Source organism: Canis lupus, chromosome 38 (assembly GCF_011100685.1).
Source record: "Canis lupus familiaris isolate Mischka breed German Shepherd chromosome 38, alternate assembly UU_Cfam_GSD_1.0, whole genome shotgun sequence".
In the NCBI taxonomy this organism is placed as follows: domain Eukaryota; kingdom Metazoa; phylum Chordata; class Mammalia; order Carnivora; family Canidae; genus Canis; species Canis lupus.
This window is the reverse complement of record NC_049259.1, coordinates 649,472-712,702: the sequence shown is the minus strand read 5'-3', so window position 1 is coordinate 712,702 and position 63,231 is coordinate 649,472. Positions and strand designations below refer to the sequence as shown.

General features: G+C 49.6%; 2 protein-coding genes and 1 long non-coding RNA gene across 4 annotated transcripts; 2 read left to right on the top strand and 1 right to left on the bottom strand.

Annotated features, from left to right (window-relative positions):
- The first annotated feature begins 3,155 nt into the window (after window positions 1-3,155).
- On the top strand, window positions 3,156-13,338 carry FMOD (fibromodulin). Its single transcript, XM_038585943.1, has 3 exons — window positions 3,156-3,336; window positions 6,013-7,000; window positions 11,494-13,338. Exons 2-3 carry the CDS (start codon window positions 6,022-6,024, stop codon window positions 11,643-11,645), a joined length of 1,131 nt encoding a protein of 376 aa, XP_038441871.1. The 5' UTR covers window positions 3,156-3,336; window positions 6,013-6,021; the 3' UTR covers window positions 11,646-13,338.
- A 15,751-nt stretch (window positions 13,339-29,089) lies between these two features.
- LOC111094587 lies at window positions 29,090-34,173 on the top strand. 2 transcript variants are annotated; one of them, XR_005385554.1, is made up of 4 exons: window positions 29,090-29,274; window positions 29,621-29,701; window positions 30,999-31,165; window positions 33,283-34,173. It is a non-coding gene; the product is annotated as an uncharacterized LOC111094587 (long non-coding RNA). The 2 variants fall into 2 exon arrangements; XR_005385553.1 differs by lacking the exon at window positions 33,283-34,173 and having other exon boundaries at window positions 30,999-31,744.
- A 5,935-nt stretch (window positions 34,174-40,108) lies between these two features.
- Window positions 40,109-44,140, bottom strand: BTG2 (BTG anti-proliferation factor 2). Its single transcript, XM_038585942.1, has 2 exons — window positions 43,934-44,140; window positions 40,109-42,619 (listed from the first exon to the last, which is right to left on the bottom strand). Exons 1-2 carry the CDS (start codon window positions 44,085-44,087, stop codon window positions 42,285-42,287), a joined length of 489 nt encoding a protein of 162 aa, XP_038441870.1. The 5' UTR covers window positions 44,088-44,140; the 3' UTR covers window positions 40,109-42,284.
- Window positions 44,141-63,231: the final 19,091 nt, after the last annotated feature.

Here is a 63,231-nt window from a genome sequence, read left to right as displayed (position 1 = left end):
CACCGGGGCTACCCCTGGATTTCCACTCTTATCGCCACCATCCCTTGGTTGTTTAGGATCAGAGGCTGTGTTATAAAAATCAGGGTATTGGGTCCTAAGGGAGAGAAAGAGGAAGGGATTGGTGACCACCAAAGCGTCACTGTGTCTTTGAATTCCAGTAGGAATTTGAGTCAGAACACATCTCATCCCTTCCAGACAGGGTGGGTCCAACATCAGAGACAATCAGCTTTGCCTAGTGGTTGTGGTTTAACCTGTACTTTTTGGGGTGGGGAGGAAATACCAGTGGCCTGCACCCCTGGAAAGTCAAATAGGCTTGAAGGCCAAATGGTTTTCCTGGCTTTGTTGGTGCTGGTTATGCCATGGGGCTTTGGGTACTGAAGACAGGCTGACTCTGTAGGGAGCCCAAAATACCATTCATTCCAGAATACTTTACTGATTACCTACTAAGCACAAAGCATTGAATGCCCAGCTGGGGATAGGGGTTACATAAATGAATAACAGAGCGTCTCTTTTTAGTTTGCTTGTAGTCTGGTGACTGGGCAGTGCTGGCTTGACACCTCCCGAAAAGCACCCGTGTCCCAAATGAACCCCTTTCACATGTGGACTCCCTCAGCAATCTGGAGAACATCAGTATCCCCTACTTGGTTTTCCATATTTCAGCCAAGCTCTGAGGGCCTGGATCCAGGACCCAGACAAACAGAGCAGTAGTAGTCAAAATGGAGATTAGAGCCCATAGATGGTGGGATCTTTGAACAGTGGGTCATCCCCTGGAAGTTGCCCCCTGGCCTGGCCCCAGTCATCCCTTCTTTATTCCTCCCAAGCCTACCTTGAAGCAGGATAGATAATTAAAGATGTGGTACAATCTCTGCTTTAGAAATGATCAACAAAACACATGGAGATGCTGCCTTTTGGGGTGGAACTGCTTTGGGAAGGATCCCAGTCAATGGTTGGTCCTCAGCCTCCCCTGACTTTCACTGTTAGTAAATTCAGTGTAATTCAGCATGTTGCAATTAAAAAAAAAAAAAAAAAACACTATATATATATATATATACACACACACACACACACACACACACACACACACATCTGCACCCAATGGGCAGATGTACCTGGCTATCTAGGCCCATCTAAGAAGTGTGTCTTGGGCCCTATTGCCAAAACCAGTGTCTTCCTTTGAAAAGTGACTGCTTTCCAGACTCAAAATGATGAGAAGGTTATCTGTGCATTATTGACAACCATCTTCACATTGAGACCACTCTGTCTCACTCATGGAATCAGAGTGTGCTGCAAAGGCTTCTGCTTTATTTTGAGCAGGCATTATACTGGAACCTTCTTTGCATCCCTAATACTTAGGATCATGCCAGGCACAAAGTAGATGCTCACATTTATTAAACTGAAATAAAATATGTCTGGGCTTGGAAAGAGAAGTCCTGTATCTCAGCTCCCTCTCACTGTTACCATGCCCTGTCCCCAGATTCCTGCAGATTGGGCCACTCTAATTAGTTGGGCTCAGTATGAATTGAATCCAAGTGCATTATCAGGATAGTCATCGCCCTCTCCACTCCATCAGTCCTCTGGTCTTTTGTTGTGGGAAAGTCTTTGGAGTTACGCAGCTCAAATTCTTGTTTTAGGGGATACCTGAGTGGCTTAGCAGTTTAGCGCCTGCCCTCTGCCCAGGACGTGATCCTGGAGTCCTGGCATTGAGTCCCACATCAGGGTCCCTGCATGGAGCCTGCTTCTCCCTCTGCCTGAGTCTCTGCCTCTCTCTGTCTCTCTCTCTCTCTCTTTCTCTGTGTCTCTCATGAATAAATAAATAAAATCTTAACAACAACAACAAACCCTAAAAACCAAAACCAAAAAACCAAATCCTTGTTTTACCACTTTCTGGCTAGTCACACCATATCTTAGTGCCTCTATTTTTAATGCAAAGTACCTACTGTGGCCATTAAATGAGATAACATAAGTTGAACCACTTAGTTTATAGCAAGTGGTCAGCAAATACCCATTCATTATGTTTAATCTTTTAAAAGACTCTTCAGAAGTCCTGAGAAGAATGGGTTTCTAACAAGGACCTTTCTGATGGCCTACACAGTTCAGAACTTTTGAAGCAACCAAAAGTTGCATCTGCCTTCACACCTCTAAATTCTTCAGATTCAAATCTGAGCCTTTCTCAGTTGTTTTGTTTTTTTTTTTAAATAAGGAGTGTTTCAAACTTGAACCTTTGTGCCCTGATGGCATTCTCACCTACTATGGAAAATAGTATGGTGGTTTAAAAAATTAAACATAGAATTACTATATGATCCAGCAATTCCACTTTTGAGCATATATGCGAAACAATTAAAAGCAGGGTCTCAAAACGATATTTGTACACTCATGTTCATAGCGGTGTTATTTACGACAGCCAAGAGGTGAAAACAACCCAAATGTCCATCAGCGGATGAACAGATAAACAAAATGTGGTCTACACATACAATAGAATGTTGTAGGAAGGGAATTCTGCTGCACGCTACAACAGATGGATTTGAAGAACATTATGCTAAGTACCAGCCACAAAAAGACAAACGCTGTACAACTCCACTTATGCGAGGTTTCTAGAGGAGTCAAATTCATAGAGACAATAGAATGGTTGCCAGGGGATTATATGAAAGTGTGTGGTGGTAGTGCATAATAGGTGATCACAAATGTGAGCTCCCCTTCCTTTCCATTAATTCCAGTGGAGGAAAGAAACCCTGCCCAGATGAGTCTACACTGATAAGGGATGCAACCAGAGCCAGAGCCAGCTGTCCTGTGTCATGCCCTCTCATGCAGTAACCACTGGCATGGAGGGGGAGCCAAAAAGGCCAGAGTAGTCCTGGGTCTCTGGGGAGGACACAGGGGGTTGCTGAAAGAACTAAGATGGCTCTTCCCAAATCCTGGGCCTCCCCAGCCCTGCATCTGCCTTTGTGGGTTAAATGAGAAATCCAGGCACTTGGTAAGAAGCTGTGCAAATACCTTCTAGGATGCCACTAACCCATTCAGCAGAAAGACACTCAGAGCTGCCAATGCTTTAGGGAAGATCAGTGAGTGGAAAGAAGGTGGTTTTTCTAAGTCAGGACTGAAGGATTTTGCCTGGTGGAGTGTGAGCTCCGCCCCTGCAGCAGAGCCGAAAAAGCCTCCTCGGTCCCTCTCTTCACAATATTTGATCCGGAATTTGGGGGCGGGACCCTGGCCTGGCACAGACCCGCACACTCTCAGTAGACACTCTGTCTCTGTCTCTCTCTCTCTCTCTCACACGTTCTCCAACCCAAGGAGGCCAGACAGAGGGACGTGGTCACTCTCTGAAAGGTTCAACTGGAGGTAAGTTTAGTCATTTTACTTAAGTTTTTGTCCCTTGTAGTTCCATAACGGGAGAAAAAGAAAGAGCTCGAGCATGGGGAGAGGGGCTGGCAGGGGGGAGTCATTCCTCATGCTCCCATCTGGGCCATGACGCCAGGATACTGCAGACAGGCATGGGGGAGGAGGGAATGTGTTAGCCCTGTCCTACAGTTCCTTTCTGGTTGTTGTGGGAAGGGGGAACCTCCACTTCTCAGGCATGAGAAAAGGAAGGACCAGGTATCTAGAGAAGCCAGCTCGGTTCTGCTAATACTCATAATCCCACCACCCCAGCCCTGCAGTGTGTCCAGTAGGCAGACTATGGTATCTGAGTGCTGTTATAGGGGAAGGATGGGGGGGCAGTGAGAGAGAGAGAGATAGAGAGAGAGAGTGTGTGCTGGGATGAAAGGGAGAGAATAAAGAGAAATGTTGAGAATCAACCACATTCAGGGAGCCATGAAGGAGGGTCCAGCCCAGCTGAGAGGAGGACTTCTGGTCTGATGTGGTAAGAGGCAAAGATCATTCTCCAGAGTGGGGGAATGAGAGAACAGCATTAAATCCTGAGTCAGCTCCCTAAGACTCATGGAGTACCAGGAAGGTCTCTACTATTAGGGTGGGCAGGGGGATTTAAAAGTGTACAACCCTGGAGCAACACTGCTAAGAGACAGAGGGGAAGAGAGGCAGAAGCTCCCCACCCAGCTCTCTTAGCAGCCATGGCTCCTAAGGAGAGGCCAAAGTGGGTAGGATGCACAGCCCCTGGAAAGCTAGATCTTGAAGAGGAAGGTGGATCTCGTCTGCCAAGATGCTCAGTCTGGAAGGAAAAATGGAGACAGAGGCTCACTGTGCCAGCCTCCAGACAGCTACCTTGGCCCTGCAGCAGCCTAAGGCTGTGCATGGAAAAATGCGCTGTTGGCAGTGGGCTCCATCTATCTTTACTCCTGGCCAGAGCCAGGGCCCAGCCAGGGTGTCCAGGCAGTGGGCAGTTGGGTTGGCTTCTCAGAAACACTGTGGGCTCTTTGTCCGAGGCCTGAGGCTGCTTGAGGATGAGCCAGGTGGCTCTCCTCTGCAGCCCAGAGGCTAATGGAATGAAGGAGGCCTATGGGCATCACTTTTAGGAAATAGAGAGGTCTGGGGCCTGGGAGGAACGGTTGCAGAAGGTGACTAGATTGAGTGACACAGTCAGGGTCTTTCCCATCAGTTCATTGGATTTGATGCCGACTTTTAGATTTCTTTCTTCTGTCTCCAGTTGCCAACTTGAGGAGGCCTAATAGCAGTGTGAGGGATATATGTGACCCTTCCAGGACCAAGAAAGGTTCTAAGGTTCCTCTGCCCAAGGGTGAATCTCTTACCTCTGGAAGGTTCCCATTGCTTACAAGGGCTATCCAGTGCATTGGCTATAGGAATTCAGAGTAGGGTGACCAGTAGGGTCCCTCATCTTCCATATCTTCAGTTTCCCTCCCAGAACGCATCAAACCCACATTTCTCTCCAAGCCTGCCCTGTTCTCATCTCGCTAGCATACAAGCTCAAAGCAACAGGTTGCCTGGCACTGGTGAGGAGAAGGGGGTAGTCATGGGGGCTGGTAATCCAGATGTCATCATAAATAGCTCAGAATGAGAGATGCCAGAAGCCCATTCCAAAGCCACATTCTCTTAGATATACACAACTTTCTTCAATCCCTATTCCATTTTTCAGCATTCTTCATTCATTTCTCTGGGCTCCACATGGCTCTAGCATAATGTCTATGGTGGAGCATGAGGGGAGGTAACACACTTTAGTAGATATTATACAAGAGATCCCGAGTGCATGGACTCAGATTCCACACACTCAGAACCCATCCTAGAAGACCAGTGTCATACCTGGTGCCAGTGTCCCCAATCTGGAGAGGACTGTAGCTATGGCATGAAGACCCTGTGCCAGCCAGGTTGCATGCATAGTCACAAACTGCCAATCGGAGAGTTTTCTCACCCAGCAGACTGCTATGGACACTGGCACTTTGAAAGGTCACCCAAGCCTTGTGGGGACTGCAGACAGCCCACACCCCTCACCAGAGACCAGAAACCAGAAACCCCCAGCTTGCCCAAGAGACCAAAAGATCTTCTAGGTGTAGTTCAGATCCTCCCCCTTTGAGGTCTCAAAATGCTTCTGGAGGTTTCCCACAAACATGGAGAGAACCAGAGAGCTTTTTCCTTGGACTCTTGGAAAATATTATATCCCTGGGGAGTTCAAACTGAATGTGAATTCAGGCCTGAAGAGCACCCACCACCGCCACGGGCATGATTGTGGTGGGCTCACCAGGTCCCCCCACAGAACCTTCAGGTTGCTAGAGGCTCCTAAGGACCTGCCTCTTGAAAGAAATGCAGTGCCCCCCATTCAAATTCCTTCTAGTCTGGAAGGCTCTGTTTCTGTGACTCTATGAGCAAGGTAGAATGCACCTGCCTCCCCCAGGTAGCCACAGTCCAGCCGGATCAAGTGAGCTGAGCCGGTGCTGGGGGAAGGCGTGCAGGAAGTGAGAGCAGGGTGGCCCCGCCCCCCAGGGGCTTACTGCAGATGTTAGAGCTGATTGCTCACAGCCCAAGGCTGGCCTCCCCGTTTCCCTGCCTCCCTGCCTCCCTACTGTCTAACTCATGCCTGCTTGCTCTGTTCTCTCTCCCTTCTTGCAGAGAGACAAAATGCAGTGGGCCTCCCTCCTGCTGCTGGCCGGGCTCTGCACCCTGTCCTGGGCCCAGTATGATGAAGACCCCCTTTGGTGGTTCCACTACCTCCGCAGCCAGCAGTCCTCCTATTATGATCCCTATGACCCTTACCCCTATGAGCCCTATGAGCCTTACCCCTACGGGGTGGAGGAAGGCCCTGCCTATGCCTATGGCTCTCCACCCCCGCCAGAGCCCCGAGATTGCCCCCAGGAATGCGACTGTCCACCCAACTTCCCCACAGCCATGTACTGTGACAACCGCAACCTCAAGTATCTGCCCTTCGTCCCTTCCCGCATGAAGTACGTCTACTTCCAGAACAACCAGATCTCATCTATCCAGGAAGGTGTCTTCGACAATGCCACGGGGCTGCTCTGGATTGCTCTCCATGGCAACCAGATCACCAGTGATAAGGTGGGCAGGAAGATCTTCTCCAAGCTGAGGCACCTGGAGAGGCTGTACCTAGACCACAACAACCTGACCCGGATGCCTGGCCCGCTGCCGCGATCGCTGAAGGAGCTCCATCTCGACCACAACCAGATCTCGAGGGTCCCCAACAATGCTCTAGAGGGTCTGGAGAACCTCACAGCATTGTACCTCCAACACAATGAGATCCAGGAGGTGGGCAGTGCAATGAGGGGCCTCCGGTCCCTGATCTTGCTGGATCTGAGTTACAACCACCTGCGGAAGGTGCCTGATGGACTGCCCTCGGCCCTGGAGCAGCTGTACTTGGAGCACAACAATGTCTACTCGGTCCCTGACAGCTACTTCCGGGGGTCGCCCAAGCTGCTGTATGTGCGGCTGTCCCACAACAGTCTCACCAACAATGGCCTGGCCTCTAACACCTTCAACTCCAGCAGTCTCCTGGAGCTTGACCTCTCCTATAACCAGCTGCAGAAGATCCCCCCAGTCAACACCAACCTGGAGAATCTCTACCTCCAAGGCAATAGGATCAATGGTGAGACACTGACAAAGGGGAGTGGGGAGTAGCTTTGAAAAAAAAAAAAAAAAACCCTATTCTGAGTGCTAGCAGCAATACAAAAGCCATAGACATAGGGAACCAAAGAGCACTGATGAAGCAATCTGCAACCCAAGCTCTCCCCCTGTACAAGAGGTACTAAGTGGCATGTCCCTAGACCAAACAGCAGTACTGGGAAAATTCAGTAGGGGGTGGGGTGGCCTGGAAGAAGTCATTCCAGAAGAGGTAAGCCTTGAGAGATAAGTGAGTGCGGGCCAAAGGAAAGGGAAAGGGACAAAGCCATTCTAGGGAGTGGAAGTGTCACACAGGAACCAGTCACTGAATAGGTCACCTGTAGGGGACAGCCCCTGTCCCTGTGTGTCTGAGTTGCTCATATGTTGAGGAGCAGCAAGAGGGAAGTGTGCAGAGGTTTGGATGAGAGCAGTTCATGGAGAGGGGGATTTAGGACTTCTAGGGTCCATCTTGGGAGGAAGGTGGGCTGTGAAGAAACCATAGCATTTGTACTACTGATCGAGACGAGGATGAGCTCTCTGCTTCCACATGTGCTTTACGCCTGCCTCCACAGCCCATCTTGGTTTTGGCTGTTTATTTTTTGAACATAACAACTGTTGGATAAGAACATGCGACCTCTGTGAGCTGAATGAGGTACTTGTTCTGGTCTGTTCTCCCTGGAGTACAAGGAACCCCTGGTGGGGGAAGCAGAGGTTCCCCTAGGGTCACAGGGGCCCTATCACCACAAGCTCCAGGGTGGGAGTGGGGGTAGAATGCTCAAGGACACAGGCCTCTTGTTTTCCAAGCACTTCCCAGTAAATGCCTACAGGAATCCAAAGGGCTACCTCTCTGCCTCTTATGACCAAAATATTCATTTCAGATAGAATTATCTAGTTGCTCTTCAGGATCCGTGTCAGGATCTCAGGTTCAGAAAGTGCTTACATTATCCCAGGGCCTCTGATGTTGGAATCCCAGCTCGTAGGTCCTGAGGCTTCCTCCAGTCAGCAAAGTACCCCCTTCCTTGGGAAAGGACTCACTACCCACCATGGGCAAAGGGCTTTGAAGCAGAGCCTGCTGTGAGCAAACCAGCCATCAAAGCCCAGATACGGACTGAGCTTTCATCCCCTCTCTCTCTGTCCTTTCGCTCCCCATGCTCAGGGAACAGATTAGTCATTTGGCAACATGCTAATGGGCTGGATAGCCCTGTGAGTGAAAGAGGCACCCAGGCCCAGAGGTCGACAGCAGGGCAGGCGAGGTGAGGAGCTATCTGGTCCTCTGCTTTGAAGCCCAAGACCCCATCATGGGCACACGACTGTTTAATTTGTAAAGTGTCTCTCTTTGGGGGAGGGAGGATTCTTCTTTTCCTGAGTAGGCCAGCTCTCTGAGACGTCTCTGAGATGTCGCATGCTACAAAAGGTTTGACATTTACTCGTGGCTGTCCATCATCCCACCCAGAAGTCACTTGCCACCCCACTCTGAATCCAGAAGGACTGCCACATCAGAAATGTCATATTATGTGTCATGTTTGACCCCGAAAATGTGACAGCAAAGAGCAGCTGCCAAGGGAGAGAACCCATTAGTTATTGCCTGATTATATGTAGTCTGGGAAAGTTGGGGTGGGAAGGACTCCATCACGGCACCCTGTCACCCTCTGCCTTCTGCAGAGCACATCTGCCATTCAGATACAAGCTGGTCCACCCATTCCCAAAGCTCTGTGGAAGATCAAACCACTTCAGCTAAGTGGACCAAGGTCTGATGAGAAAGCTCTCCATTAAGTCAAACAACTTAAAAATGTTCAGCGTCTCCCTCAAATCCCTTCTTGCATCATTTAAGCCAAATCCCCTGATCTAGTTATCATTTAGTCTCTCTGCCAGTCTTCTTCTGAGGGAAAATAATACCAATTCTTGCATTTAATTTTTCTTAAATTAGCAAACTAAGACATGTGAGGTGCTTGGCCTAGGGCTGGGCACATAACTGAAAAGCAGTAGACGATAACAGTTACCAGCTTCTTCCTCTCATTGCCACTTGGAAGTTGACAGGCATACTTTCGTTTTGTTTTACTCTTTGCATTGCGGAGATGGAGACCCTGAAAGGGAGCAGTCATCTCTCCAGGTACCCACCTGCGTAGGTAGAACCCTGAACACAAGCCTTCAACATGTGAGGACCTGGCACCAGGTGTTTCTGGCTGAGAACATGAGGAATACCTCTCTGATTCGGACCATCAGCAGGAAGGACAGTGCCCTGAGTTTGACCCCCCTCTCCCAGGGCATCCTCCCACAGTCAGTTGCAGGGCTGGGGGTGGGGGTGGGTGGGACCCAAGTAAATCTGGGGGAGGAGCTACATGGAGGACAGAAACTAAAGGGTGTGCTGGGGAATAAAGCCCTCCCTCCCCCTTCCCTCTTCCATTAGGATCTCCCTCAGATTTTCCAGCCTGGCAACAGCAAGGGAAGACAGCTCAGAATGTTATTCATTCAAGGGAGCAGGGTGGGTACCCCAGGAGGAATTTGGAAAGACTTATGTCAGTATTTAATCTGGCCTGGAAAATGTCCTCCAGAGTCTCTAAGCAGAAGCCCTGTCCTTTCCTTGAGCTTGGGGGAGACAAACTTGGGGCACCGTGCATCTGCTGTGTGGATAGACTCCACGTACTTGGTGTGTCTGGCAGTCCTTAGGTATTCCCTGTATTTATATAAGTGTGCAGGGATCCAGGATTTTAGCAGATGCTCTCAGAGCCCGAGTCTGGGGTGGAGAATCAATCTGGTACAGTCCCCAGTAGATTTGGAAATGATCTCTAAGCCGAACTACCTGACTTCTCCCCAGCCCATTCCACTCTATCCTTCTCTGTGGCCACCCCAGGTGCACCCCCAGCCTAAGCTCTGCACCCAATCTGACCATTCAGAGTCCACTTAATCTACTTCCTGGGACCAGAAAAGAGATGTCCAAAAGTGTCCACAAGATCCCCACCACCCCCACCACACTGCACCCCTGTCCCCACGTGTCTCCCTTCCTACCCTTCCCACCCTGCAACTGAATGCTGTCCACAGAAGGGCATTTCCCAGCCTCTCCCCTCTCCCCAGCCCTGTGTCTTATTATTCTTCAGGGCTGGACTTTGTGTCTTTGTTGCAGTACAAGTTAATGGGTTGCAGCCTTGCCGCATTTCCTCTTGGTCAGTTCTTGGGAGAGACTGGAAACAAGTGTTAGTGCTATGGCAAAGCACTTTCCTGGCCAGCCTATTTAAGCTCCCCACACTGTCTTCCTCGCAACCTTCCCTTTCACACCTGCAACCACAACCTCATTGAGGCCAGCCACAGTGCTCCCAGGAAAAGAGTCAGAAAACCTTCCTCCTCCCGCTCCTCCCGCTCCTCCTGCTCTTCTTAGTCCTCCCGACCACCCAGGTAGGCTGAGGAATGCCTCCGGTGGAAGCAAATGCAAGCTCTGGGTCTGCCCAATGTAGTGACAGCCCTCAAAGTATATCCCACCAAGACCCAACAGGTGACTTCACCTGGAGCCCCCCCCCGCCCCCGGCAAAGGCCAGTTTTCTGGCGGCCCTCAGGCACCCCTTCGTGGTGACTTGCGTCATCCCTGCTGGAGTTTTAGCTGAATTCTTGGTTTGTTCCCTTCAAGTTCCTGACCCAGTAGACCCGAGACAGAAGTGGTTGATATGTCCAAGAGGAGAACCAGAGGGAAAAGAGAAGGATTTATGTTAAACCCCAAAAGAACTATTTTGTTCATTAAGATCATGTGTTTTGGGGAGAGGGGGAGAACAGCTTCAAAAAATCTTTTGAGATTTAAAAAAAGGGAGGAGTCAGGTAAGCCATCTCACATTAAATGTAGGAGGCAAGGGAACTATCTGTTTGACTGTTGAGGTCCACAGCAGCTCTTTTCCAGCTTCTCGGATCTGCGGGCCTTGCTCATTCCTTCGGCAGTACTGAGAATGGAGACATGCACCCCCTCAAAGCTCCTGCACGTAGAGGTACTTGTCTCCCTGCCCAGGCTTTCTCTCTTTCATTTCCTGCCACCCTCTGTATCTGCCAGAGTGTCAGGAGATATTCCAGATCTAAGTCCCTCCACGTCCCCAGTCTTCCTTCTCAGAGAACAAGCCCTCCTTCTCCAAAGGCCATCAAGTCCTTCGAAGCTGCAACGTTGGTCTCTGACTACCTTCTGCTCCCACTGCTGCCCACAGAAGGGAAACGATAGATCGGATCCTGGCTGGAAGGACACTCAAGGACATCCCAGGGTCTGCAGAGCACCGTGCAGATAAAGGCGTGGTGTTTCGGGGGGCCAGGGCTGCAGACGCAGGCAGCGATCCCGCTCTGGCCCTGGTGTTACCCCCTCGCGGTGCCGGTGGGCTTATGGCCCCACCCAGCCAAGTCCCGCTGCTCCCCCCAGAAGGGTTGAAGCCGCTTCACAGAGGCTGACCTGCCTCCCTGTGGATCCGGGTCTCTGATCCGGGCTTCTGCACCCCTTCCCCCTTGTCCCCACAGAGTTCTCCATCAGCAGCTTCTGCACCGTGGTGGACGTCATGAACTTCTCCAAGCTGCAGGTGCTTCGCCTAGACGGCAACGAGATTAAGCGCAGCGCGATGCCGGTGGACGCGCCCCTCTGCCTGCGCCTTGCCAGCCTCATCGAGATCTGAGCGGCCCTTGCATAGGGCACGGGGCCCAGGGCCCCCACGCCCCACTGCATTTGGCTTGATGGTTTGGTTTGGCTTTTGCTGGAAGGTCTGGGACAGATCATGTGACAGAAGTCCACGGGCTCCCTCTGTAGTCTTCTTCCCTGTAGTCAGGGTCAGGTGGGATCAGGGGACAGGCAGCCTTTTACTGAGAGACATGGCTGTGGCTCTCTTTTCAGGACAGACGTGGTGGCAGAGGATATAATCCCTGGAAATCCCAACCCCAGAAATCTCACTGCCCCTAGGTTCTTCCCAATGATCCGGTGTCATGAACTTGACAAGGCCCTTGGGCAACAGCACAAAACGTGCTTTCCCCACAATCCCTGGCTCTCTCTGTGAGCAGCGCTAGACAGCTCTCCTGCGTGCTGGGCTGGTGGTGCAGTTACTCTGGGCTCCCTCTCAGTGCTCCTCGGAATATATACCTCTTACCCAACTGCCTCCTCCTTACCCTCCTCATCTGCTCAGCCTCGCTCCACAGACTCCTCTTCTGTGCCTTAGGCAGAAGCATGAGAGCCCAAGGCATGTGGGCCTGTGTCCCATGGCCTGTGCAGAGAACTCACACTAGTGTCCGGGGGTAGAAGGAACCCAAGAGTCATCTCTACACCTCCCTAACCTCACTCCTTGAAAGCTACCAGGTTGGAAGTCACCAGCGTGATGGCAATATTCAGGGACAGATGAGAGAAGACACAAGCAACTTTAGGCTTTGATAAGTGGATAGGGCTGTATTTTAACTGGGCAGTTCTTTGAAGGTGGATCAGACTTCTAAACAGGAAAGGCCATATCTTGCTTACATCAGCATCCATAATAGTGACAAACATCCCGAATCAGCTGAACTGAGGAAGTAGCCCCCAGAGTTCCACCCTTGCCCCAAACACCCTCCGTGTGCCCCCAGCAGCTCTTTACTTTATCCTCCAAGGCACGTGGTTCTCAAAGCACGAGAAAGGTAGTTGGTCCTCTTCTCTTGTCCAAGCAGAAAGGTCTACATCCTGATGGGAGAAATGGTCTCCAAGCAGCCCTGGGCATGTCTGGCTAGCCCAAAGGAGGATGCTGTGGTTCGGCTGTTATTAATTGATTTGTGCTGAGGCCATAGTTCATAGTGAAAGCTCTGGCTGGAGATGCTTGTTGGGTCTGTGAAGCCTGGGCCAGGCAGCCAAATCTGGCCTGTGCTGAGGATGAAACCCTCTGCTTTCACATCTCTGAGCTGCACCCTCATTACTGAAGATGCCTTTTGCTTTATAGCTTTGCTGGAGAGCAATTCATTCTTCCCATGTCTGAAAGGTAATGTTGCCTGGGGCCTAAGCGTCCTGCTCCTTTGGGCACCATTGGAATGGAGCCATCTGGGAGGTCAGGGACGGGGACTGCCTGAGGAGAGCTAGCCCTAGCCTGGCCCCTGCCCAGATGCCATTCCATCACTGATATTTAAGTGAAGGGGAGGATCCCTAGACTATGTTCTTGGCTCCAGACTCAAAAATCCACAAAAGCCAAACCAGCTCATTTCAACAAAGGAGCGCTGATGTGAGGGGCAAGGCTGCCTCTGCTCCAGGCTCTTCAGAAAGCATCTGCATGTGAACACCATCATGCCTCTATAAAGGATCCCTATTACAGGAACAGCATGAGTGGTGGCTAACCTGACCAATAAAGTTATTTTATGATTGCATCTGCAAGAATGGAGTCATTTAAGGCACACACAGAAGGGTTACTTTAAGGGCACCTAATGGGTCACATTGGCCTTGGACTGGACGAACCACCTTTCTCGTCTATTCTGCTTGGGGCAGATGTAGCTGGGGCGGGGGAGGTTAAAAAAAAAGTCACCTGTATGAAATTTCTGGTTAGCAAACTTGGTGTTCTGGAAGTTCTTCCATAAGTCTAACTTCAATCCCGCTAGTTACACACTTCCTTCCATTTGATCCCCAGGAGAGAAAAAAACAACTGGGTTTTTTTTCCAGTCATAGTTAGCATTTTTCTTCCTCCACCAATCTTGGCTCCTCAAGCCAGGAATTCTGGGGCTGGCGGGTCCTGAGTATTGTTGCCTTACCTGCTTCTGCCCTCTACTGGCCACTGTGCAGAACTGAGGGTAGTAGAAGGCGGTGCAGCGCCACTGGGCCAGGACCAGGAAAAGCGCAGCCTTCAGCAGAGCGCTCCTTCATTCAATCTCTCCGGAAAGCCCGGAGGTGCCTTTTGCTTAGCAGATGTCACATGAGTTAGGAGGGCGGACCAGACAGGCGCTTTGGGGACAATCCATTGTTTTCTAATAGGGAAATCACTGTGGGACGCCTGGGTGGCTCAGAGGTTGAGTGTCTGCCTCAGTTCAGGGCATGACGCCAGGGTCCTGGGATCGAGTCCCACCCACATTGGGCTGCCTGCCGGGACCCTGCTTTTCCCTCTGCCTGTGGCTCTGCTTCTTTCTGTGTCTCTCATGAATAAATAAATAAAATTAAAAAAAAATAGGGAAATCCATGCAACTGATGTTTATCGAGCTGAATATATTACTTGCTGAATACATTCACTCATACATTCTGTGAAGTTCTTTGCTGAGACTATTTCAAATGTTACAACTCCATCTTAACTAACTTGATTATTCTTCTCTGGAGCAAGAGATAGGCAGGAAGGGGTAGGGAGTGCCGGAGGGTAAAAAGATGCAAAGGAAATCACAACTTCAACCACTCTTGAGGGACAGTGGCACACCTGCCTTGGTGACCCAGCACAGAGATGCCTCATGCAGCAGGCGGAGAAACACACAGAGCCAAAGGCTTCTCGTAGCCAAGCTACCAAAGAGAATCCTCTGCCTCTCTCTTTGGCTTCTGAGCAGCCCCTGGGAACAGCCCAGCCAAGGTAGAGCAGCGGGAGAATCCAAAGCCAGGCTTGGCCCTGTTTGCAAGGATCCTCTGGTTTCTAAATCTGATGCTTCTCAAGAGAATAGCAAGAGTGGGCGATCTGTCAGGCTTGGTTGGCTTTCCTTTGGGTCACCATTTGGCCAGTTCTTATTAGGTGCTCGGTACTTCACTTACCTTACGTCCTTAGCATTCCTAACCATTCTGTGCCATAGGTACTAGTATTTTTACTGTTTTACAGATGGGAAAACTGAGGCTCAGGGAAGCTGAGATCACCCCAAGAGGAAGCATTGAGGCCAGGATCTAACCTCTGACTGAGGAGGCCGAGAAAATGAAGGCCATTCCACTTTACGTTCAGCGTTAGCACAAGTACGGCCGTCCCAGGCCCCTGTGAAGAAGAGCTGGATTTTACATTACTTCAGTTACAGGAAAAAAAACAGCTTACAGCTTAACGCCCTATAAAGCCCCATATTAGAATGAGAACAGAGCTCAATGCCCTTGAAGGCCCCAAATCAAAATGTAAACAGAACTCGAGGAATTGCTCCAGCCCTTCTGGAGGTCCCCGAGACCAGCCCTTAAAACTAAGCTAAAACCCACCTCGGGGTCCAAGTCCCTGCTCCGCTGTGTCGGGTGTACTTGGACGCAAGCTCGAGCTTGTAAATCAACCCTCGTGTGTTTGCATCGGTGTCGGCTCCTCGGTGGTTTCTCGGATCCGCGATCTTGGGCACAACGTGACCTGTCAATTTTGCTCTCCTGTTTCTCCTGGGCTGGGCCTGAAGTCTCCATGTCACTGGGGTAAGCAGGTCTGCCAGGAGTGCAGAGGGGCCATGGTGGTAGATGGAGTGCCATAGGGGAAGGAGGGCCATCTGACTTGATTTGTGATGTGCCTAAATCCATCCTGCTAGTATTCACAATCCCTTTATGAGTTTCCCATCTGAAATGTACTCTTCATCTGTCAATAAGGAAGGATCGTTGTGCAGGCAATGTGTGTATTACAGAGAAGGAAAGCAGGCAGCCCCTGCCTCACAGGCTTTATTGTCTAGTTCAGAGACAAACGTGGCACCAAAAAAATTGCGGGGCGGTGGGAGGGAAGAGGGTTGGTACCACGTAGTTACAAACTGAGAAAGGGCTGTGAAGGACATAAGCACGGGTCTGCATGAGGGTGACCAAGGAGGCTGGCCTAGACTGGCAGTTCAGGGGCAGATAGTAGCTGGATGTAGGGCACCATTATCTAGATGAAGAGGTGGGAGGAGCAGTCCAGGAGCCCTCACAGCCTCTGTCAACTTCCTAAGTGGGAGGAAGCTGACAGCGAAGAGGGCTGGAGCAGCGAACGAGGAAGAGGGTTTCAAGCGATAGATGGATATGTGAGTGGGGATCAAACTGCCCACTGCCTCCGTTTCTCTTATTTCAGACCCAAGTACCAGGAAACTTACCAACACCCCAAATCCCCTAAAGGTCCCTAAAGGCGTGCATTATATTTAATCTCGCGGTACCGAATTTCAACCACTAGAGGGAAGCATCTCACTTTGCACCATCAGAGCTTTCCTGAAATCCTTGCAGGCTGCAGTCCACTCAACTTTCTCCCAACCGCTTTGATCCTCTGATCAAAGTCCTCAGCCACACTGGACACTGACCAAAAGAATTAAGGCACCAAAAGTCACTGTAGTAACCAAGGAGCCTTGACCTTTGTGTGCTGGTGACCCCTTTGGCAGGCTAGTGAAACTATGGACCTCTTCTCAAAATGTTTTTAAAGACATACATAGGGTTCCAAGGGAACCCAACTACATTGAATACAGTTATCAAAATAGAAAATATGTAAGTTTTTATATAGTATAATGTTTGCATATTAATGCAAAAAATGGCAAGATCTAGCAATAAGTCTAACTACAGTCATTTGGAAGTACTGTTGAGCATAATGGCACTTTGAACTATTTTCAATAATTGTGATATGACATAAAAATACCTGCAATTTCAGTTGGTGACAAAGCCTCAGTTACCATTAATACCGCAGTTGTTTGTTATCTTTGTAATTGGAAGAAATGTTAAACTTCAGTTAGCTGTGTGAAAAATGAACATATAGGGACGCCTGAGTGGCTCAATGGTTGAATATCTGCTTTCCGCTCAGGGCGTGATCCTGGGATCCGGGATTGAGTCCCACATCCGGCTCCCTACTGGGAGCCTGCCTCTCCCTCTGCCTATGTCTCTGCCTCTCTCTGTGTGTGTCTCTCATGAATAAATAAATGAAATCTTTTTTAAAAAAATCAAGATATAGTATTTTCGGGGCACCTGGGTGTCTCACTCGGTTGAGAGTCTGTGTTTGGCTCAGGTCATTATCCCTGGGGCTCTGGGATAGAGCCCTGAGCCCTGAGTTGGGCCCCCTGCTCAATTGGAAGTCTGCTTCTCCCTCTCTATCTGCTTCTCCCCAATCCCCACCTCCCACACCCTGCTCATGCTCATGTTCTCTGTTTGTGAAATAAATAAATAAAATCTTTTTTAAAAAAAAAGATATAGTATTTTCTCATCCAAGTTCCCAGACTCCCTCTAAGTTAAGCCATGGAAAGATAGGCAAAAAGGATGGATCACAGAAGAAAGGCAAGAAAAGAAAATACGTGTGGTCTTTTCTCTCCATGAGCATAGCTCAATCGAATGTTTATCAAACAAACTCAAACTCAATCTAATCAAAGTCTACAAATGTTTATTGGGTGCAAAACCCCAAGCCATTGAATGTCAATAGTTAGTGCATTCAGGATTTGAAAGAATGGATATAAAGCTCTCCTGGTACTTGCTGTGGAGTTTGGTGAAGATAATAGTAACTAACATGTATTTTGCCTTAGCCTTCGGAAAGACAGTTAATTTGAGGGGCGCCTGGGTGGCTCAGCGGGTTAAGCCTCTGCCTTCAACTCAGTTCATGACCCCTGGAACTCTGGAATTGAGCCTTACGTTGAGCTCCCTGCTGAGCGGGGAGCCTGCTTCTCCCCCTGTCTCTGTTGCTCCCTACCTCTCATGCCCCACTGCTTGTGTGCTCTCTTGTGGGTTTTTTTTTAAAGATTTTATTTATTTATTTATTCATGAGAGATACAGAGAGAGACAGAGACACAGGCAGAAGGAGAAACAGACTCCTCACAGGAAGCCCAACGTGGGACTGGATCCTAGGACCCTGGGTCACACCCTGAGCCAAAGGCAGACAATCAACCACTGAGCCACCCAGGTGCCCCATAAATAAAATCTTTAAAAAAAAAAAAAAAAGAATAGTTAATTTGAGAACCCTTGACGCAGTCTGACTTAAGTGCTGAATGAAGTATATGGACAAATGTTTCCTTATTTGTTTTAAAAGAGGAAGAAATGATTTCCTGGCTGAATGGCCAGGCAAGCTGTAGGCGCAACCCTTAGCACCTTCTCCCCCCAGGGAGTGGGTGGGCTGGAAGTTCTCCTTTCTTCACTAGCTCAGCCGTCAGATCCACGAGCAGTCCTGGGGAGTGTCCACAACTGAAAGTGTGTCATCGAAGCTTCTTCATGCTGAGTGGACCTCAGACAGTCCAGAAGGTCCTCTGGCTCAGACAGATGGAAGCTGGCAGACCCGGCCCCCACCACTGGCTGAGCCTGGGGGATGCCCTGGGCCACCATGTTGGATCCAAAGCCAGCAAACACGTTGCTCACTCCCAAGGCAGCCTGAGTTTCCAGAGCACCAATCCTTCCTGGAAACTAGACAATGCCCTGGGGACAGAGCCCCTGGATGGTTTGATGACATGAGAGACTGAACCCTGTTGTTGGCTGCCCCATGTGGCCCAGAAAGGCTGAAAGGGGCAAAAGGACCAAGCCTACTCTGCCCAGTCATGCTGGGGCCCAACAGGAGCAGCAGATGTTAAACTTAAACAAGCAGTTTCACCTATGTGTGCGGGTTGCCAGTAGCACGTAGAGTAGAAAGAACAGAATTACACTTGACCTAGTTTTAGAGATAATAACAGGAAATGGGTCACAGTCCCAAGAGCAAGTAAGAAGACCTACCTACATAAACAAAAGCATCAGAAAGCAGGTGGGGGTGTACAGGTGGCTCAGTTGGTTAAGTGGTTAAGTGTCTGCCTTCAGCTCAGGTAATGATCTCGAGGTCCTAGGATCGAGCTCCTCATCGGGCTCCTTGCTCAGCAGGGAGTCTGCTTCTCCCTCTGCCTCTGCCTCTCCCCCTACTTGTGCTCTCTAGCTGTCTCTAAAATAAATAAACCAAATCTTAAAAAGAAAGAAAGCCAGCAAGCCAGTGGAGTTAGTGTTGAATGAACCCTCGTAAAGCCCACCAGCAGTAAATATTCTATTCCAATAGTCCCTATGTCTCCTCTACTGTGTCACACAGAGCCATGACCCCTGGCAAAATAAGACTTTGAAGATAGGCTGGGACAATAACAGATGCATACCAGGCTTAGCGGCCAGTTCTGGAAGGTGGCCTGAGTCAGATACTAGAGCCAACAAGGCCAGTTGGTACAGGAAAGTGGGGGGAAAGCTATTCCAAGGAAGGAGCCACAAAGCCCAAGTCTCAAAACAAAACCAGATTTATGTGGCAGGGGCACAAGCAGCTCCAAGCCCAGGAGTAAAGATGACCCAGAAAGATGGGGGATAGCATTATGGCCAATGGGCAAGGGCTCAGTGCAGCCTTGGTGACTCTAGCCTAATGTCAGATGGTGTCTCCTGGCCCATCCTCACACGTGGAGGCTCTCAGCCCACAGGCACCTTGAAAGTATGAAAAACATTTCTCATTGGCTTCAATGATCACATTTTCATTTATTTATTTATTTATTTATTTATTTATTTATTTATTTATTCATTCATTTGAGAGAGCAGAGTGAGCAAGAGCACGAGACAGGGGAGGGGCAGAGGCAGAGGGTGAAGCAGACTCCCCGCTGAGCACGGAGCCTTACTCAGGACCAGATCCCAGGACCCTGGGATCATGACTTGAGATGAAGGCAGACACTTAAGCAACTGAGCCACTCAGGCGCCCCTAGAAATTGAATTTAGCTGAGTTAAGCAGAAAAGGAATTCAGGTGACATACCAGGTAGCTGCCAGAATCTCTGGGAGGCTTCTAGAACCAGGCTTGAAGGGCATGCAGCCAGAAACAATGTCTGAGGTCATGCCCATGAAGGCCCCACAGCCACCACCCCCGGGGGAACAGACACTGAAGCTGGCTCCTCCAGCACCACCCACAGAGGATAACAGATGCTCCTCGGCACCACTGCTGCTGCTGCCTGTGGGCAATGGGTGCAGCTGCCCCCATGCCCGCCCCCCCGCCCTGCTGCACTCCCACTTTTACACACCACTGACTTTCAATTCCAGGTGAAATTGGCAGAACCAAGCTCTGTGCTAGTGCACTGACGCTACAGGAGCCTGGCAATGTCGTCTCCAACAGTAGGAGTCAGGCCTCTCCTGTGGTGGAGAATGACCCATCATAAATAAGGGCTCCAATGCTGAGTGGCCAAATAAACGGCAGGGTCTCCTTTCTGGAAATCTGTGGAAGGAGGCTTGTGAGGTGCATCAGTCCCCCTAGCCTGCTGCCATGGCAACTCTGTGGACTGGAGTAACAAACACCAGCACGGGCATGGAGTGTCCTTATGTAACTCAGGACTGCCACATACACATGCCTCCTTCCTCTTAACGCAGAAATACTTCCTCTGGCCAGCACTGCTCTGAGTCTGTTTTCAAATCTGCAGATGCCGTCTGCATTAGTCTCCTAGGGCTGCTGTAGCAAATACTACAACCAGGTGGCGTGAAACTATTTTTTTTAAGGTTTTATTTACTTACTTGAGAGAGAGACTATATGGAGGGAGGGGCAGAAGGAGGGTGAGAAGCAGACTCTTCGCTGAGCACAGAGCCCAACACAGGGCTCCATCCCAGGACCCTGAGATCACGACTGGAGCTGAAGGCAGACACTTAACCCACTGAACCACCGAGGCGCCCTGGCGTGAAACAATTTTTTTTTAATTTATTCATTCTTTTGCATTTCAGGAGGCCAGATGACCAAGATCAAAGTATAAAGAGGGCTTTAGGGAAGACTACTTCCTTACTACTTCCAACTTCTGGTGGCTCCTGAGTTCCTTGGCTTGTGGCAGCATCACTCCCATCTCTACTTACCTCCATCCTCATGTATCTTTCTTCATATCTGTCTCTTTTCCTCTTCTTATAAGGGCATTAGTCATTAAGTTTAATTCATAACGATCTCATCCCAATCCTTAACTAATTACATGTTTCCAAATAAGGTCATTTTCTTTTCTTTTATTTTTACATTTCTAAATTTAAATTCAATTTTCCAACATATAACAGCCAGTGCTCATCCCGTCAAGTGCCCTCCTCATTGCCCATCACCCAGTCACCCTACCCCACCCCCACTCACCTCCCCTTCAGCAACCCTTTGTTTCCCAAGGTTAGGAGTCTTTCATGGTTTGTCTCCCTCTCTAATTTTTCCCAAATAAGATTATTTTCTAAGGCTCTGGACAGACATGAATAATTTGGGGGTACACTATCCAACCCATTACTTCATCTGAAGGGGACTTCCCCAGGGCAGACTAAAAGAGCTTCATATAGGCTGTGAGACAGATGTTTCCAAGGATTTGGGGATGGAATACCAGACAAGCACTAAGACCTAGACACCACAGACCAGGTCCTGTGGATGACATCCTGATGACAGCAAAAATAGTCCAAGGGAGGCATCACGTATGCACCAAACCAAACAGGAAAAGAAGGGGAACATACTTCTGGGTTGGTATAAATAGAAAACAGAGCAATCTAAAATGTCTCTAGGGTTACCAAATATTCCCGAAGCCAAAAGCACCACCTGTTAAGTACCACTGGTACTCATGCCCGGGAGGAACTGCTGAGTGTGAAGTATGAGCAGTCTACCTCTACTAGATGTTGTCAGCCTGCTCTCCAACGGGGGGTACAAGGGCACCAATGGCACCTGAGAGTCCCCTTTGCCCCACATCCCACAATGTCAAATACTACATCAGACGAGTCATTTTGATAGTCTGATGGGTTAGACTTGGTATTGATTTTTATTTTAATTAGCATATCCCATCTTTTCTTTTCAAAGATGATAGCGATTACACTAACCCATTCCTCCTCAGAAGTTATACTGAGCCTTTTTTGGGCAATCCCAGAAAAGAAAAAGAGTTAAATCTGCTGGCCTACCACTGGAAATCTGGAGCTGGAATCTGCCTGCTAAGGACGAACAACAGAAATGGTCCTTCACCCCACTGCAGACCAACATCCCCGAACAAGAAGGCTGGGGACAGTCCCAGACAGGGACATAGCTATCCCTCTGTGCTGGGGGAAAGGGTGAGCACCTGGCATCTTTTCTAGTTTTCTGGGGCAAATGCAGAGATTAGAAGGGGGTACACTAGCACCACCCTCCTTGGAAAGGGGAAGGGAAGTGGCCTCTTTTGGCCAACTCAGAAGGGCTGAGGACAAGAGAACTCCAGTGTCTCACCCCAGGTCCACCCTAGAGCAGCTGCTGCAGTCACAGTGGTTGTGATGGCATTTGTAACTAGCATCAACGGTGAGCAGGAGAGGAGGCCCCAGTGAACGCGCTAGCAGCTCCCCAAGCCCAGGTCATAAGGCATCAGGCCATGACTCAGGAGCACTGATGAAGGCAGGAGTGAGGAGGTTTTTAAGATCCCTATGCCCTGCCAAGGACAGAAATACAACAGTAAGAGGCCAGCAGCTGTGCTGGTCCAAATGGGGCCACCTACTGGCTCCATTGTCACATCACCAGATAGTCCTTTCCTTGTAGCACTAAATAGGATAGGGTTAGGAAGCATTGTTGCAAACCCACAGTCAGTGGCACACATCAATGTTTCATATATAGTTGAGCAACCTGGTTAGATTGTAAATTGTTTAAAAGTAGAGATCATGTCATATGATTCCCTCACATACTCCACAAGAGTTAGCACAGAGCTGGTTTCAAATTTTTTTTATTAATACCTATTGGATCATATTCTTTTGGGCCCAGTGAAAACAGTGGCATGAAATGGATTTAACAGCCCATTACCTGTCCCCCACCCTCCACCTCACACAAACCTTTTTTATCTTTTCTAAAAATGTAAAGTGTTTTCAACTGTATGACTTCATTTCTTTTCCTAAAATATCTACTGGTAAGGAGACAAGTATGATTTACTCCATTTTGCAGATAGGGTAATTGAGACCTACCACTTCTGATTGATTTGCCTCTGATAGCATAGACTCAACACCGAAATCCAGGTCTACTAGCTCCCATTGAAAAGCACCTCAATACTGTGTGCTCCTTGCCTTCCTCCCTGTACCCATCATCCTGCACCACACACATCATTGCCTTTGTTTTTAACAATGCAAGATGTCAACAAAGGGTCACTTCAGGCATCAGCTGGGCCCAGCAAATGATAGAACCGGATGGTCACCAAAAATCTGTGAGCACTAAATTGCTAGTCTCTGTATTCACTGACGAAAATCTGTGTACCAGTGTGTAGTATATTGGGGGAAGGCAAAATCTGAAGAAGAGATGGGCCTCTGGGTGGCTCCAGGAGAGGAGTTTGAGAAAAACAATCACAACTTGGTGTTAATGTAGACATATGAGGAGATGAAATAGGGCATTCCACAAGTCCATTAAAAAAAAAAAAAAGGCAATGTCAAATCCTCTTCAAATGACATAGATTGTAAATCCTCAGATGCTGCTTTTGTAAAATTTTTGAGAGAGAGGAATTTGAAGAAAAGTCCTTGAGGAAAAGAGGACTGCCGTCTTGCCAAGACATCTCTCCCTTGGTAAAAATCCATGAGCTAAAAGCAGGACCCTAGAGAGAATGCTCCGCATCACTTGTCATCAGGGAAATACAAATCAAAACCACAATGAGATACCACCTCACACCAGTGAGAATGGGGAAAATTAACAAGACAGGAAACCACAAATGTTGGAGAGGATGCGGAGAAAAGGGAACCCTCCTGCACTGTTGGTGGGAATGTGAACTGGTGCAGCCACTCTGGAAAACTGTGTGGAGGTTCCTCAAAGAGTTAAAAATAGACCTGCCCTACGACCCAGCAATTGCACTTATGGGGATTTACCCCAAAGATACAGATGCAATGAAATGCTGGGACACCTGCACCCCGATGTTTCTAGCAGCAATGGCCACAATAGCCACACTGTGGAAGGAGCCTCGGTGTCCATCGAAAGATGAATGGATAAAGAAGATGTGGTCTATGTATACGATGGAATATTCCTCAGCCATTAGAAATGACAAATACCCACCATTTGCTTCGATGTGGATGGAACTGGAGGGTATTATGCTGAGTGAAATAAGTCAATCGGAGAAGGACAAACATTATATGTTCTCATTCATTTGGGGAATATAAATAACAGTGAAAAGGAATAGAAGGGAAGGGAGAAGAAATGGGTAGGAAATATCAGAAAGGGAGACAGAACATGAAGACTCCTCACTCTGGGAAACGAACTAGAGGTGGTGGAAGGGGAGGAGGGCGGGGAGTGGGGGTGACTGAGTGACGGGCACCAAGGGGGGCACTTGACAGGATGAGCACTGGGTGTTATTCTGTATGTTGGCAAATTGAACAACAATAAAAAATAAATTTATTATTAAAAAATAAAAAATAAATAAATAAATAAAAGCAGGACCCTATACTATGTTTTAGTCTGTTTTAATTGCTTTACAGATAGAAATTTTTTTTAATTTAGTTAACAATAGTGCAATATTGGTTTCAGAAGTAGAATTCAATGGCTCATCACTTACATACAACACCCAGTGTGCAACACAACAAATGCCCTTTTTAATGTTCATCACCTATCTAGCCCAACCCCCATGCACTTCCCCCTCCAGTGACCCTCAGATTGTTCTCTAAGAATCTCTTATGGCTTGTCTTCCTCTCCTTTTTCTCCCCTTTCCCCTACGTTCATCTGTTTTCTTTCTTAAATTCCACATATGAATGAGATCATGTGGTGTCTTTCTCTGATTTATTTCACTTAGCATAATACATTCTAGCTCCATCCTTTTCATTGCAGATTTCATTTTGAGGGCTGAGTAATATTCCATTATATATTGGCATAAAGGAGATATATATATATATATATATATATATATATATATATATATATTCTTTACCCACTCATCAGTCAATGGACTCTTGCCCTCTGTCCATAGTTTTGCTATTGTTGATAATGCTTCCATCATTATCACCCTGATGCTAACTAACATCACAGGGTGCCTGTGTCTCTTCAAATCTATATTTTTGTATTGCTTGGTAAATATCTAGCAGTGCAACTGCTGGATCATAGACTAGTTCTATTTTTAACTTTTTGAGGACCCTCCATACTATTCTCCAGAGTGGCTGTACCAGTTTCCATTCCCACCAACAGTGCAAGCAGGTTCCCCTTTCTCCACATCATTGCGAACACCTGTTGCTTCTTGTGTTATTAATATTAGCCATTCTGACAGGTGTGAGGTGGTATCTCATCATGGTTTCGATTTGTATTTCCCTGATGAGGAGTGACGTTGAACATTGTTTCATGTTCTTTTAGCCATCTGTATGTCTTCTTTGGAAAAGTGTCTATTCATATCTTCTGTCCATTTCTTAAATGGATCATTTGGTTTTTGGGCATTGAGTTGGATAAGTTCTTTAAAGATTTTTGGATAGTAGCTTTATGGATAGGAATGTTAAATGTCCCTAGAATCAAAAGTTCTCCACAGCACCCAAACCAAGAATGGAGGGTGGAGATTAAATATGGGAAAAGAATACTCATGCCTCTATTATCAGTACCTGAAATAATAGCATCATTAGTAGGCATTCATGTACCAGATATTTTGTCACACAGAGAGAGATGCAGAGACACAGGCAGAGGGAGAGGGAGAAGCAGGCTCCCTCTGGGGAGCCTGATGTGGGACTCAAACCTGGAACCCTGGGATTATGACCTGAGGCAAAGGCAGATGGCAGTTGAACCACTGAGTCACCCAGGCGTCCAAATACAGGTACTATTACATTAGCATTTTTCATAGAAGGAAACTGAGGCTCAGAGAGGTTGAGTAACCGCTCAAGATCACACAGCCAATAAGTAGAAGTCAACCCCTGGTCTCCTGTCTCTAGCCTTAATCTTATTGCTACCATGCTGGGCCCTTGAGTCTATATGCGTGTATGTTTGTGTAGGTTGGAATGGAGGAACAAAGTTGTTCAAGATATTTTCTTTTACAACACTTACAATGTGTCCTCGGAAAATATACACTGCACTAGCATATGAGGCTCTAATACAGTGTGTATGTACGAGGCTGCGGGCCAACAGGTACAGTATAACGGAGCGATGGTCCACGGGGTCTTACTGGGTGGGTGAGCGCGCCCAGGTGTACAGGACGGAATCCAAGAGGGCCTGAATAATGAACTTGGGGAAGCAAATGCCCCAGTCTACAAGGACTTTGGAAAGAGGACCAAGAGGAATTAGAGAGGTTCAGAAACCCAGAATCTCTAGACTTGCTCAAGAACGACTGCGAGGGTGTGGGCGACAGGGGACGCGACGCAAGCTTTAGAGGACCCAGGCGGTCGGGCCCCCACCCCTGCCCCCGCGCCGCCCTCCGCCAGCCAATCAGCAGCTGTGGCCAAGGTGGGGCTTCCCAGAGCTGGAGGGGCCCTGGGGGCTGCCGCGGAGCCAGGAGAGCAGAAGCGAGGCTTTTGCTCCAGTTTCAAGGCCCCAGCCAGCTGCTCCGTGGGGACTGAGGGCCGTGGTGGGTGGCCCAAGGCTCCTCCTTCGGCCCATATCCGAGAGGGAGGGGGCCAGACACCTGCCTGTCCCCACACCCGCAGCCTGCCCCCCCCCTTTCCTCCCCGCGGCTCCACCCTCGCTGGGCAGGTCTGATTCCCCGCGGCCCCATCACGGTCATGTCCCCGGGTGGAAGGCATTGCCACTGTCCCCACCAGACAGGTTGAGGACGAGAGAACTGCCTCCGCTGGAAGGTGCAGAAAACACACCCCCCCTGACACGATTAGGGCCAGACTAAGACATGAAGATGGGCTAACAAATACGCTGACCTGCAGGGTGTGCCCCACAGTGACCTAGTGACCACCTCATGCCCGGTGACCTTGGGGTCTGGGAGGAGCAAAGACGCGAAGTGGAGGGGGGGTAGCCCTAGAAGCAGAAGAATGGAATCTGAAGCGCCCTAACCTTTTGGATTGGTTATTCCATCCATAAAATGGGGCTCATAATAACGCCCAAACACTGCCATACAGCAAGGGTCCGGACCAGAGGATCTCGGAGCCTGAGGACCTGTAGCTGCTGGCTCAGCCTGGTGAAGGTGGAAGAGGGGTGCAGGTGGGAAAGGGGGTTGCCCAAACAGCACTCACTGTGACTCTAGGAACAGTAAAGACCACATTTCCAACCACAGCTCATTACACATGTGACAAAAGGTGGAAGCAAATTGTTGCCCTCGCCAAATTCTCCTTTGGCCTCAAAACCAATTCCCAAATTCCCTCTTTCTCTCAGTTTCCATTGTGTAGCCTATAGAAATGCCTCCTGGCTGGTAAGGGTAATAATAATATTTAATAACACTGTGTGCTTACTAAGAGCCAGGCACTCTTCTAAGCTCTTCTCATATATTAACCCCCTCATCAACACGGAATAGGAACTATTTTTTAATCTCACTTTAGGGGATCCCTGGGTGGCTGAGAGGTTTAGCGCCTGCCTTCTGCCCAGGGCTGATCCCGGAGTTCCGGGATCCAGTCCTGCAGGGGGCTCCCTGCATGGAGCTTGCTTCTCCCTCTGCCTGTGTCTCTGCCTCTCTCTGTGTGTGTCTCTCATGAATGAACAAATACAATCTTTAAAAATCATAATAATCTCACTTTAAGGATAAGAAAACTGAGGCATTGAGAAGTACCTTGCCAGTGGTCACAGAGTTAGTCAATGGCAGAGCCAGAGTCAAATATATGTAGTGTGTTTCCACATAGGGGCCCACTCTGACCTTGCTCTTCATGGTATAGCCCTTGCTTCAATATTGTCAGAGAAAAAGGCTGAAACAGGCTGCCTTTTTTTTTTTTAAGATTTTATTTATTTATTCATGAGAGACACAGAGAGAGAGAGGCAGAGACACAGGCAGAGGGAGAAGCAGGCTTCATGCAGGGAGCCTGACGTGGGACTCGATCCCAGGTCTCCAGGATCTCGACCTGGACTGGAGGCGGCGCTAAACTGCTAAGTCACCTGGGCTGCCCCAGGTTGCCTTTTGAAGCAGCATGTATCCCCAAGGGCGGGAACTCCAATTATCTACTTTGTCAGTACTTCCATAGGCTCACTGTATAGTCTCATCATATAAAATAAGACCAGATGGGGGCCCCTGGGTAGCTCAGTCGGTTAAGCATCTGCCTTCAGCTCAGGTCATGATCTCAGGGTCCTGGGATCCAGCCCTGCCTGGGGCTGTCTGCTCAATGGGGAGTCTGCCTCTCCTTGTCCATCAGCTGATGCCTTCTCTCTCTCTCTCAAATAAATAAATTCTTTGAAAAAATACTTTAAAAAGATGAAACCAGATAAAATGGTGAGTTTACGATATATGAGTTTTACCACAAAGGAAAGGAGGGAGAGAGGAAGAAGGAAGGAGGAAGGAAGGAAGCAAGGAAGCAAGGAGGGAAGGAAGGAAGGAGAGAAAATCCTAGCACCCATCTGCCCAGTGCTGATCACCACTGTTGAATCAATCTGAAGCATCCCTTAGTGCCAGAAGAGAGGTGAAGGAGTGATCCCCTTTCACACTTTACAGCTTTGTTGGATGTTTCCAAAATGGACCTCACTTAGGGCAGACATGAACTTTGAGATTGGGGAGTGGCAGGCAGGAGATCTACAAAGAAAGGCTGAGCCCCTACTCCCACCCACTTTAAGAAAAGGTGACTTGCAGGGCACTGCTTGGATCTGGAGAGCAATCTCTGACTCACTTCCAGCCCTCCTTCTCCTACTGCCTGAGCTCTGACCTCTGGTTTGGAACTCTCTACCTCCCCCACCCACATCTGGGCTCACCCCACACCCACTTCGCAGCTCCTTAGGCACACCATCTGCCTAGCCTCCCCTATTCCCCCGGGGACTTTACTCCTTTTATTGATACCTTTAAATAATTAAGTGCCCCAAAGCTTCCCCCACTCTGATGATCCCAGCCCCTGGCCTGGGATGTTATTCAAAGACCAGGAGCTGGTTGGAGGACTGCCAACCCCACTGGCTCTGTTCAGCTCCTTTCTTTTACTGCTCAGCTGCCGGGCAGCTAATGGGCCCCTCTGCCTGCCAGGCTGCAGAAACCAAATAAAAAGCAAGGGACTCTAAGGGATTGATAAGAGTGGGTCAAGAGGAAGATACCAGACCCACACAGAACTGGGTCTGAAGCGATGGGGACAGAGAGTGGAGAGAGAGGCCCAGAGTGGAGAGCTGTATAATGAGGAGAGGGCTGGAGGCTGTCAATCACTGGAGTGGTTTGGGTCTTGGGCAGTGTCCTCATGCAAATTATCTTAGTGAGTCACCGGAAAGTTCCATCCAGACACAAAGAAGCTGCTTCTCTCACTCGTTAACTCTCTCACTGCCCTACAGAAGCCCCCCCACCATGGCCAGGCAACCAAACAAAAGGCCTGAGCCCAGCAGTGCATGAAGGAGTGAATGGGTGAGAACCTCCATGGTGACGTCTCACCAGACAGATGGCAACAGTTGCCAGCCTCCTTTCATGAATTCCCAGTCATAAAGAACAGCCCCTATCCCTCCAGAGCCCATCAGCTCCTCAGAGCCAGCCCAAAGATACAAGTTGGTGGGGAGGCGGGGTGGGAGGCTGCCAGGGAGTGTGTGTGTTTGCGGGGGTGGGGTGGGGGGGGGGTGGGCGGGGAACTGATGCTGGATGTTTGGCTAGAAAACAAAAAGGTTGTTCAAAGCACTGGCACTGGGGCCAGCCTGCCCATCTGTCCTCCTTTGGGGAGGCTCTGCCTCCGTGCGCCCCCTCGGCTTCTGGCAGCTCTGAGCAGAGCCAGGGGACCCTGGGAAGGGAGACCTCAATTTGGACCAGCAGTGTTGTGCCCACAGTTGTTTGGGGCTTCGTGCTTTGAGGCTTTCATTACAGAAAATCCCCCAACTGGGCATTGTTTCATCTCTTCAGAAATAAGGTTAAATGGAAAATCCAAGGCCTTGGGGACAGGTGGAGAACAGTCGGATCTGGTCCTCGCCATTAAATAATCAGGTTTGAGTTGTTCTAGAATATGATCCTGTCAAAATAATCCAGAAATGTCCTCAAACATCAGAAGCCAGTGGAGACGAGGGGACCAGGAATCAGAGGACCCAGCTCCACTCTTAGCTCACCATTTGGTTGTTGTGTAATTTGGGCAAGTCATGCCAGCTGGCCATCGGAATCCCAGTTTCCTCTCTGTTGGTTGGGGGTAAAATCACCTGCCACCTCTGCCTCCCAGCACTGTGGAGAATAAGCGGATGTGCAATCCACAGTTGTAAAAACAGGAGAGGCTGTGCAAATACAAGGCTTTGCTCTCAATTTCCCCGCACCCATATCTCCCAGGAGGTGGAGTGGGCATGGCACGTTCAACATTTTCAAAGTACTTCATATCTATTCTTTTGTGAGATAACTGAAAACAAAAATGTCTAGGATGGTGCAAAGATTTATATATATATACATAAATATATATATTATCTATATAGTAGATATATATATATATATAAATGGAAGCTCCCCTGCTTCCCGCCACTGACCTACCAGTTTCTTGAATCTCCAATGTTTGTCTCCCTTCTCTCTCTGCCTTCCAATATCAGCCCAGCCTCATTAGAGAAAATTAGTGGGAACTCTAGGTTAAAGGGCTAAGAGATCTCAAAAAATTCAGAATGAAAAGGAACCATTCCTTGGGTCTTAAAGGGATAAAAAGGTGCAGCATATGCAAAATTATGATTCTGAGGCCATCAGCTTGCCTCTGAGCTAAACTATACCCCCCTACCACCACCATTGCATTTTCTGCAGAAGGGCTGATCTGGTGGTGCTGGGAGAGCTGGGTTGGGAGATGGGGGTGAGGAATAGAGTGGCTGCCCAGGGACACAGGGGACAGAGCTCTCTGTACTCCTCCTACGTGGCTTCATGTCCTGCTCTTTCATCCACCCACCTGACCTGTTTGTGTTGCCCAAGGTGACCATGCTCAGTTGGTTTGGGTTTCTTCTCTCTGGCAAAAGATAGTAAAGGCATTTCTCAAAACATCTCTCTCCCAACCCTTGCCCAAGCTAACCTCACCCATCTCTGACCATTTCCATTTGCCTAACAACCATCTGGGCGCGAAGTACTGTGTAATGTATTGTTCTGTGTCATTTCCATTAGTTTGCATTTAATCCATGCCTGGCATTCCTGAACTCTCATAAATAATTATCCCATCACCTCCTTCAGACTGGCAACGCCCTGAGGACAAAAACCTGTTTCCTCCTCTCTGCCTTCCCCCACCCCCACCCCCACCCCCACCCTGTGCTTCTTTCAAGGACCCTCTCAGGACTTAAAAGGGCAAAGAGAAAGCTGAAATTCCACCCAAAGAAAAGGTCTTTCAAGTTGTCCTGTGCAGCTGGCCCTCTGCTTGGCTCCAGATACAGCCCCTGGGCACCAAGGCCAGCGTGGATCTGCTCCAATCCTCCCATTCCGTTAACACGGTGATCTTGACAAGTGCGTGTTCCTTGTGTTCTGCCCTTGTGTCTTTGAATCTCATCCTATGACACCACCACTGTTCCATTTTTTGTTTTCCCCACCTGGGAGGTGATGGGGGAAAAGTCTGTTGGTCAAGCAGGGATTATGTTAGGGAGGTTATTCTCCTTTTGTGAAAACAAGAGGAGCCACTAGGACCTAAGCCTCCACCCTGACAGGCACAAGGAAGAAAGGAAATGGGTCAGAACGAAGACAAAGAATTCCTGTGTTTTGCACCAGGGCTGGAAGTCAGTCCATCTGGTTGGTCTGTCTCCACTGGAGTGAAATTTCTCCCACTGGAAAGGCACAAACGGCAGATGAGGGGTTGGCCACTGGGGTGTCTAGACCAGACCACCTGGTCCCCCAGCCCTCTTGCTGTCCGATTCAGCCCCAGGTTCTGTATTAGAGCCAGATGCTCTTTAGAGGTGATCTCTAGGGCCTTATATTCATTTGGAAATATGATACATAAACAAAAGAGAAAACCACGGAAGACAGAGGCACACAAAACACTATCCACATAAGGAATCACAGACAGAGCAGCAACTTCTTCCTTTAAGAGTTCAGAAAGTTTTTATAAAATTACTTTAGGGAAAATGGAAAGGCTGGGGGTTATTCTGTATGTTGGTAAATTGAACACCAATAAAAAAAAAAAAGAAAAAAAAGAAAATGGAAAGGATTTCATGCATGAGAAGCAACCTAAGCTTGAACTTAAAAGATGTGTAAGCTTGAGATTGCACTCTTCTTATCTCTTGACTATCTGCAATGTGAACGGTGGCTTGGTGTTAAAGTTCCTGGAATCCAGAAGACCAGAGAGCTAAGGGTGGGGTGGTGGCAGAAAAATTAGGAGAAGCCATGGATCTAGTTTTGTCTTAATTTTTCTTGTTGTTTCTCTCTCTTTATTGGGCCAGGCCCAGATTTGAGCTTGACTCTGCCACTCACTAGCGGTGTACCTAGAGATCACCTGCTATATCTTGCCAGAGCCTCGGTCTCCTCTCCTCTAGTCTAATGATAATAATATCAATGCATAGAGTTCTGAGGATTTCATGAGATTATGTACCCGCTGAATCTCACCAGTGCTATTATTGCATTATTCTATTAGCCCACCACAAACATAAGGACAGAAAAGGATTAAAAAGGTAGCACTCATTCATTCATTTACAATATTGTTGCGAGCCCACTTTGGGCCAGGCCCTGTGCAAGCACTGGAGATAAAATGTAGAATCAAAACAGCCTGGATCCCCAGGAGTCAACAGCCTACCAAGGAGACATAAATTAAATAATCAACTAGATGAGTGGACCGTTTCAACTGCAATGAAGAAACCTGAACCACAAATACTGCTTTCCTTCTTGGGAAGAGTGGCCAGGGAGAAACCCAAGACAGCATGTGGCTTTGCACCCACTGGCTGGGGCTGTGGGGAGGGGGCTTGGTGAAGATGGGGTGTGCAGTTATTTCAGGTCTCACATAAGGACATGGAGGCTCTACCTGGCCACTCTTGGCTTTCAACTCAAGACACAGTGCCATCCCTTTCATGGCAGGTGGACAGTGGAGGGTGACCCAGCACCACTCACCACTCAGACTTGTCCTGTAGGGATTAGAGTCCAGGACAATGGGGACTCTGCCCTGAGGTTCCTGGGGTGACTCACGCTTTAGGCCTGACTCCTCCTCTGGGGAAAGGGGACCTGGGTAGGGGAAGCTTCTGGACATTTCACTTGTGAAATTATCCTTTTGGCATGACCCAAAAGAAGCCCCTGCCCTGCTCTACTGAGGAAGCCTTCTTGGGCTGGTACTGTTTACAGGCTCTCAGAAAGGCAGGTGTTGGGAGGCAGCTGCTGCTTGTGGTCTGCTCTCCCCAGATACAGGAGCGCCTGCCCTCTCCCACACTGGCTGCCATTGGCTCACAGGAGGACCAAACAGACTTGTCCTCCACCCTCACCACCCTGCCAGCAAACGAAAAGCGCACAGGAAACACCTGGAGGAGAGGGCAGCTGGCAGGGGGACCTCTGCCCAAAAGAAGAAAAGAGTTTGCAGGAGTTGGGCCAGTGAGGAGCTGGGAGTGGGTGCTCGGATGTTTAGTTGCACTTCTCTTGGCCCCCACCAGCTGCTGAGAATGAGCTGCTGAGTTGTTCAAATGCACCATCACGGCCACCCCATCTCCCTACTCATCGATAAAGGGATCATTCCCCTCCAGTGCCAGCTTTCCTAGAATGAGGACAAGAACACCCATAAAGCAAAGACTGCTCAGTGGGTTTTGCCTCTGCCCCTCTCTTCCCTCCAGTGGTCTCCTCCCTCTCAGAGTCAGACCCTCTTTGGATCATGTAAGTTGAAAACCATGGCATGAAGATAGAATCCTTAACCAAGGCAGCAGCCTGTGTCACGTGAAAATCTATTCCAAAGAAAAGTCTTCGTTTATTTCTAAACTTATCTAAGATCTGCATCCATCTCTGCCTGCTTATTGCTCATTACTTCAAGTGGTTGTGGTTCCAGGGGGAGCAGACTTGACTGAGGAGAATCTAAGCGAAGCCCTACCATCAGCGTCTGCTCAAGAACACTTTTGCTGGTGTGTAGACTGTGTGCTGGGAACTGTGTGTGTGCATGCCGGGGTGACAACCCACCAGGCCCCTCACCTTCTTTTAGGAAATTCCCAGAATGGGTAATTTCCTTTCTGGGTCTGGAGGGGCCAGATTGGAAGGGGGCCATGAGGAGAAGTCACTTGCCCCACAGCCACCTGTGGGGACACCACAGTTTCCTCAACTCATAGCTTTGCATTCAACGGCCAGCGTGCTCAGACTGTGGAGTGCCAAGCCATGTACAACACACAGGAGTGTAAGGAGAAATAGAGGGCAGTGATTCTTCCTACGGAGGCAAGTATGGTCACAGTTGGAGAGAGGACATGAGCTTGCAAAGCCTCCAGACATCAAAAATGATACATGAAGATGTGCTGACTGTATCGGTAACAAAAATGTAAACAGTAATAAAAGATGTGTACACATCATTAAGAGGCCCTGGAATGAGGAATCTATTATGAAAGTGTAACCAGTTTTAAACCATAGGTATCAATGTTGAAAAGCCTTGAGGTGAGAATGTTTTTCAAGAGCACAAGTGGAATTATTCAGGGATGGCATTGTGGAGAGGCAGCAGGGGAAGGAAGAAGCATGGACTCTGGAGACAGACACATCCAGATTTGAAATCTGTTTCCACCAACCCCCCCTCTAGTTTCTGGTGCTTGGCTTCCTTCATCTGTGAACCCGAGGTGACAGGACCTCGCAGTGTGCGTGTGGAGATTACAGGAGAGAGGCTTTGTGTAAGGCACCAGGCAGAATGCCTGGGAGCAGTGGGTGTTCAGCACCTGGGCAGGTGCTCATGTCCTAGCAGAAAGTATGTCAGCATACTCTGATGAGTGATTTGGGGCCATCATAACTGGCAGAGTAGAGAGACTTGCAAATGTGGTTGTAGCAGCAAGGAAAGGTGAGCAGAAGAGAATTGAGAAGGTGGGGGGTGGTGTCCTGGTGTGGTCAGGCCATTTCACAGGGTGTCCAGGGTTGGAAATATTCGGACAGCCTTGTATTCCCATCTTACATGTTCAGAATGCAAAGAAAGGCAGCAGAAAGGGAATGGCACAATGAAAATGACGTTTGTGGTGGTCCCGGGCTGCTGGCCAGGTCCTGTAGGGAGGCAGGTAGAAGGCTGTTGAGTTATTTCATGGGTGATGGGCCGGGCCAAGGGCTCTGTGCTGGCCTACACAGCCCAGAAGAATCAGAGTTCCCTGTTCTGTCTGGGAATGGAAATAAGATGGTGAAAGGTGATTTAGCACAAGGGACTCATTTTACAGATGAGAAAACGGAGGCTCAGGGTGGGAGGGCAGGGGACACTAGTCAAAGATGTCAGAGAGTAACATTCTAGTACTAGTTACTGCCAGAACTGAAGCTAGGGCCCCTATTTCCCAACTCTTAGGCCAAAAGGTGTTTCTACCACCCGGCAGCTGGCCTCCAAGGTCAACACTGGGAAGGATTTCTGTGGACAAGAGCAGTATTCAGTATCTGTGGAGTCTGTTCTCCCTCTCCTGCTACCGAGGTCAGAATTGCTTAACCACATGTGGCCCAGCCATCCGTCCAGGTGATTACCTTCTGGGTAAGCCCACTTTAGGGAGTTAATTGCTAACTGAGGTTCTCTCACATTATGATTTGAAGTGTGCCCACCCCTCTCTAAGTAACATTTGCATTTCAACAGCAGATGCTTAAAGACCTAAGAGCTCACAAGATTCAAAGGATTGTTTTCTTAAGAAGATACAACCACAGGTTAGCTATTCTGAGCTCTTCTGACCCTTCACTGGCAGACCGTGAATGCACTTGATGTTTTTCTTCCACCTCTCATCTAAATTCCTTTCATCTGTTAGCCCTAATTCTTGGCAACATTGACATTCATCTGTTCAGCAATTATTCGCTAACACCTACTAAGCACCAAGCACTGCTCAGGTAATGTCCCTGGCTTACGTTCTAGCTGTAAATTCAGGGTTATAAAGGCTAGGACAGAGGAAAACACTGAGTAGCATGGGAAGGGACGCTATCACTGAGAAGATCTGAATCTTGAGAGAGGAGAGTTAACCAGAGAGAAGCAGGTAGGTAGGAGGGGTCAGAACATTCCTTGAGCAGAGGCCCAGAGGCTACAGGCCCAGGGACCAGTTAATGGGCACCAGTTGAGGGTGGCAAGCTGCTTCTAGTCTAATCCTTGAAGGGGAAGCAGAAGCCCTATGTGTGCCCGGGTCCTATCAGAAACATGGTGGGATGTTCCTTCAAGAGATCACAGCCAAGGTGACAGTGTGCCATCAATGCCTTCAATGCACGAACCTCCTTCCGGTTTGGGAGATGGGGCCAGAAAGCCCGATATCCCTATTCCCAGGTGGTCCAAATCTTATCATAAGTCAAACTGTAAGCCTATGCAAATAAGTACTTATAAGCAGTTTACCACTTGAAAAAAATTAGTTATCATCATTAGAACTTAGGGATATGTAAAATAAAAGTCTATATTTCAGGGGCACCTGGGTGGCTCAGTCAGTTCAGCATCTGCCTTTGGCTCAGGTCATGATCCCAGGGTCCTGGGATCAAGCCCGCATCAGGCAACCTGCTCAGTGGGGAGCCTGCTTCTCCCTCTCCCTCTGCCTACTGTTCCCTCTGCTTGTGCTCTCACTTGCTCTATCAAATGAATAAATAAAATCTTTTTTTTAATGTCTATATTTCAGTTTTCTCTCAAAAAAAAAATCTCAATATCTAGTGTCACTGGTCTTCCAGGGAGGCAGCAGACGACAGCTAAAGAAGAGGGTCTTTTTCAAAGCCTGAACTCACTCTCTGAGTTCCCCACAGCCTGTGTCCAGCTGTCCTCAGTCACTGATGGCCCGGCTCTACCTTTCACTCCTCCAATGCCCACTGAACTGAACTTTAAATGGCCCCTCCTTGCTGGTGCTGGTCAAGAAAATAGCCCTTGCTTCAACCTGCCCAGCTATAACCTCATCTTATCTGATGTGCTCTGGGGCAGCCTGTCAGGTTTGCTGGGCAAGGGTTGAATAAAGGCCTGCCCTTGTTCATGGCAACAGGGCTAGGGTGTGGTAGAGCCACTTCACCTGGGAGCACAATGACTTGGAGCTGTGGGTGCCCAGGGAAGCAGGCCTCTTTCAAATCAGGGGAAAGGATAGGTAGCACATCTAGGGTATGCTTGTTTGTGTAAGATTATTATCCAGGGCCCTGGTTGCCTCTTAGACCCAGTTCAAATATTTTTCAGGCCAGCTCTGCAAAGAAGTGGTGCAGAAAGGAAACCAGAATTCTCTGGAACTCACTAGGCTTGCCCTTCTCAGCTTCCCCATTTCTCTCTCTTCCTGGAAGGAACACGTGGGTGTGATTCCACCTATGGGCAGGATGGAGATAAGCAAAGTTGTTATTGGAGAATTCGTTTCCCCACCCACTGTGTGTGTGAATGAGCACATAGTCCAGTTTGGTATTAATCCACAAGCAGATCATGGAGCCAAGAGGTCAGAGTTTCCCTCCAGCCAATGAGATCGAATGTCTGGTGAGGACATGGTACATTTCAGCAAGGATGGCCAAGATCAGACACGAATGCCTTCATTCGTTCTGCAGATTCTTATAGAGTACCTACTATAGGCTACATGATACCTATATCATGTATTAGGAAGGGCTCTTGAACTGTGAACATTTTTTGTTTGTTTTGTTTTTATTTTAAGTAGGCTTCATGCCCAATGTGGGGCCTGAACTCAGGGACTCTGAGATCAAGAGTCACATGCTGTATCAACTGAGCTAGCTACATGCCCTTGGACTGTGAAACGTTTTCAGCAAAGGATTGAAAACCATCTTTCAATAGGGGAGGCCGGGGGCTGCTCAGTTGTTGTTACCCGCAGCCATTCTGGGAAGCACTAGTAGAAGTGCTACTTAGATCATCGTTTCCTCCCAGTCATCAAAATGTCAGAGTATCCTTACTCATCTCAGGACCAATTCAGATTAACTTCAATTTAAAACTACAATTCTCATATGTGGAGTACTTAAATATGCCAAGCCTTCTTCCAAGTGGTTTAGATCTCACTCGATCCTCCTTCCTGTTTTGAGATGGGTTCTTATCTTAAGTCCCCTTTTACAAATGGGGAAATGGAAGCCTGGTTGATGTAACTTGCTCCAGGTGCCATAGCCAGGAGGCAGGTAGTAGAGTTGAAGTCAGATCCCTAGACAGCCTGAGCTGCTAACCCCTGCGGTACTGCCTATTGTGCTTGGAAATGGAAACCTTATCGTGAGCTGGAGTGTGATTCAAGCAAGGGGAAGACTATTTATTATTCCACTGCCCAACACAAATGACCTTCCATTCATCTACTTGAAAATGATTATAATAATTGTGCTAATTTGCCCTCCGTCATTGCCAGGATAATGGAGATGATTTAGAATCAAAAGCTGAAGAAGGAAACAGAGATCATTCAATCCAACTCCCTAGTTTCTGAGACAGGAAAATTGAGGGGCTTTGTCCCAAATTCACACAGCTAGTTAGGAAGAACCTGGACTACAACCCATATATTCTCCCTCCCAGCCCAGAACTCCTTCCACCGAATTAGGCTTTGCTGGGCCTTGGTTCCAGTACTGGCCTAGAAGCCAGGAGTCCTAACTATCTTGGCTCATGTAAAGCTGCTCTAGGGCTGATGTCAGACTCACAGGGGAGGGTTTCTTCCCCCTGGGCTTGCCTGTTGAAACCTCAAGCCTTCCCCCACCCAAACATCCTTATCAGAAGCTGGGATGGGCCCTTAATCTGCAGCTCCCAGACCTTGTCTACACTGTCTGGACAGTGCCTTATCATCCAGAAACAGCCGACCGAGTTTAGGTCTCCCAGGCTGGCACCGTGTACCAAGTGGGGAAGCTGGGAGCAGAATGGACCAACCAACACCTGGTCCCTGAATGCACAAAAGCTACCAGCAGCAACTCCTCAAACTGCTCCTGTGCACCTCTATGCCCCCAGCTAGCCAAGAGGTGCTCACTGCCGCCGCTAAAATTCAAACTAAAATAATCTGGGGCTTGATCACAGAACACTCCCATGTAAATCTAGGAACTGTCAGTCTACCTGAGCCAAGAGTGATTCCCCAAATCAATCTGCCTTTCTACAGTCTCCCTGGCTTGGAGACAGAGGTGGATGATGCTCTCTTGGCCTCCAGATAACTCTCCCTTTCAGGCTTTTTAGACACGAAAACAACGAAATCTCCTTGAGTGGAGCTTGTTAGAAAACAAGACAGGCTGACAAGGATAGCACACCGGGAGGGGCAAAAATTCAATCCTAACACCACCCTTTCATCCCACAAGGCAGGTCCTTACAAATGAGTGCCTAGGACATTTGTGTTAGAAGGTACAGATGCAAATGGGACCATTTCTTCAAATAACCTCTTGACACAAGTGGGTCCCTATAACCAATTCTATTCGTGAGACAGATGATCTGGCCTCCCCCAGCCCCATCTCCTGCCTCCTCTACCCCTCCACTGTACCATCCACAGTCCTCTCTGGTCCCCTTGCCACCTAAGACAGGTCAAACCACACGTTTGTTAATGAGGGTCATGGAGGTGTTGTGTGTTGATGGGGAGGTAGTTCTGTTCACAAATCAATGTGTTTAAAATGTAATTTAAATACAGCCCACTTCTGACGGAGAAAAAAAAACTAGCCCAGGTTAATGATGTACTTGTGACCTCAGTGGGAACGGCTGAGCTTGCAAATAGGACAGGGAGTGCAGAAGCCTGTGTCACCACCTCACAGACAAGAGCACAAGAATCAGGCATGATAAAAACTATGCTTATTTCCTTGCATATGTCCTATCTGTACAGCCACGGGGAGTAATTGGTAACAAACCTTTGTTGTCTGGAGTAGCTGCTCTTTAGCCAACTGGTAGCCTTGGCCTTTGGTCACAAGATGCTAAGGCCAGATGCTAAGGCCCAACTGCTCTCATCTACTAAGAATGGAGGGTACCAAACGGCAGTCCCAGAGGTGACGAGAGCCTGGCCCAGGAACTTTCAAACAATTCTGCCCCAATCTGGGAAGTGGTTCAGTGCCCCTGCTCACCATCTCGGTCTGAGACTCAATCATATGTAATATTTTCACTCCCTTGGGCTGATGGACAGTATAGAGGTGCTGAATGAGCAAGTGAGCATGGCTGAGGCCCGGCCAGGCTCAGGAGTGCTCAGTCTAGAACAGGCCCCCTCTAGCATCTTCACAGGGAAGTGAGAACAGGCACTCAAAGATGAAGCAAGGAGTTCACACAACTAGATTTTTTATCCTAGCCATGTGCTCCAGGTCTTCAGGGTATTGCCGAAGAGAAATACTGAGACATCAAGAAAGGATCTGGATCTGAGGGAAAGGCTTAGTGATGCGGGAATGTGACCTTCTCTATTACCACTCGGCTTCATCTGCTACATTTTTATTAAAGTAACAAAAACAGCATACATTTGTCCATAAAGCTGTACATTCTTCCATATAAAAACACTATCATACAATTAGTAACCCTTGTCTTTTCTGTCACAATAGCTTACAAACGTACGACTATTTATTTTTACTTAATAGGAGAGACAGGCCTGCTCAACAGTCCAGCTCTGGGTGTTTTGTTTTTAAAGTGAACATCAAAAAAGAGAGATGAAGCATGAGACTGTGAGGCTGCTTTTAGAAAGGCGGGGACCTGTTTGCAGACTAGATGCCACACCACAATGTGCAGATTCACAGCTTCGTTTCCATCCACAGGCCAGAAAAGGAGCTCTTGGGTCTGTCGGCCTAAAGTTACCTCTAAAGCAAGAAATGTTGAAGCAGGGTCTGGGAAGATGGCTCGGGAGTCTAGAGTTGACAAGGAGGCAGAGCTGGCAGGAATCAGTGGGGACAGTGTTTGGTAAATAGCACCTTTGTGTTCAGAACTGAGTAGTTCAGGGATCCAGGGGAGGGTATCAGCAGGGGAGTAGGGACCCCCCAGGTAGGGAAGAAAGTTTCCTCACCAGGGGGCCAACAGCCTGGCAGGCTGGACAGGAGGGTAGCCAGGTCAACTAGAGGCTCTAGCTGTGTCCTTCTAAAGTGATTCGGGCTTGCAAAACTCAAGACCTTCTGAGAAGCCCTCACTCAACGTCACTGAAAAACCCAAGGAAGGGATTCTTTCCCAGTCTAGATTTCCACTGGCTCCAACCCAGAACAGTAAATATTGCACAAATCTACAGACAAACTTGGATTGTACTGAGAGGCAGCAACTTCCCCACAGGTGCTCTGAGCACCAGGGAAAAGGGGAAAGGGAAAAAACAAAAAACTATGCCCAGGACTGTGGCTTTTAGTGTCAGCCCTACAAGAATACCAAGTAGTCCTGAAGAACTTGGCTCATTCTCGCTTCAGTCCAGGAATACCTGCAAGGCTGACCAGCCATCCAGAGTCCTGTGGATGAAGACAGAGGGAGCATTCCCTAAGCCCCCTCCAGGGCACCAGGTTCTGAGAGGCAGTTCTCTTCAGGAAGGACCCAGGAGGCCATATTGCACAGTGAGTGAGAGAGAGCTCGTTCTGGAAAACTGGGTAGTTCGGTGACCCAACCAGAAAGGGACAAGAGCAGGAGAGTCAGGGAGGAGTGTTGTGCTTTTAAAAAGGCAGTAATAAAGAACCTGGAGTTCCCCAGAGCTTTTGAGCCAACTCTTGAAGGGTTAATGGCAGCAGCATCAGGACTTTCCTGTGGTTCCAAAAAGAAGGATTTTGGCCAAAAACAAATATCCCCAGTGGATACTCTTTGGGTCCCAAAATTCCATTGCAAATCATCCCCAAATTATTCAGCACACATACTCACACACAGAGCAGCACATAGCAAAGCGAAGGTTTTGTGCAGAGTACCCTTCCATCCCAACCCCAATAACCTCTAACTCCTGCCTTACTCCCCTGACCCCCATAAAACAAAAAGCTTTTGTTTCCTGCCTGGGAAGCAACATCTACAGGCCCCTGAGCATAGAATCAGAAACAAGTCATGATTTCAAGAAAAGTTGCTTAGGACAGAAGCGATCAGGAGAGGCCTTTTCACTCTGCCCTGGATCTCACTGGAAAAATAAAAGATAAGATTAGACAACAAAGCATAACTGAAGTCCAGGCTCAAATGCTCCTGAGGAGAGGGGCCAGGGATGCAGATGTCCTGCTCAGGACAGCAAGAGGTCTGGATTCGGCCTTTCTCCCTACCGCAGGGCAGCTCTTGACCCGTTCTCATTCACAGTTGCTAACCTTGCTTGCTCCCTCTCATATCTTCCTGGGGAGGCCAGCCAAGCTTCTCCCGCCTCGCCCTGGTCAGGCCCACCCCCTTGTAGGCAGGCACTGGCTCCCAGACTCCAGCCCCAACAGTTCTCTCCAAAGGCACCTGGGGAGACCACTTCCAAGCAGCTCCCTTTAAGGATTTTTTTCTTTAAAAAAAAAAATCTTTTGGGTTTTTTTTCTCTTTTCTTAAAAAAAAAAAATATATATATATATATATATATATCTTCATTTAAAATACAGTCCCCCAGGTTGAGGTATTCAGTGGCCTGTTGTCACGGCAGAATGAGTACAGTAGAGTGCCTGGTCAGGGGTGGCAGGGGATCTAACTGGAGACTGCCATCACATAGTTTTTCGAGGGGCTGCTCCGGCCCAGCATCATTTGGTTCTTGCAGGTGAGGAGCCCATAGGAGGCAGCCACAGGGGCCTCCTCGTACAGGACGCAGATGGAGCCATCCTCCCCGATGCGGTAGGACACCTCATAGGGGTCCACCCACAGAGTCAGCTCACTGGGCAGCAGCCGGTGCAGCTGGGGCTGGCTGAGTCCGATCTGGCTGGCCACCTTGCTGATAATGGGGTCCATCTTATGGTTGATGCGAATGCAGCGGTAGCCTGAGCCCTTGGATGGCTTCTCAGGAAACCAGTGGTGTTTGTAGTGCTCTGTGGGGATGGAACAAAAGGGAGATGGCTTGGTTAGAGTAGCTGGGCTGTGGAGGCTACCACAAGGGTGGGATGGGAATGAAGGGATAGAGTAGAGGAAGGAACCCAGAGATTTTAAGTAAGCAACGTGGTTTCTCATGAGTTCCAGGACCCTCCTGGAACCCTCCTGCCACCGAAGCAGAGGAAATTATATGGGATTCCTTCCTCACTCCTTCTAGGCAAGGATGTGAGTGTATATGGGGAGGGAGTCCCCATAGTTCTGGGGCAATCCCAAGCAGACAGTGTATTGCTGTTAGCACACACACACACACACACACACACACCCTCCGGTTAAGAAGGAGGGGTGAGACCCGAGGACATGTCCAGGCAGTGCTCCTGGAGACAGATGAGCTGAAGTTGCAAGGCCGGGAAGGCTGCCATCATTGCTGTGGATCCACAGCAAGTCACTGTGTCTCCCACCCTGGGCCTCAGAGGCTCCCTCTTGCCTCCCTCAAAAGCCAGAGACCCTCTCTGCAGTGGCTAGGGAGCCAAAGCTGGGTTGTTTTTGATGAAACGTATGTTGCTCCTCAGAAGGCAGGATCTGTGTGGGCAAGTTCGGAGATGGCTATCGCTGCCCCGAGCCCAGTGCCGAACCCGCTAGAACAGCTGAGATAGGTCTCCCCCGGTTGCTTATCTGTCGTCAGCCCCAGCACACAGGCCAGCAGGGCGCAGTTACTACCTGCAAGGCTTTCTCAGCACCGTAACGAGGGGCAGATGGCTAAGGGGAGCCAAAGTGTACAGACGGGGCCGGGATTCCAACTTCCAGCAAGTAGCAGCCGGCCCGGGCGCGGCGCAGCCCGAGGACCCACGGCAGATCCACGGCCGAGGATCCAGGTCGCTGAGAAGCTCAGTGGCACCTTCTCGCCCCACAACGACCCGGTGGCTGGCGGGACTGCCCGTCCGCGCCGCCCCGGGGAATCTCGCTAAGGGCGGGGAGCTCGCACCCGCCCGCAGGCGCCTCTTCTCCGGGGGCAAGGGCCGGTGCCTGCGCCCGCGACCGAGCGGAGGAGCGCGCCGGGCCAGGGCCGTCCCGGGGGGACCCGAGCGCAGGGCCGGGCGGGGCGTGACCCAGGGCAGCGGAGGCCCGCGCCGGCCGCCCTCGGGGCTGGGGGAGCCCGAGGCCCGGAGCTGCTCGCGACAGCCCTGCCCTAGGAGGAAGGCAAGGCGGCGCGGGCGGGACGCGGGACGCGGGACGCGGGACGCGGTGGGGGTCGCGGCCGGGGTCGGGGCCGGCGGCGGGGCCGCGCGGACGCCGGGACGTCGGCGAGCGCTCACCGGTTAGCGCCTCCTGGAGGGCTCTGCTGAAGACCTTTAGCCTCTGCTCGCCCACGCAGCCCCGGGTGCTCAGGAGGCTGGAGACGAAGCCCGCGGCGGCGGCGATCTCCGGGAGCACGTCTGCTCTGCTCGCGGTCCAGCGGGCCCGGCTCATGTCGCGCGCAGCTCGGGGGCGGCGGCGGCGGCGGCGGCGGCGGCGGCGAGCGCAGGGGAGGCCTCGGCGGGACGGTCGGCGGCGCAGGGCTCGACTCTGCGGGACTTGCCCGGGACGCGCCTTTCATACTGTTCCGAGAGGCGGGGGCGCCCGCGGCGGCCCCCATTGGCAGCGGCCAGCGGATGGGGCGGGCTCGGAGGCCGCCGCGCCCCGCCCCGCGCGCCCCGCCCCGCCCCGCCCCGCCCCGCCCCGCCCCGCCCCGCCGCCTCCTCGGCGCTGAGGTCATCGCCCGCTGACGTCACTGCTGGGAACCCGAGCGGCGCTCGCCGGCCGTGGGCGGCGCGGGGAGAGGGGGGCGGCCGGCTCGCCCCAACCCGGGAGTGCCTGCGGCCCTGCCCCGCCAGTCCCGCGACGCGGAGGTCACCCGCCGCCTCTTCCAAGAAGCTTCGCGGACACCCCCTCTCCCACGAGCTCCCTTTTCTGGCGCCCACGTTTTCCAGTGTCAGAACCACTCACCCGGACGCTTTGTCACCGCTTTACCGCTGTGCTGCGTTTGTGAAATAGGCTTCCCTGGGCTCTTCGGAGATGGGAACCAAACCTTCTGTTTACTTCGGGGATAGTCCCGCCTCCAGAAAAGCTCTGTGCTTCCTCTGCACCAGCGCCTTTCTCTTGCCCAGCTGCGTCCCTGTCCCACCTCTCTGACGGCCAGGGCCAGGGCGATGTCGTAAGACTTTTCTGTCGGCCCAACTTATCTTCCTTGCTCTCGCTGTCTTTTAAATGCCAACATTTTAAAATAAGTGTCCAGCTCTCAACTGCACACAACTTCCCATCCACTTCTTTCTCCTTCCCTCTTCCCCCAGCCCTCTCTCTCCTGTCCATCCTTCTTATGGACTGAAGTTCTTGTAAACACGGTCTCCTGGGTAAAGAATCTCCAGGGTCCACATGCAGCACTGGGCCCAGCGCCTGTGATGGTGCCCGGCGCTGGGCACCATCTCCGGCGCTGGCCAGATGTCCCCTCCATCAAGCTAACTTCTAACCAACATCCTGGGGTCTGGCATAGTAGGTGCTCCATATTTATTTGCTAGGTGAGTCAAACCCAAAGGCGCCTGTAAATTCTTACTTTTCTTGAACTCTAGGTCCTGGTGACCACCTCTGGAGGCAATCCCTCCTCCTTTTCCTGGGCACCTGACGCCAGGCTTCTCAGCCTCCCTTCCCCAGCTCTGTCTGCCCTGGATCCGCTCCTGCCCCTGTTCCCTCTCTGTGTTCCCGCACTCCTTTCCCTTTTCTCTCCAATTGCCTTCCTCAGAGAAACCCTGTTTATGATGATATCCACTCTGATGTTTACTTTTTCACCCCTGACTGTCATATCTGCATAGTGTGTGTCCTTTCATCCTGCTGCTACCACCTCCTGCTCTGTCCTGCCCCTTAGGTGTCCAGCCACCAGCTCAATGTCAGTCTAAGCCCACTGTCTTCCCCAGCTACCTTCCTAGTCAAAGATACCATCACTTCCCCAGGCACTCCAACCTGAAAACTCACCCTAACTTTTGACTTTTTTTTTTTTAAGATTTTATTTATTGATGGATGAGACACACACACACACACAGAGAGAGAGAGAGAAAGGCAGAGATACAGGCAGAGGGAGAAGCAGGTTCCATGCAGGGAGCCTGATGCAGGACTCGATCCCGGGTCTCCAGGATCAGGCCCTGGGCTGAAGGTGGTGCTAAACCGCTGAGCCACCAGGGCTGCCCCCTAACTTTTGACTTCTTGATCTAGCCACAAGACTTGTTGCTTCTTCCTATCTAGATGATTGCAGTAGACTTGTCAGATCTCATCCCCCAAATTACCCTTTCCATTAGTAGAGCTGTATTCCCAAAAATCTGTATTCACTTACTCTTTCACTCAGCTCATTCTAAAACACCCTCCACCCTCATTTGTCTACTGCATTAAGTCTGGACTCCTTTGCCTAATATCTTGCCTAATCTTCCATCTTAAAAGAGACCTCATCCACCTTTTTAGGTTTCTGCCACTTTGTGTTCCAGGGTCATTCTCCTCACTATTCTCTAAGCATCAGAACAGCTCTGCAGCCCAAAGCCCTCAACATTTTGCCCATGATCCCCACCCCTGCCCTGTAACATGGTCCCCATTTCATGTATGCCTGAATACACCTGGCTCTGCTGCACCTTGGCTCATGCCATTATGTCCTGGACATCTATCTCACTGCCTCCTTCTTGCCTCTCCCAATCTCCCTCCCACAATCCTGAAGGCACAGCTGGAGCTTGGTTTTGTACCCTGAAAACCTGCACTAACCATTCTCCCACTACAGAATTAATGTTATCCATACCATTTATGTGGCATTTATAATCTATCATTTGATATTATTAGCGATATTTTTAGAGGTTGACATCTTAACATCAGTTGGCAGGCTGCTTGAAAACAAGTTACTATGCTCATTTGTCCTACATTTGTCCAGAACAGTTTAGATTTCAAATATTCTGGTCCACTGCTTCATATAGCTCATCAAGATGCCCTGAAACACATCCGGGAGATGTGCCTCTTCACCAGCTCCTCCCCAAAGCTGGGTCAGGCTAGATGAGACTCTTCCCTCTGGTTGCTGAGAGGAAAATGATTTGTTACAGAAAACAGGGTTGGAGTGGAAACAGGATGACCCTACAATATGTCATCCAGGGAGAGTAGGTGTTGCTCAGACCAGAATTGACCTAAGGCAACCACCAAGGAAATCAGGGAAACAGATTAAAATATAGATAGGTGAACAGGGTGGTTTAGCACCTAAATCTGAAAATACTTTACATCTGCCTGGGTGTGTCTTTGACAAAGGTTGGGTGTTCTTGGGCTTTGTTTTTGTCTAGAACTGATTTTTTTTTTTTTAAATCTTTTGGCAGATCATCACCTGCTTTTTTGGCCTTAGTAAATAGAACTCTGTCCTTATGTAGATTTTTTTAAAAGATTTTATTTATTTATTCATGAGAGACACAGAGAGAGAGAGGCAGAGACACAGGCAGAGGGAGAAGCAGGCTCCATACAGGAAGCCCAATGTAGGACTCGATCCTGGGACTCCGGGATCATGCCCCTAGCCAAAGGGAGGCTCTTAACCCCTGAGCCACCCAGGTGTCCCCTTATGTAGATTTTTGTATCACTCATCAGGTCACAAATCTAGTTCTCTATAGACCCAGGACCAGATTTGCCCACATCAAATATGGCGCTCTTTTCATTGGCCCATGGAATCTTTGCACTGTTGTTAAAAGGGCACGGCCCACAGTCCCACATGGTCCCTCCTCCACTACCTAGGTGTGTCTTTGCCTCCTTATTGGTGATTGGTTCCTGAACTTTGTATAGGGCATCCAGGAACCAGAAGGCACTCCCCCTACTTTCTCATCCTCTGTTCTTTCTACTCACAAGCCTAGGGAGAGGAGGTTTAATTTTTCCCACACTTAAAGTTCCCAAGTCACTATGCATTGTAATTATACCCAATTCAGGATTTGGATTCTCAATCAGTTTCTTCTAAGAGCAGATACAGTATAGTTGTCCAAATTATTTTTGAAATCTCCTGAAACTGCCCTTCAGTTGCTAGGACCAGGATCCTTAGAAGCCAATGAAGTCCTTAGTTTCTAAGGACTCTACAAACCTAAAAGTCCAGGTTACACTTCTTCCCTTTGCATGTTGCTTTCTGCTTCCCGTTCCTTGGCATGGTCAAGGTATAACTGGAGCATCAGCATAAAGACAGTGGGTCCCTCCCTCCACCCCGCCTTCTTCCTGCTCCTCTTCCTCCTCATTCATTTCTTCCCCTTCTACCCAATCCCCTTCTACCAAGGGCCTGGAGTTGATTTTTTTTAAAGATTTATTTATTTATTTATTTATTTATTCATGAGAGACACAGACAGAGAGGCAGAGACACAGGCAGAGGGAGAAGCAGGCTCCCTGCAGGGTGCCCAATGTGGGACTTGATCCCAGGACCCCGGGATCACACCCTGAGCCAAAGGCAGATGCTCAACCGCTGAGCCACCCAGGAATCCTGGGCCTAGAGTTGAATTCTGAACATGAAATGCCCTGACATACTGTGCCAACCTCTGACTCTACCCATTGCCAAGTGGGCAGGTAGTGGTGAGGGTGGGGGTGGACATCAGTTCATGCCTCATCTGGATCAGAAACTTCTGTGCCATGTGAGCCTGACCTGCTGACTTCCTGGTCCTGCATGCCCATCTTACCCACTTGGATGGACCACCTATGTGGACCACTGTAGAGTGAAACATGGCATCCCACTCAGGACAGGGTCGCTCTCCTCAGGCCTCAGCTCTGGCCTTGTCTGTGAGGTAATCACAGAGGCTTGCTCTCCACTCCTTAGTCAGGAGCAGCCAGATCCTTGTGTATGACTCATCTTTCCCAGTGTCCTGTTTAGGCCTCTAAGGCCTTGGCGTGATTGCCAAGATTACCTCTCAGTTTCCTGATCACATGTGGAATCCTGAGGCTGAGCAAAGCTAATCTGCTGGCAGAGCTGAGCTGAGGTATTCTACAAGGATGACATCAGCTCACTCCCACTCTGTGCAGTGTGTAGTACTCGCGGGTCTCTGTATGTGTGCACAAGCGTGTGTGTGTGTGTGTGTGTGTGTGTGTATCAGCATGGGCAGGGAGAACAGCATATATAAATATATCTGAGTGAGTATACACTTCAATGTGTTGTGCGCTCTGATGTTCAAGAGTAGGAGGGAACATGGATATGTGTTTGTAGATGTTAAAATGCACTTAAAATAGTAGACACAGAGGAATGTCATTTCATGCGAAGTGTGGATGTTTTGGTGGAGTGTGTGTTTTGGCGGAGAGAGTAGATTTGGTGGGGTATGTCTGAGTGTGGCTGGTATAGATGCTAATTTGATCTTTCCTCTTTTCAGACCTCCCTGGTGACAGCCTCACTCAGCTGTCCAGAGCTGATAAGAAACACTACCCCAGGAGGGCCAGATGCCTCTTCCTCACTTCCTACTCAGGCTGGAAATACTGCCAAATATCTTCATCACTCTTTGTGAGCCTTAATGGGCAATGTCCAGGACATCTTCAGGGCTCTATGTCATCTCACAAAGTCATCCTTCTCAAGGGCAGCTCTAGGCCAGCCAGTCTGAGAGTTATTCTTTTTTCTTTTTAATTTAAATTCAATTTGCCAGCATATAGTATAACACCCCTTGCTTATCCCATCAAGTGCTCTCTTCAGTGCCCATCACCCAGTTACCCCAACCCCCCATCCCCCTGCCCTTCTGCAACCCTTTGTTCGTTTCCTAGAGTTAGGAATCTCTCATGGTTTGTCCTCCTCTCTCATTTTTCCCCACTCAGTTTTCCTCCTTTCCCTTTTGGTCCCTTTTACTATTTCTTATATTCCCCATATGAGTGAAGCCATATGATGATGGATTTTCTCTGATTGACTTATTTCATTCAGCATAATACCCTCCAGTTCTATCCATGTCGAAACAAATGGTAGATATTTGTTCTTTCTGATGGGTGAGTAATATTCCATGGTGTATATATATATATATATACACACACACACATATATCACATCTTCTTTATCCTTTCATCTGTTGAAGGACATCTCAGTTCCTCCTACAGTTTGGCTACTGTGGACATTGGTGCTATAAACATTGGGGTGCAGGTGTCCTGGCATTTCACTGCATCTGTCTCTTTGGGGTAAATACCCAGTAGTGCAATTGCTGGGTCATAGGCTAGCTCTATTTTTAACTGCTTGAGGAACCTCTGGAGTTATTCTTTACAACCAGAAACAGGAATCAAAGATAGAAGAAAATGACATTGTTCTCCAAGCTTGTTAATGAAGACTGTATGAAAGTGAGGATGTGAGCTCTTTTAAAAATTTCTGTCTTTAAACCCCTTCACCTGCCTCAAAGTGAACCAAGAATAGGGAACAGAAATTACTAATGCAAAGATGATTAGAGTTGAGGGCTAGCTGGAAAACTACCCATCTGGGCCGAAGAAAGACTTGGTAAAATATAAATAGGTGAAGAGTTTCCTAATCTCTGGGTCACAACAATTTCCAAGTGCCCCAGGACCCTTTCTGAGAACCTGTGGAGGAGTGGAGATGGGTCTGAAAACTAAAAAGTAACCCTTCCTCCACTCGATCTGAAGATAGAAGCAAAAGAAGATTTAATGGTACCCAAAATACCTATATTAGACAACAGAATCACTTCCTGATAGGAAGGTAAGCATCATCTGGGATGTGCTCAACAAGATGCCTGCTCCTGGCCAGGACTCAGACCCCCTGGGGTACAGGGCATCTTTCCAGGGAGGGAGGAACAGGAGGTGGTAGGGTGAAGGCTGCAGGCTCCTCCCCAAATTGGCATTTAAGCTGGAACCTCAGTGGCCACCACAGGACTCCCAAGTGATGAACAGAGACAGCTGCGGCAGATGCCAGTTTCCATTGGCTGCCACTACCTGGGAGCCCACCAGACACCCAGTGACTAAAAAACTCAGGACCTCTCTAAGCCCCAGGCACACCCACAGGTGAGCTTGGGAGCCTCATGTTCTCAACAGCACAGTCCCTGAGTTTTCCCAATTTACTCAACTCTTTCCCCCAAATGTTACCTTTGTAGCTCAGAAGCCACAAATTGGAAGCCCAAGAGTCAGAGCTGACCCCACATATATACTGTCTGGCCTGTAGAGTGTTTAAATATTTTAAAAATTAATTGTCAACATTTAACTGTTAGGAAGTGTCCTATTTTTTAAAAAACCCTAGAATCATGCTTTCTCTTCAAGGACCTGAATCTAAACGCTGGTCCCACATTCCTGCTCAGCGTTGACAAGTACCTAAGACAGGGAGCGTGTCCTCCCGGTTCGCCATGGTCGAGGCCTTTGGAGGCTACGTGGTGGTTAATATTTATCAAGGAGATATGCTGGGTTTTAAAAATCATGCTGTCTTCTGATATAGAATAAATCCCAAACCATAATCTCTAACCCCAACTTTACAACTGAGCTCCCGCCTGCTGTTTTTCTGATTGAGAACTGGGTATCTCTGAAATATTTTTCCAGTATTTTAATCTCAACATGTAACAAATCAAGATCCTTCTCTCCCATCTTCCCCACTTCCAATTTCTTTCTCTTTCTCTCTCTCTCTCTCTCAATGGCATTACAATTCTTTTCCTAGTCATCAGGTTCACTGTCTGACAGATATTTTTATTTTTTTTAATATTCTATTATTTATTTGAGAGAGAGAGCACAAGCAAGGGGCAAAGGGAGAGGGAGAAGCTGAGCAGGGAGCCGAACATGGGGTTCCATCCCAGGATCCTGGGATCATGACCTGAGCCAAAGGCAGATGCTGACCCCACTGAGCCACCCAGGAGCCCCTGGCAGACATCTTTAACCCTACCCCTGATAATCAGTTGTCAAGGCTTAGGAAGTCTCTGTCAGCAACATCTTTCCTGTTTTTGCCTGGCCATGGGCATTGCCCTGACTCTCCCAGTCCTTCTGTCCCCTCTAGACCATTGCCATGGCCTAGTATTCTATCTTCCAGTCTCTCCTCACTTCAGTCCATGCTGAAGACTGCTTGCCAGACTTAATTTTCCTTGAATAATATTGTGTCACTTTTGGGCTTTAAAAACCTCCAGTGGCTTCCCATTGCCTCCAGAATTCATTAAAAATCTCTTATTTGGTATTAGAATTCCTAGACCATAAGACCTCCTAGGACAGTAATTCAGATCACCTGGGGAATTTGGTAAAAATTCAGATGTAGCTGCCTATCCCTGAGATTCTGGTTCAGTAGTTGGATGTGGGGCCTGGGCATCTGAATTGGTAATGAGAACCCAGGCCCTTCTGTTGCAGTGGCCTGTGGACCCCACTCACACACCCTGTATTAGAGCACCAAGCCCACAGTTATCTGATGTATCTGCAGCTGCTCCATCCCCATGGAGCTCCTGCAATGACCCCCCCCAGCTAGCTTCTCCTGCCCCAGCATCTGACCTACAACTTCTGGCTGAGCTGAATGGGTGGATGAAACCCACCCCTGCCAAAGATGAAAGCTAGGTCTTTACCGCCAGCCAGATTTTTGAAGGCCCCTCTCTGCCATGTCAGAGAGACCTTCAGTAACCAGAGGCCTAGCTTAGAAGAGCAAACAGTAGTCCTACTGGACAAGTCCCTTCTTTGATCTCAGAACATGAAATTCATTTAGATATACCTGGATTCATTTTGTTTTTTGGTTTTTTTTTGTTTTTAAATAAGCTCTACGCTCAATATGGGGCTTGTACTCATGGCCCAGAGATCAAGAGTGGCATGCTCTACAGACTAAACCAGCCAGGTGCCCCCAGACATACTTGCTTTTGTTGACCAACCTGGAGTCTCATCCTGCATCTGCCACCTATGATCTTATGACAAGGCAAATAGTTATCTCTCTTATCCTCAACTTTCTCATCTTTAAAATGGGAACAATCGATCTTCACTGAGTTATTGGGTACATGAGAGGTAATCTATGGAAAGTGCTTAGCATACCTAAATCACAGGTGCTCAATAAGCCATAGCTCTTATTATTGCTGTCAGAAGCAAGGTTTTCAGAAATCATCTATGCAAAATGTCTAAATTTCCAGATGAAGAAAAGGAGACCAGGAGATGGGGGAAAGATGCCCAAAGTCACAAAGTGACTTTGTGGACCAGAACCTGAATCTCCCACTCAGTCTGTGCTCTTTCCACTTTCCAGACTCCTGTCTTGTGACACACACTTCATTAATTCACTCATTCATTTATTCACTTACTCAGGGAGTATCTACCAGGTACCCATGGGTGCCAGGCTCCCGAGATTCCGGGTAGTGGTGGGTGCCAGAGGCTGAGACCAGGACATGGTCACTTGAGAGCCAGGAGAGTGAAAGCCCAGGGACAGAGTGAATTCAGCTGCTCACACAGACACTGAAGCTTCTTTGGGTGGTGGCAGGAGTTTGAGGTGAAGAGAAAAGTTGGGAGGCTTGCTGGGGCAAGATCTTGGGTCAATGAGGATTGAGCAGGAGGGCAAAGATGACTTTCCAGGGGGACAGAACAATGGGGAACAATGGCCAGGAAGAGCTAATGCAGAATGAGGAGGACTCTGCCCCTCTGCATGAGTCTGAGGGGTTCCGGGTGTGACTCAGAGACAAGCTCCCCCAAGGGGGCCTTTGGGGTATAGCTGGCTTAAGTTCAAGAGGTAAAGAAAATGTTCAGAGGAGTTGAGGATATGGGGTAATTTGTTACACCAAAGAGGACTGGTAAAGAGGTCTGGAGCCTGGAGAGCTGGGCTCAGCCAGGAGACCTGAGACCTAGAGTGCTGGGCAGGGCAGGACACTGCCACTTCTGCTCTCTAGGGGTGGGGGGGTGAGGAGTGGGGGCAGAGGTGGCAGCTGGGAGACCACAGGGTGACCTCTGTGGCTTGGAGGGGTGAGGCCTCCAGGTTCTTGGACTTGGGCTCTTAGGCACTGCTTTGTGTTCCCCAAATTCACCCCTTCATCCCCCCTACATCATTGTGCATCATGTTGGCTCTTGCAGACTCCCTCTCCTCCCTCTGGGAGAGAGCTGGAAAGTCTTATTAATTCATCAAACTTGTAACTGAGGCTGACAGTATGCCAGGCCCAATGGAGGGAGGGAATCTGCTCCTCAAGACAGCTTTTTCCCTGAGGGTTGCTCCTCAGCTGCTATGTCCTACTGACCCACAAGCATCCACAGGCAAAGGAACGCTCTGGTGTCCTTCCTTCCTTCACCAGCCTGGCCTGTGGTAGGGACAAGGCAAGAGAAGGCAGGATGGCTGAGGGTGTATGAGAGAAAGAGTGAAGGACAGAAGAGGTAGGGGGGCTGGGGCTAGGTGGGATGTGGACAGATGGCCAGACCAGTATTTGGCTGGAAAGGTCCCCAGTGATGTGTGTTTGCTTCTGTGACCCCCTAGGTGTATCATCGGAGCAAAAGGATGGAAACTATCTGTTAAAAGTCTATGATCCTGGAGGCCCCCCAAGAATGTGACCTCCCACACCTTTATCCTCTGGGCCTTCTCCAGCGGTGCTAGAAGGTGTGAAAGTGTCGGAAACTCTACAGGGAAACACATGGACTTGGGGGCAGAGCAGATCTGAGGCTGGATTTATTGCCTCTTTCTCAAACGTAGAGGACAGACACGTTGTAAACCCTCCTCATCCTCACTCCCGGGGGGCCCAGGATAAACCCCCTTCATCTCCAGACAGAGAACAAGAGGCCCTGAGACCGTTGGAGCTTCCCCAGATGTTGTTTTGGCAGAAACATAATGCAGCTGGGCCTCCTGGGGCTGAGTGTCTGGGGCAGGCAGGAAGCTGGCATCATAGCTGTGACAAAGACCCCCCTGCCCCCTACCGCCACCGCCACCGCCTTGGGGTGGGGCCTGAAGTGTGGAAAGAGAAAGAGTCAAGAAAGAGAGACAGAAGGAAGAATGTGGAGAAGAGGCCCCAAAGCTTCCCACCTCTGGCATCCTGGCTCTACTGCACAGTGGCTTGGTGCCAGGGGAGGCTGACCCCTGGATCCCTATGGTTCATGGGAAGGGTCCTGGTGGCCAGACCAGGAGTCACCTCCCTGAGCCTCAGTTTGCTTATCTGTGACAAGAGGGAGAGGTCAGGAGATCCACCCTGTCCCTTCCTCAATCTGTGATCTGTGCTCCATACTGCTGACTCCCTGGGGGCCCCCCGAGAATACGTGATCACCAGAGCTCCTGATTCGGTGACGGGTATCCAGGAGGCCCCCTTCCTGAGCTGATGCCCTGTATCCAGTTAGGGACCTGCCCTGTCAATCGTCCTGTGGAAAGAGCTCCCACTCAGCATCACTAAAGCTCTTTGCCATCATATCCCACCTGGACAATCACAACAGTTTCCTATGTGGTCTGTCTACCTGGAGGGGACCCCCTTCACGCCCTTGACTTAGTCTATACTCTGCTGTAAGAATCCCTTCTAAGCAAGGATTTATCTTATCTCCTTTCTGCTTAAAATCCTTTGAAGGCTCCTTAGAGGAAATTCAAATTCAAAGCCTTTATAATCTGGCTCAGTGAGCCTCTAAGCTCAGTTAACCTCATCTGCAGTGCTTCTTATTTTTTTAAAAAGATTTTGTTTATTCATTTGAGAGAGAATGAGCAAGAGAGAGAGAGCAAGAGAGCATGAGTGGGGGGAGCAGCAGAGGGAGAGGGAGAAGCAGACTCCCTGCTGAGTGGGGAGCCCAACCAGGGGCTCGATCCCAGGACTCCGAGATCATGACCTGAGCCTAAGGTAGACACCTAACCAATTGAGCCACCCAGGTGCCCTCGCAGTGCTTCTTAAACACACACTTGTACTTTGATGCCACCGTGGCTTTGCTCATATTATGTGCTCAGCCTAGAATTCTCTGTTCACATCTTTTTACCCATCAAAACACTATTCATTCCTTCAAGACCTGGCTTCTCAAATGTCACCTCCTATGTCAAGCCTTCCTGGATTCACCACAATCTCCCAACTCCCCGTTGCAATTAGCCACTTCCTCCTTTGTTTATAACTGCATAGCTCACATGCTGGTGTTACAGTTCATTATGTAGCCCCAGTGAGACTAGGGTCCTTTGAAGGTAGGGTCTGGCTTACTTCAGTGCCTGGCACATGCCTTGGCCCTCTGCACATAGTAGGGACTCGGTGACTCTGGTTAAATTCATAGCTCCATGCAAGTGATACAGTAAGGGAGAGAACATTATTCTTCCCATATTAGAGAAGAAATAGTAAGCACAGGTAGGAGGATGGATGTGACAGAAAAGGCACTAAAAGGGGCAGGGTAGGGTGGGGAGCCTGGGAAGGGGTGAGAAGGGATTCTACACCTTACCATCTCTACCCCCAGCATGAAGAATAAGGTCAGGAGGGAGGAATCTCTCTGCAGATTAAGAATGGGTGGTCTCAGCTGCTTAGTATATCAGCCCTGTTCTGATGATGACTGACCCTCATGGTTCATAATTAAACTTCTGACCTAGCTTGTAATTTATTTATTCAAGTGTGGTCGTTGGAGCACATGCCCTAGAGCCACACTGCCCAGATTCTAGCTTAAGCCAGTTATTAAATCTCTCTCTGCTTAGTTTCTTTTATTTCTTTTTTTTTCCAGTTTCTTTATCGATAATATGATGCTAACAGTAGTTCTTATCTCATAGAGCTATTGCCTTAAATGAGTTAAATTTGTGCCTGGCACTGCTGGGGATTTACCCCAAAGATGCAGATGCAATGAAACGCCGGGACACCTGCACCCCGATGTTTCTAGCAGCAATGTCCACAATAGCCAAACTGTGGAAGGAGCCTCGGTGTCCATCGAAAGATGAATGGATAAAGAAGCTGCGGTCTATGTATACAATGGAATATTCCTCAGCCATTAGAAACGACAAATACCCACCATTTGCTTCAACGTGGATGGAACTGGAGGGTATTATGCTGAGTGAAGTAAGTCAGTCGGAGAAGGACAAACATTATATGGTCTCATTCATTTGGGGAATATAAATAATAGTGAAAGGGAATAGAAGGGAAGGGAGAAGAAATGGGTAGGAAATATCAGAAAGGGAGACAGAACATGAAGACTCCTAACTCTGGGAAACAAACTAGGGGTGGTGGAAGGGGAGGAGGGTGCGGGGTGGGGGTGAATGGGTGACGGGCACTGAGGGGGGCACTTGATGGGATGAGCACTGGGTGTTATTCTGTATGTTGGCAAATTGAACACCAATAAAAAATAAATTTATTATTAAAAAAAAAGATTTGTGCCTCGCACATGAGTGTGGTCCGTCCATGTTCATTATTATTACTTATAATTTATATTTTGCTTCCTTCCAAGAACATGAAACACCTTAAAATATTGAACCACGCATATAGAAAAGGATAATTATATGTATATATTCATATTGTATTAAAGACCAGAAACCAATTAGTAGTATGAGGGAAAAAGATAAAGCTAGGTATTTGCTAATGTGTCTGAATTAGCTCCTTTACTGGCCCATTAATTATCTGTGGGATTCCAGGAAGCCAAAGCAAAAAAGCAATACATGCATTATATAGTTTTCATTGTGAAATGTAAGAAAGCATTCAAGTCAGCCTCTTACAGTAACCACCCTCCAACACACATACACAGACACACTGAATTCGAGGAGGAATTTATGGTGTGAATCCCTCTGTTGGAATATTAGAGCCCAGGGATCTAAACTTATTCTCAGTTGGCATTTAGTATCATTCTCAACTGAGCTTTAATGAGAGCCCATGATGACAGTGGGAGTAATCAGAGTCAGGATAAATGGCCAGGAAAATAGCAATCAGCATCCTTTCCATGTTTCCTTCTATGTCAGTTCATGGTTTCCTTCCCTCCCTCTCTCCCTCCCTCCCTCCCTCTTGGTTCAGGAAACTCCCTTGAGGTCAGAGGTTGGGTCTTCTGAGTCACACAAATGGCCAAGTGGCTGCAGGTGCTTTCTGCTACCTCCCCCACCCCCAGCACTGGAGTTATGTGGAAATGAGATGGGTCCCCTGGCAGCAGCTCCTGAAGTGAGTGGAGCTGGAGGAATGCTATGAGATAGGGCTAGGATCATTTGAAGAAGGGGGAGCCCCCAAATTTGAGGAGGGTGATAATCTTAGTGGGAATGCAAAAGCTCCTAGCAAGGTAACAACTCCCTGCCTCCTCCCACCCCCCAAGTTCTAAACTCAAAGAAAAATCTATGGTAAGCAAGCATCCTTATGTAAAAAATACATATAAGTCTGGAAACGCCACCCACCCCTGTCCAGCCTAGACTGGCTTAGGAGGAGAGACTCTACTTAAGAACTGAAACACACAAAGGCTTCGAACCCATCTCTGTTGAGTTCAGATAAAGGCTCAGAGGTGTAGTAAGGGGTCAGGAATGGCTGGATTACCCTGCAAAAGAAAACAGGAGGAATCTGCAAGGAAAGGGCTAAAATCCACAGCTCATAACAGCGAGAACACTTGTGGATCAGCAAGATGATTCCTAACCTGATCTGACTGCAGCAAAACAGGAGCTCAAAGCCAGAGGCAATGATGAGAAGGAAAGTCTTTCCTACTCTCCAGCCCCGCACCCAGAGGAATCTGGAATGTTCTGAGAAAGAGCATTGGATCTCTCATAGATCTTGGAATGTATCTTTGAACAACTCTTAGCCAGTATCTAAAGAGCAGGTGACCTCCACGGACACAGTTCACCCATTGGGAGCATGGCCGTGGGTGTTGTCCCCAAGTGCCTTGACTTTAATGAGAACAACCACCTCCAAAAGAGGGTTCCTCCCTGCCCACTGTGCAATCTACTTCTCAGCAACCCAGCCTGGTCCTCCTTTGCAGGGAGGAGGTTGCATGGGGATTGAGGAAGTCAAGGGGTGAGGAGGAAGAGGGGGAGGGTAAGTAAGATTCCTTCACCCTGTCTGGCTCTCACCAGGGCTCACCGCCATTTATATATGAGTCATAGGTCAACCACTTGACTCCAGGATCTGAACACCTTTTGTCCTTTCTGTCTTAGAGCGAGCAATCAAAAGGAGGCTTGGTATCCACTTAGGACTGGAGACTGGGGGCTCTTCTGTCTGGTTTGGGAAGAAATGGTTCCTGCCCTCAGGAAACTCCAAGTTCCCAAGGAGGAGGAAGTGTGCACATGGAGGACACTGCTGCCCAAGCAGCCAGTGGACAGGGAAATGTGTGCAGAGGAACATTGTGCAAATACAGTCCGGAATTAACTGAAGGGGCTAGAGTGGAGGTGCCAGCAGACAGCTGGTGGCCAGCAAGAAATAGCTGGGAATTCTGAGCCCGAACTGGATTTGGAGGTCAGTCAGGCCAGTCCTGTACACTGTCTAGTACTATAGGAGGCGTTCGCACAACGATGACTGCTGGCCTGCTGCCTTTGGGCAATTCCGGTTTCCCTCAAACTTTAACTGGAAGGGTCATCTCCAGCATGCTCACCACTTGCTTACTAACTAACCAGAGGCTGGGAACAGCCTCTCACAGCCTTGGGAGCCAGGAGGCAAATACCAGATGACTCTGTTTACAAAGCTTCCCCTTTTCAGCAGGGGGAGGGCATTCCCAGAGCAGCTGGGTGAGACTCCGGAGAGGCAGCTTCTGGAGGCTGAGTCAGCCTGTGGGCCTTTGCTGCACCCTTACTCAGGAAGAGCACCTGAACAGGTTCTTGCGGGGCACAAAGTGACCACCCATAATTTTGCACCATGTTTCGCCGTTTACAAAGGTGTTTAGCACCAATAGGTGGAGGGCTCATCTGACCCTTAAGGCTAGTATCAGCTATACTTTATGAGTAAGGAAACTGAGGCTCGAAGGCATTAGGATGCTAAAGGTCAGCCGGCCGAGGCAAAGAGGTCCTTCCCACTACTGCACCTGGCCTCCACATCACAGCCTCGGACTTCAGGGACTCAGGGGAATTAAGGGACTAAATACATCCATTAAAGGCCAATTCCTCCTCTGCATTTCAATCCAGCTCTGCACGCCGCACCTAGAGAAGCCCTACGAGGGAGGAAGATGGGAAAGGCCGGGCCTCTCCCAAACCGGCTCACCTAAACCCCTTTCCGGGGACTGCCAGGGCGGGGTAGGCGGACAGCTGTCGCCCAGCCCCTCCGGAGTCTGCGCCCATATAAGGGCAGCGCTTCCCGTCGGCGGGGCGGGGACGCGCGGGGGCTCACGTCAGCGGGCGGCGGGGGCGGCCCCGGGCGGGGGCGGAGGCGGGGGCGGGAGGGAGGCGGGCGCGGCCCCGGGCGGGAGGGAGGAGGGGGCGGGAGGGAGGCGAGCGCGGCCCCGGGCGGGGGGCGCCTGGGGGTGCGGGGGTCGCGCGGTTGCGCACTTTCCGAGCGGGCGGCGGGGGCGCGCGTGTGTGCGTCCTGGTCCCGGTACGGCCGAGGGCGTTTGGTCTCCAGGCGTCGGGGCCGGGCCGGGAGCTTTGCCCGGGGTGTTTGGAGACGATCGCGCCTCCACCCTTTCCCTCGGTGCGCGGTGCGCGGTGCGCGAGCAAAGGGACTCCCGGCCCTGCGCTCCCGGAGACGCCCCCCGCCCCAGAAAGCCTCACGAGGGGCGCTGCTGTGAGGACAGGGCTGCCTTTTTACCCAGCCGCCTCCCAGCCACCCCTGTCCCAACCAAATCGAATACAAACAGGAGAAGCCCTAAAAAGGAAGTTTTCGGGATGGTTAGTGCCAGGCGGAGGCCTGCAAACAGACGAGAAATTAAAGGAGAGAAACTCAGGCTCACGTTTCCACCTTGGAGCCTTTATGGAGCCTTGGCGGGGCGCGGCAGGGCGCGGTGTCCGTGCTCAGGTGAAGCCCCCCTCGGACTGTGGCTCTTAGAGCCCTGCCTGTGTCACCTGAAATTGTGAAGAGGCGTGGGTGGGGGCAGAGACGAATAAGGATTGTAAGGAGGGGCGGTAATGTGCTAGAGAGAGGGTGTAAGAGAAGTAGGACATAGATGGGAAGAGCCAGACACTGGAGCAGAAGCTCAGCTTGTGGTTGAGTAACTTGGCTGGCCCTGCTAGGGTGGGGCTCAGGCATAGGGGAAAGTCCCCAGGGCCTCCCAAACTGTCCCTTCACACCCACAGTGCTCACCCACCCACTCTCCTTCCCCAGTCTAAGACCTACTTCCTTTCTTTATTTCCCCCTGGCAGAGTTGCTGGTAGAGCCTCAGGGACCCCAAGTTCCCCGCACAGGGAGAGAGAACCAGAGTCCGGGGGTGGGTGGGAGGACTGGGGCCCTCCATTATGGAGGATCTGTCCAGGATTCGACCAGTTTGCCTTGACTGGGGACACCATCCTCGGGGCCTATGCTCAGAATGGTTATTTGAAAATGGTTTTATGGCTGGGGATTGCAGATCCTGCAGAACAGAGGTCTTAACTTCCTTGGGGTCTAGCATCCTGGGGTTGGACCATCACAAAGTGTCCCGCATGCTGGTGATGAGGGTGACCTTTCAAGTCTTAGCTCTGCTACTCTCCCTGAGGTTTTGGGCAAGTTCCTAAAGTCTCCGAACCTCAAGGCCAGGAGTTGTCTGAAAAATAAGAATATGGGTATCTGTCTTATTGGTTCTTTTGAGGATTAAAAGTGATTATGCCTGGGCACCCCTGGTGGCTCAGCAGGTATAGCGCCACCTTAAACCCAGAGCCTGATCCTGGAGATCCAGGATCGAGTCCCACATCTGGCTCCCTGCATGGAGCCTGCTTCTTCCTCTGCCTATGTTTCTGCCTCAGAATAAATAAATAAATCTTTCTCTTTCTTTCTCTTTCTCTCTTTCTCTTTAAAAGAATAAATAAATAAATCTTTAAAAAAATAAAAATGATTATGCCTATAAAGCATTTCATACATAGTAATCCTTACATAATATTTATGCATCTGGTACATAGAAAATAATAAATAGTAGCCATTATTACTATTAGTAGCAGCAGCGGTAACTGAAGAAGGCCTCTCTAGGATGCCTATAGGGAAAGTCAGCCCAAATTGTCAGGAGTTCAGGGGTCCCCTGCCCCTCAGCTTGTTTCTCCCTCTAGTACCTCATCACCTGGGCTGCCTCTTCCTCCATCCAGGTCTCGAAGAAAGAGCTGTGAGCCTGGGAACACCACAGGTGTTTGCACCCTGGCTCTGCCTCAGTTTCCTTATCCCTGAAGTAGGGAGTGTACTCTCTGGGTGGCTTCTCTTATTGTGAGAGTCCAGGGAGTAAAAGTGTGTGCACATACGTTGAAGATTGTCCCCACCTACCACTTCTCTTGGTGACTTGTCCCTCAGCCTCAGCTCCTGGTCCTGTTTCTCCAGACCAGGAGTCTCTCTCTGTTCACAGCCTCAGCCACTTGGGGCACAGCTTGATCAATGGCTCTCCCTTCAGACCTCAGACTGCTCCTGTGGATAACTTGGCAGGGCAAGAAATAGGTCTGCTTTGTTTCATTTGGTGACAGGTGCCAAGCCCTGGGGCAGAGCTTGCTGTAGGGGTTCGGTAAAGGCTAGTTTCCATTGCCTCTCAGCAAATCCTAGGGCAGGAGGCCAAGGGAGGTGGCCCCGACTGACTTTAGAGAAGCAAGCTTCTGTCCTCTGGGAAGGAGGGGTTGGGGAAGAGAGGAGGGCAGAGGACGGAAGGCACCATCTGCACTCAATAATTCCTGTCTTTGCCAAAGCCCAGGATCACCACCATCAGCACAGGGCTGCTGTGGTTCCCTGTGGTTCCTGGGCCCAGAGAAACCTCTGAAGGCCTCTAGCCGCCATGCTCCGCTCTTCTTGGGGAGGAGAGCAAACGTCAGGCTGAAAGGGAAGTGCTTGGGCAACAGGTTCCACTTCCTCACAGCTGCAGCACACACCAAGCCCCTCCCCTGGCCCGAACCCGCCCCAGCCCCGCCCCAGGCCACAGGGTTCCTCTGGTGCCCGCTGGGAAACGGAAAACAGCAGTTGTCCCGCTGATGGTTTTTTTTTTTTAACCTTTATTTATGGTAGTCACACAGAGAGAGAGGCAGGCTCCATGCACCGGGAGCCCGACGTGGGACTCAATCCCGGGTCTCCAGGATCGCGCCCTGGGCCAAAGGCAGGCGCCCAACCCAACCGCTGCGCCACCCAGGGATCCCCCGCTGACGGGTTTAAAGTGAGATTGGCTTTATCTCACCCTTACCTCTGCGCTCCCCCCCTCCCTTAGGCTAGATCCCCGCTCCTCAGGCAATTGCTCCTGGGCTAGCCGTTTCCCCACCCTTCTGGGGGGGAGGGGGTGCTCTCCCCCCCTCCCCCCCAGCTAGACTTCCTCACTGGGTAATCCGCTCCTGCCCAGCCCCTGAGTGTTCCTGGCTGCTCTGGCCACCAGCCCCCATCCGTGTGGCCCCTTGGACCCTCACTTCTGAGCACAATGACTTTGCATCTGCAGGGGGCCTGAGCTGCTTCTCTAGAAGCCAAGGTTTATGCTCACTCGGGGAGGGCTGGCCTGTAGGGGAAAGGATGTCAGAAGTTCTGCATTTACTGCCACTTAGAAGCCTCTCTGAGCCTCAGTCTCCCCCTCTGAGGGTGATGATACCTGCTTACAGAGTGGCCCATCAGATGAGATGTGGCTGTGAAGGTGCCTCGTGAACAGTGCTGGCATGTGTAGTATTTCTGTCTGTCACCCCGTCTGCCCACCCTCTCCCTTCCAAGAGCCCCCACTACCAGCTGCCATCTCTACAAGGGGCCCTCTTTCCCTCAGTCTC

Bases quoted from the DNA above. Each gene is read 5' to 3' on its own strand.
- BTG2 (XM_038585942.1), bottom strand. From the start codon at position 44,087: ATGAGCCGGGCCCGCTGGACCGCGAGCAGAGCAGACGTGCTCCCGGAG. The intron at 42,620-43,933 runs GTGAGCGCTCGC...CCATCCCCACAG, and splicing joins CCTCCAGGAGGCGCTAACCG to AGCACTACAAACACCACTGG.
- FMOD (XM_038585943.1), top strand. From the start codon at position 6,022: ATGCAGTGGGCCTCCCTCCTGCTGCTGGCCGGGCTCTGCACCCTGTCC. The intron at 7,001-11,493 runs GTGAGACACTGA...TTGTCCCCACAG, and splicing joins CCAAGGCAATAGGATCAATG to AGTTCTCCATCAGCAGCTTC.